The sequence below is a fragment of the Triticum urartu genome, chromosome 6A (assembly GCF_056163025.1).
Source record: "Triticum urartu cultivar PI428250 chromosome 6A, HENAU_Tu73, whole genome shotgun sequence".
Lineage (NCBI taxonomy): Eukaryota > Viridiplantae > Streptophyta > Magnoliopsida > Poales > Poaceae > Triticum > Triticum urartu.
In genome coordinates, this window is record NC_141878.1 from 512,953,989 (window position 1) to 513,026,077 (window position 72,089).

Genomic DNA, 72,089 nt, shown 5'->3' on the forward strand with positions numbered 1-72,089 from the left:
GGCGGTACTGACAGCGGATGGCGGAGGTGGCGGCCACCGGCAAGTAGTGCGACGACGAGGCGGGCGAGGCATTGTTCGGCGACACCAATGACCACGAAGAAGTCGGTACGTTCGCGGGAGCCGTCGGCAGCGAGGAAGAGTAGTGCACGGTAGGTCGCCACCGCTCGTGTCCCAGAAAGGCCACCGCTCCTCCCGTTTCGTCAACACCAAGCTTGGTGAGTTGAGCATCTTCAGCCCATTAGTCGCCTGACGGGGACGTCGAGGCGGACAACTTCAGTTCTCGGGGCTCAGGAGACGGAGGTCACGGAGGCGGAGTTAGAGAGCGCCGAGGCGGAACTGGAGATGGTGAAGATTCAGTTCTCGGGGATGATGGCCAGAGACGGGGACCGGACGCCGGCGATCATATAGAGTAGGTATTAATTATATACTCCAGAGCCCGTCTAGGACCGCTTTAATGTATTTGTAATGAAATTCGTCATGTTTATATGAAATTCAGTATGTTTATATAAAATTCAGGCATGTTTATATGAATTCCGAACTTGTTTGAATGCATTTCGTTCAGTTAGTTTGAGTTGCTGTGAAAATGTACGCGGCTACGGTCGAATTGTTTTGTCCCACATCCATATCCGCAGATGGATGAGGAAGAATTTTTATTAATTGCCATTGAAGATGCCCTAGCTAAGACAGCGAGGGGTTGAATTGTTGTGTCCGACATCCATGTACATGGAAGGCGAGGCGGGGAGGAGAAGTGCATGGGTGAGACCGTGAGAGCCTCGAGCGTACGTGTGGGCGTATACGGATGCGCGTACGCGCCAGCTTGAAAACGAGAGAAACCAGCTGGGCCTGCAACTAACGCGCTCTCCTCGCCTCGACACGCCATTCCTTTTATCACATCGTCCTTTGCCACTTTGCGTGGAGGCGGGCCATGGACCGCAGTCACTGTCCACTCGCCTAGATGGTGGATTGATGCTGACGCTGTCCTTTTTTTTTTCTGGCCGGAGATGTTGCGCGAACTCTAACACGGTTTATCAAAACGTACTGTACCTCACTAAATATCCGTTGTTTGTGGACAACGATATAGGTGGAGACCGTCCAACCAACAGAGGCACCAAAACCCCGCCCCATTTCAAACGGCTCTTAAAAAATAGATGAAATTCATGCATGCTAACCGGGCGGTATTTGTTAAATTTTGATACGCAGCAATCAAAATGGAATGAAATCTTTAAATTCATTATGCTTCGTGATTACAGAGCTCTCTCATACAATTGAAGTGTTCGATTTCGAATTTTGAATCATGATTTTGGCCGGTTAGCGGTTTCGTAAGGAGTTCTCTGTTTTGACTTGGTCAGTGATTTCTTAAGGAGTTCTCTATTCTGACCGCGTTTAAAAAGTTCTCTCATTTGATTGAGGTGTCCTACTTTGGATTTGGTTTATAAATTTGACAGGGTCAATGATTTCTGAAATTAATCAACAGCAACTAGTCTATAAATATGTATCAATCTCAAGCACCCTCCCATCACCTAGCAAAGAATAAGCGTCAACATGCGACACTGTAAAAAACGGTATAGTACAAGCCACCATCATCGCAAAAGACCCTTCCCACGCGTGTGGATTGATTAGCAGAAAATACAGGATCACACATACATCCATCGTCATCCGCGTCTTCACCGCCGTCCTTCAAAATGGCGGAAGGCCCACCAGGAATCAAATTTTTAGGCATGGCAAATTATGTTTTTCGAGCGTGGCAAGCATGGCAAATCCGTCTAAGTTTATTGTTTTGTTAGAAAATTGTCATGCTCGGCAACTAAATTTGTCATCGTTGCCTCAATATAAATTGCCATGACAAACATTTTATTTTTCATGTGTATTTCTCGAAATCGGGGCTGCGGGGACCCAAGTAAGGTTCGAACTCTGGGGTGCGCTCGTTGAACTTCGCTACGCCCTACCTAGCTGCTCTCGACCTCACGGCGGCGCTCTGGGCGTGCTCGAGCCAAGGAAGAAGGACAAAAAACACGGCAGTTTACCTAGGTTCGGGCCACCTTGCGGTGTAAAAATCTACTCATGCTTTGTGGTTGGATAGCCTTGCGAGGGAGGATGAGTAAGAGAGTACACGGTGTTTTCTTGCTCCCGGGGGTCCGATCCCTTTCTATGGTGGTGCTCTGCCTATCTTATACTGACCCGATCCTCTTCCCCCAAAACACAAGGCGGGAAGGGTGCCCACAACAGCCAATTTAGAAGGGGAACATGAGTACAGCTTATCTTGGCAAAAATGGTCTTCGTCTCCTAAAGCTCCCTGCCATGACGTGCCGGTGGGCTCGACGATGCCCTCTGTCTTGACGAGCCTGTTGTCTTGGTCTTCTAGCACCGAAATGGCAATCTTTGGGATTGTCCTAGAACCCGCGAGCTGGTCTTGCCTCCTTAGCACCAAAGAGGAAAGATTCACCATCCGCACCTGCTGGCATGGCTCCTGGCGACGCCTGTCCCGGCTCGCGTCACCCATGTGCAGCGCAAGGCGGGTTTGGTGAGCCTAGACATATCCTCCCCGCGAGGGACCTCGGGAGGCAGCTTCTGGAGGCTACCCTGCGTGAGGCCCTCGAGGAGCCCTTGGTGATGCCCGCCTGGCACGCGCCTCGCGAGGGTCTTACTTGTGAAGCATTGAAGGTGGGCCGCGTTGGGCCTACGGCGTGCGCCGCGTCCTGGGCCGCAGGCAGACGAGCCTGGGTACCCCTAGTCCCACGGGCCCAACAATATTAATCTTACGTCAGATTTTTAGCATTTCCAAAAAATATTTCTCATTTGTGTAGGAATACTAATTTGGTATTGTGATTGTTGATAGTTTACTATATAAAAATTGGTCAAACTTTAAATCATTCGATTTGGGGTAAAACTCATTTCCCTTTTCCAAGCACGGAGGCAACACCAAAGCAAAAACGGTTATGTGTTTTCCTCCAAGAAGCGTTATCCCTTATTTGTGTGGTAACCGTAGCTCCACATTGCTCACCCCATGCCCATGGAAAGCTTTCATTAACAGAATGGTGTAGTAGTAAAAGCCACGTGGTATGAACGCACAACTCCTCCCAGCCTCCAAGGTTGAAAATAGTGCACACAAAATTTTCCTATGTTGCAAGTAGACACCCATCTTGTCTTTCCTTTCACAAGTATATGCTACAGAAAATCCAAAATGACGCAAAAATTTCCTTGCGGGATTGCGATCTAGCACTGCAATATGACCGGAGAGCAAGTGGTATTACTCTATGAAAGGAAAAGACCAGCTCAAATTTCCTTCATACAGTACCACAGAAGGAGTAGCTAATTCCATGCAGCCAAACAAAACGACCGTTCAGGAAGGAAAGAAAAGGAAAACCTTGCGCGCCTGTGCTCGGATCCTACCCTCCCCTGTCCGTGAACGCCGCGCCATGCCCTACCTCGGAACGGCAACCCTGGGCGGAGGGCCCGTGCGCCGCGTCCACAGCCACAGCCGCGCCCAGCTACTCTGGTGCTGGTCCATAGCCCATGCTCCACCCCCACCCCCATGTTACGACCTACTCGTCCGCTCGCAACAGCCATACGGCAGCAGCAATAACTCCATCGGCCCCAGCCGCTCGCCGCCTATTAATACCCCGGATGCCCAGCTCCATGGCCGCAAACCAACAGCTGCTACTCCAGCATCCATCTCTCATCTTCTTCCTCTTGCAACGAAACGAGCGTCTAGGTTAACAGCTAGCTAAAGATTCGGACGATGGCCGTTCTTGTGGCGAGGCAGGGGCGCGAGCTGCAGCGGTACAGCGCGAGCACCGGCGGGCGCATCGTGGTGGGGTGCATCCCGTACCGGGTGCGCGCAGGCGGCGACGGCGACGGCGAGGGCGAGCTGGAGGTGCTGGTCATCAGCTCGCAGAAGGGGCACGGCATGATGTTCCCCAAGGGCGGGTGGGAGCTGGACGAGTCCATGGACGACGCGGCCCGGCGCGAGGCCCTGGAGGAGGCCGGCGTCCGCGGCGAGATGGGCAAGGTGCTCGGCTGCTGGCACTACCAGAGCCGCCGCTACCAGACCACCTACGAGGGCATCATGTACCCGCTCCGCGTCACCGACGAGCTCCAGCAGTGGCCCGAGATGGCCTCCCGCAAGCGCACCTGGGTGAGCACAGCTTCTTGCCCCCTTCATTTCTTGACGCAGAGTCAAATTAAGAACCAAGAACATGCCCTCTAAACGTGTGATTTCCGATTGATTTGAGCAGGCCACGGTGCAGCAGGTCATGGAGGGATGCCAGCACTGCTGGATGCGGGAGGCGCTCGAGGAGCTCGTCGCCCGGCACGCCAAGCCGCAGTCCGCCCTGTGAACAGCCAAGCGGGCTGGCGGGGTGACTGGAGCTCGAGCGCGCGCGACTCTCGCGAGAAGAGGCCGGGAGCGAGCACCAACGTCCGTCCGTCCGTCGTCCTCGTCGTCTCTCTCTCCTTTCCTCGGTGCAGCGGCAGGCCTGCCGGCGTGTCCGGTGTCGTACGACGACCGGACCGGAGCATATATTTGGCCGCCCTTGCCGGAGAGACGGGCTGGGATCCACGATGGCACGCGCGCGTCGACGCTTTCCTGAGGAGGCGCAGAGTCGTCGTCGGCGCGGCAAATAATGGGGACGAACTTAGAAATGTGTGAGGTAGAGATCGGAAGCGAACGGGGCAGGAAAAAATGACAAAACAGTGCCGAACGAACATGTTCACGATTCTTTCTTTAGGCTCTGGGAGTAAAAGATCAATCAAATTGTAAATTAAATTAAGTAGCCGCGTCTTTGTGGCACGCTCAATCAATCAAATGAGGACTAGTAATACTTACTGTACAATCTCCGTCTGGAATTACCTGTCGTCGAAATGAGCTAGTGGAGTACTATTCTGTCACCACACAAGTTCCTGCAAAAGTAAAAGAAAAAAATCTACCGCTATATCTGTTTGATCAGAAACAAAAGTTGCGCGCGCCATTAGACTTGCTCTTGGACAGCAACATCGATGTCGAGCGCACGCTAATTCCTCTCCGCGCGTTCTCGGCCGTTCTCGGCTGGCCGGAGCATCTGTCCTGTCCTGCTGCGATGTTCCTATTCCCTTGCATTATCACCGCAACCGAGAGAGAAAGCTAAGCAAAGCATTGATTCTGTTCCGCTGGCGCGGCAGCTACTACCGAGTGGAGTACGTGGTGGTGGAAGGAAGCTGCTACAGGCAGCGAGTGCTGGATATGCTCGCACGTCCAAGGGATCGAATCCCCACCCGTTTCAAGATACGGCTCCGCCAGCAGCATCCCCTTTACGGCTGGACCGCCCTCGCCGGAGAAGGCGACGGTACACGTCTGTAGTACTAGACTACTAGTACGTGGAGAGGCTCCGTCCGGCCGGGTGTGTGCGAAAACATGACACGCCGAAATGAAAAAGGTTTTGCAATCACTGCCTATGCCTGTCACGTAGATGTAGGGTGTCGTGCCGTGCCGTTTTCTCACGCAGATAAGAGCTGACGTGGAAATGCGGGAGGCCATGCCCCATGTGACGTGCCCTGCCCCTTTGGTTTGTAGAAATTTCATAGGAATTCTAAAGGATAGGATTTTTATAGGATTTTTTTCTTTAAAGATCTTTGGTTCATAAGAATGGATTCATATTCTTACATAGAATTGATTCCTATCCTTCACATTTCATAGGAAAATAAAAATGAGCCTAGACTCAATGAAAAAAATCATTTGATGGCAACCAAATGACATCTTGTTTCCTATTTCTACTCATAAGATTTAAGATACCTGTCATCTCATTTTCTACAAGATTCTTATTTCTATGACAATCCTATCTTATGAACCAAAAGAGCGCTAAAGTTTCATTGCTTCAATCAGTACGAAACGAAATTTGGGGGGAGCCGGGCGGTACAGACACTGCCGCTGGACGGCGACGTGCGGAAGGCGACGCGCGCCCAGTCACGGCGTGGCCCCGCGCCGCTCGCTCGACCGCATCCGCCGATTATATTGCGGAGACCCGCTTGACTTTGGACAGTAGGATTTGTCGCCCCCTCGCTTGCTCCCATGGCGGGCAGTAGTAGTAGTAAAAATTATCGTTGCGGCTGGTCGGCATCACGGCGCGTTAGTAGGAGCGCTATAGTACAACACTCACCCCCATTGATTGGCAGATGATGATGAGGGTGGGATTAATCTGAGCCCGTGCAGTCGTGGCGGTCCACGTACGCTTGGCTCGTTGGGTGCCGCGGGACAAAAACGGCTGACGAGTCATCCATTGGCGTAGAGTAATTCATAAACAACTTGACGACGACAGTGAAAGAGACGAAGGAGAAAGTGGACCCGGCCCGGCCCGGCCCGCGATGGGGACGGAGGGTGGCGCCCGCCCGCCCGCCCGTCGTTTCGTTTGTTTTATCGGCACTTGTGCGGCACGCCGGTGATTGTTAATCACGGCGGTGCAGTGCTTTTGCTTCCGCCCGCCGTTTCGCTCCTAGATTTTCTTTGCACCGGTGACGGCACCGGTGTCTTTTGTGGCCTCCGCCTTTCACCTTTGCGGTGGTAGATCGGTGTGGGGGACGGGACGAATCCGTTGCGTCGCCGACGCTGACGGCTCAACGCAGTGAAAGATTCTCGGTAGATCGTTGTACAGTGACTCTGATAAGTCTGATTGAGTTTGTGGAGGACATCGATCCAAGTTTACCGTTCGCCGGGACCTTTCAGATGCACGCTCGCTCGGGCAGCTTCCTCCTCCGCCATCGCCGAGGCCTGACCGAGCCTCAAGCTGCATGCCGGCGAGGGACCGAGCGCCGGTTCAAGGAGCAGAATCGTTCAAGTTGGGGCAGCTCGACCCGATCAATGTGTGGCTCGGAGCCATTCGGAGGGACTGACGCAGGACGGGCCTAGTCTAGTGGCAACTTGACAAATTCAACAGTACAATAAGCTTATGAGACGACGTGCTCACCGCGAGCGGGTCGGGTTATCGTCGTCGCCGGCGACCGCGCGCGGTTGGTGGGCGTCTGGGCGAGCAGGACTGCAGGAAGGAGCCCCCGGCTGGACCGAGCACGCCGGCAGTCCATTGTTGGACTGGTTTCTTCGTATTTTTAACGGATCTTGGACCAGTTTGTTGGGCGCCTCATCTTAAAAAAGTTTGTTCGGCATCTATGCTTGAGCCAGGAGGAAGTTGAAGTAGCACTATTTCAGATGTACCCCACTGAGGCGCCCGGTCCGGACGGCTTTCCGGCGCACTTTTTTCAGCATCATTGGGATACGTGTGGTGGTGATGTGATGTAGGGTGGAAACCCTAAGGACCAATCTTTCACGAAAGGAGCGGATTCTGCGAAGAACACAAAAAACACGAGGGGGAAAACGAGGGGAATCACGAGGGAAAACACGAGAAAAACACTAAAACCAACAAAATATGGTCACACATGTGCTAGATCCATGAACACAAAAGGAGATACATGATCCACGATCAACAAATGACGATACAAAGGATAGCCGGTTCTTCTCCGTAAGGAGGTCTTGAATCCACAAGGGGATCTTCCCGTAAAGGGATCTTGAATCCAAGATGGATCTTCTACGAAGAGGGGCCGCGGTATCTCTCAAGGAGTAGATCCGATATGGATGAGCGAAGCTCTATCTCACAAATGAGCTAACACAACGCTAACCCTAACCAGGAGAAGGTGGAGGAGTATGTATAGTCTAGGTCCACGAAGGGGTAAGTGGGAGAGGGATACATGGGCCTCGGGCCCGATCTCTGTACGCAGACAGGTACCGGACGTCCGCTGGGGACCGGTCGTCCGGTGGCTCGTGGGCTTCCGGATGTCCGGTAGTCGCCGGACTTCCGCTCACTTTGGCTCGGTTGAGGTGGCACCGGACGTCCGGTAGCTGGCGGTCGTCCGGTCGCCGGTCGTCTCGTGTCGTCGGTCTTCCGCTGAATTGGCTCGGGTGTAGATGTATCGGTCGTCCGGTGGGGACCGGATGTCCGCTCGCTGGGAGTGGCCGGTTGTCCGGTGTCGTCCGGACGTCCGCTCGCTGGAGCTTCGTCGGCAACTCTTCTTCTTGCGTCTTCGTTTTCACGCTTCCCTCGTGGATGGTGTAGTTGTACACTTGCGTTCACACTCCTCGTCGTCGTTCGTAGCATTCCGACAATACCTATGCATACACACGAGTGGAGTGTCAAGTAGTATACCATCCTTAAAGGGGTCAAGTGAACACGCGTAAAGGAGATGATTCACCTTTGTGTATGTGAAGTGGATGTCGAACGTGTCACTTGCCAAACGGACTCTTGACATGGTGATGCCCGTAGGATGCTCCGCATCATTTCCCCTCCCTTGGGAAAGATCTGACCTCGGATCAAAAACCAAATCACCATGGGAAAGAGATGGCTTCGCCGTGTAGAAGTGGACGTTCACCAAGTTCTTGTCATCTTGAAGCTCGAAATGGGCACTCTTCAATGTCGCACCGTCTTGTGATTCCTTCAAAAGGAGTAAGGACAACAAACACTTGGAAAAACAAATGTGGTTAACGTTAGTGCAAAACCAAGCATTCAAGAGGTTATTCACCAAACAAGTGTCGTCATCATGCAAAGCATATGGTGTGACAAAGGATGTGGAAGATCGCTTGTAGGACTTGATGAGGGCTTTGATCTCATCCATTTGAGCTTGCATCTTGGCGTCGGTGGAGTTGTTCGTGGCATCGAACTCGTCATTGTTGTTGTAGACCAAAGATGAAATGTCTTGCCTATCCATCACAAGACTCGAGCAAATATGAGTAGGAGACAGAGAAGAACTATACCAAATGTACCTTGACCGAAGTTGAAGATGGATCAATGATCACTCAACGATGTAACAAAGAAATAGCACAGTTGGTACCGATCTTGTCAATTTCTCACACCTACACAAATAAGGCTTATGGTGGAGCTCGGTGAGGATAGTGGCACAAAAATTTAATGCAAAATGTTAGCAAGAGTCAATAATATTGAAAGAGATTCACAAATTCGCAAGTGAAACAAGTAGACCAATAGCAATATGTGGTACACGGAAACACACACACGGATAGATAAATGGGGTCGTGCAACCAAGGAATGAGCACAAAATGTGGAATCCACGGAAAACGCTCGTGTTGCACAACTCAAGAGAGACGCTAGCACGATTGCTCAATAGGAGGATACGACACTTGTGCACAACCTATGATATGCAAAATGTATGAACTTGCTATCCCAAGTATGCTATATATGTATGGTGTTCCGGTGGTATGATCCAAGATGATCGGATATGACAATCTTATATGCAATGTGGTATGATGCTATGGCACTTGCTTACAAGCTTATTTGCTCTTTCTCTTTTGCTTAAAAGCTTTTTTTTGTGTATGATCACTTTTGCACAATGCACAAAGCAAGATAGCAATTGTATATATGCAAGAACAAACTTGTGGCACAAGGGATGATCTGATACCAATATGATATGGTATGTATGCAATGGAAGGTGTAGATCACTAATGTGCACAAGTAAGGTTGCCGGCAATACTCAAATGGCTAGTCTCGATAGGCAAGTGACGCAAAATAGCCTAGGGGTTAATGCTACCTCTTGAGCACTGCGTTGGTTTTCCCCGAAGAGGAAGGGATGATGCAGCAATGTAGCATAAGTATTTCCCACAGTTTTTGAGAACCAAGGTATCAATCCAGTAGGAGGCTACGCGCGAGTCCCTCGTACCCGCACAAAACAAATAAATCCTCGCAACCAACGCGATAAGGGGTTGTCAATCCCTACACGGCCACTTACGAGAGTGAGATCTGATAGATATGATAAGATAATATTTTTGATATTTTTATGATAAAGATGCAAAGTAAAATAAAAGCAAAGTAAAAAAGCAAAAGAAATAACTAAGTATTGGAAGATTAATATGATGAAGATAGACCCTGGGGCCCTAGGTTTCACTAGTGGCTTCTCTCAAGAGCATAAGTATTCTACGGTGGATGAACGAATTGCTGGAAATATGCCCTAGAGGCAATAATAAATTAGTTATTATTATTATTATATTTCATTGTTCATGATAATCGTTTATTATCCATGCTAGAATTGTATTGATAGGAAACTCAGATACATGTGTGGATACATAGACAACACCATGTCCCTAGTAAGCCTCTAGTTGACTAGCTCGTTGATTAATAGATGATTACGGTTTCCTGACCATGGACATTGAATGTCGTTGATAACGGGATCACATCATTAGGAGAATGATGTGATGGACAAGACCCAATCCTAAGCCTAGCACAAGATCGTGTAGTTCGTTTGCTAAAGCTTTTCTAATGTCAAGTATCATTTCCTTAGACCATGAGATTGTGCAACTCCCGGATACCGTAGGAGTGCTTTGGATGTGCCAAACGTCACAACGTAACTGGGTGGCTATAAAGGTACACTACAGGTATCTCCAAAAGTGTCTGTTGGGTTGGCATGAATCGAGACTGGGATTTGTCACTCCGTGTAAACGGAGAGGTATCTCTGGGCCCACTCGGTAGGACATCATCATAATGTGCACAATGTGATCAAGGAGTTGATCACAGGATGATGTGTTATGGAACGAGTAAAGAGACTTGCCGGTAACGAGATTGAACAAGGTATCGGGATACCAACGATCGAATCTCAGGCAAGTATCGTACCGCTAGACAAAGGGAATTGTATACGGGATTGATTAAATCCTTGACATCGTGGTTCATCCGATGAGATCATCGAGGAGCATGTGGGAGCCAACATGGGTATCCAGATCCCGCTGTTGGTTATTGACCGGAGAGTTGTCTCGGCCATGTCTGCATGACTCCCGAGCCCGTAGGGTCTACACACTTAAGGTTCGATGACGCTAGGGTTATAGGGAAAGTATGTACGCGGTTACCGAATGTTGTTCGAAGTCCCGGATGAGATCCTGGACGTCACGAGGAGTTCCGGAATGGTCCGGAGGTAAAGATTGATATATATGAAGTATGGTTTTGGCCACCGGAAGTGTTCCGGGCATCACCGGTAGTGTACCGGGACCACCGGAGGGGTCCGGGGGTCCACCAGGTGGGGACACCAGCCCCGGAGGCCTACATGGGCCAATAGTGGGAAGGGACCAACCCCTAGGTGGGCTGGGGCGCCTCCCACCAAGGCCCAAGGCGCCTCCAAGAGGGGAAGAGGGCAAACCCTAGGGCAGATGGGCCCTAAGGCCCACCCTAGGTGCGCCTTCCCCTCTCCCCCTTGTGGCCGCCACCCTAGATGGGATCTAGGGCTGCCGCACCCCTTGGGGTGGGAACCCTAGGTGGGGGCGCAGCCCTCCCTCTCCCCTATATATAGCGGAGGCAAAGGGGCAGCCCAACATACGATCCAATCTCCCTGTTGGCGCAGCCCTACCCCTCTTCCTCCTCGTCTCTCGTAGTGCTTGACGAAGCCCTGCTGGAGTCCCGCGCTCCTCCACCACCACCATGCTGTCGTGCTGCTGCTGGACGGAGTCTTCCCCAACCTCTCCTTCTCCCCTTGCTGGATCAAGGCGTGGGAGACGTCACCGGGCTGCACGTGTGTTGAACGCAGAGGTGCCGTCCGTTCGGCACTAGGATCGTCGGTGATTTGGATCACGACGAGTACGACTCCATCAACCCCGTTCACTTGAACGCTTCCGCTTAGCAATCTACAAGGGTATGTAGATGCACTCTCCTTCCCCTCGTTGCTTGATTACTCCATAGATTGATCTTGGTGATGCGTAGAAAATTTTGAATTTCTGCTACGTTCCCCAACAGTGGCATCATGAGCTAGGTCTATGCGTAGTTTCTATGCACGAGTAGAACACAAAGCAGTTGTGGGCGTCGATTTTGTCAATTTACTTGTCGTTACTAGTCTTATCTTGATTCGGCGGCATCGTGGATGAAGCGGCCCGGACCGACCTTACACGTACTCTTACGTGAGACTGGTTCCACCGACTGACATGCACTAGTTGCATAAGGTGGCTAGCGGGTGTCTGTTTCTCCCACTTTAGTCGGATCGGATTCGATGAAAAGGGTCCTTATGAAGGGTAAATAGAAATTGGCATATCACGTTGTGGTTTTCGCGTAGGTAAGAAACGTTCTTGCTAGAAACCTATAGCAGCCACGTAAAAACTTTCAACAATAATCAGAGGACGTCTAACTTGTTTTTGCAGCATATGCCTTGTGATGTGATATGGCCAAAAGGATGTGATGAATGATATATGTGATGTATGAGATTGATCATGTTCTTGTAATAGGAATCACGACTTGCATGTCGATGAGTATGACAACCGGCAGGAGTCATAGGAGTTGTCTTAATTTATTTATGACCTGCGTGTCAACATAAACGTCATGTAATTACTTTACTTTATTGCTAAAGCGTTAGCCATAGTAGTAGAAGTAATAGATGACGAGACAACTTCAAGAAGACATGATGATGGAGATCATGGTGTAATGCCGATGACAACGATGATCATGGAGCCCCAAAGATGGAGATCAAAAGGAGAAAAATGATATTGGCCATATCATGTCACTATTTGATTGCATGTGATGTTTATCATGTTTTACATCTTATTTTCTTAGAACGACGGTAGCTTAAATAAGATAATCCCTCACTAAAATTTCAAGAAAAGTGTTCCTCCTAACTGTGCACCGTTGCGAAGGTTCGTCGTTTCGAAGCACCACATGATGATCAGGTGTGATAGATTCTAACGTTCAAATACAATGGGTGTAAGCCTGATTTACACACGCAATACACTTAGGTTGACTTGACGAGCCTAGCATGTACAGACATGGCCTCGGAACACGGAAGACCGAAAGGTTGAGCATGAGTCGTATAGAAGATATGATCAACATGAAGATGTTCACCGATGTTGACTAGTCCGTCTCACGTGATGATCGGACACGACCTAGTTGACTCGGATCATGTTTCACTTAGATGACTAGAGGGATGTCTATCTGAGTGGGAGTTCATTAAATGAACTCAATTATCATGAACATAGTCTAAATTGTCTTTGCAAATATGTTGTAGATAAATAGCTCACGTTGTAGCTCCCTGTTTCAATACGTTCCTAGAGAAAGATTAAGTTGAAAGATATTGTAAGCAATGATGCGGACTAGGTCCGTAGTCCGAGGAGTGTCCTCACTGCTACATAGAAGGCTTATATCTTTGATGCACCGCTCGATGTGCAAACCCCTACAACGTCATCTGTGGATGTTGTGAACACCTGACAGACACATCCTGATGACTACTTGATAGTTTAGTGCACCATACTTTACGGCTTAGAATCGGGATTCGAATGACGTTTTGAACGCCATAGAACATATGAGATGTTCCAAGAGCTGAAATTGGTATTTCAGGCTCATGCCCGTGTTGAGAGGTGTGAGACCTCTGGCAAGTTCTTTAGCCAACAAGATGGAGGAGAATAGCTCAACTAGTGAGCATGTGCTCAGAATGTCTGGGTGCTACAATCACTTAAAGCAGTGGGAGTTAAACTTTCAGATAAGATAGTGATTGATAGAATTCTCTAGCCACTATCACTAAGCTACTAGATCTTCGTGATGAACTATGACATGCAAGGGATGGAGTTGATCCCGGAGCTGTTCGCGGTGCTTAAGACCGCAAAAGGTAGAAATCAAGAAGGAGCATCAAGTGTTGATGGTTTAACAAGACCACTGGTTTCAAGAAGGGCAAGGGCTAGAAGGGAAACTTCATGGATGGCAAACCAGTTGCCGCTCCAGTGAAGGAACCCAAGGTTGAACCCAAACCCAAGACTAAGTGCTTCTATTGTAAGGGGAACGGTCACTGGTAGCGGAATTACCCCAAATGCATGGTAGATAAGAAGGCTGGCAACTTCAACAAAGTATATACGTGTTATTAATGTGTACCTCACTAGTACTCCTGGTAGCACCTGGGTATTGGATACCAGTTCAGTTGCTATTAATGGTGACTTGAAGCAAAAGCTACGGACTAAACGGAGACTAGCTAAGGGCGAGGTGACGATGTGTGTTGGAAGTGTTTTCAAAGTTGATGAGATCACCATCGCACACTCCATCTGCCTTCGGGATTAGTATTGAACCTAGATAAATGTTATCAGGTGTCTACGTTGAGCATGAATATGATTAGATCATGTTCATTGCAATACGGTTATTCATTTAAGTTAGGGAATAATGGTTATTCTGATTACATGAATAATACCTTTCATGGTCATGCACCCTATGTGAATGGTTCATTGAATCTCGGTGGTAATACACATGTTCACGCCAAAAGATATAGAGTTAATAATGATAGTACCACTTTCTTATGGCACTGCCGCTTAGGTCATATTGGCGTAAGATGCATGAAGAAACTCCATGTCGATGGATGTTTGGAGTCACTTGATTTTGAATCACTTGACACATGCGAGCCATGCCTCATGGGCATGATGACTAAGACCCCGTTATCAGGTACAATGAAACGGGCAAGTGACTTGTTGGAAATCATACATGCCGATGCGTGTGATCCAATGAGAATTGAACGTGCGGTGGATATCGCTATTTTCTCATCTTCACTGACGATTTGAGTAGATATAGGTATATTTACTTAATGAAGCACAAGTCTGAAACGTTTGAAAAGTTCAAGCGATTTCAGAGTGAAGTTAAGAATCATCGTAACAAGAAGATCAAATTCCTGTGATCTGATCAATGAGAATTTCTGAGTTATGAGTTTGGCAAACACTTAAGACATTGTGGAATTGTTTCACAGTTGAAGCCACCTGGAACACCACAGGGTAATGGTGTGTCCGGACGTCGTAATCGAACCTTATGAGATATGGTGCGATCTATGATGTCTCTTACCGATCTACCATTTTCATTTTGAGGTTACGCGTTAAAGACAGCTGCATTCACTTTAGATAGGACACCATCTAAGTCCGTTGAGACGACATCGTGTGAACATTGGTTTGGCAAGAAACCAAAGTTGTCGTTTCGTAATGTTTGGGGCTGCGATGCTTAAGGCTTCAGCCGGAGAAGCTCGAACCCAAAGCGGACAAACACATCTTCATAGGATACCCAAAGGTGACAGTTGGGTATACCTTCTATCTCAGATCCGAGTGCAAATTGTTTGTCGCTAAGAACGGGTCCTTTCTCGAGAAGGAGTTTCTCTCGAAAGAATTGAGTGCGAGGAAGATAGAACTTGATGAGGTTGTCGAACATTTATTTCAACCAGAGAGTGATGCAACACAGAAAGATGTTTTCTGTGGAGCCTACATCTGTTGAATAGGAAGTTAATGATAGTGATCATGAAGCTTCGGATCAAGTTGCTATCGAACCCCGTAGGTCGACAAGGATATGTACTACTCCTGAATGGTATGGTAATCCTGTCTTAGATATCATGCTGTTAGACAACAACGAACCTACGAGCTATGGAGAAGCGATGGTGGGCCCGTATTCCAACAAATGGTTAGAAGCCATGAAATCCGAGATAGGATCCATGTATCAGAACAAAGTATGGACTTTGGTGGACTTGCCCGATGATCGGCAAGCCATTGAGATAAATGGATCTTTAAGAAGAAGACGGACGTGGGCGGTAATGTTACCGTCTATGAAGCTCGACTTGTGGGAAAGAATCTTTTCACAAGTTCAAGGAGTTGACTACGATGAGAATTTCTCACCCGTAGCGATGCTTAAGTCCGTCGGAATCATGTTAGCATTAGATGTATTTTTCGATTATGAAATCTGACAGATGGATGTCAAAACGAGTTTTCTTACCAGTTTTCGTAAGAAAGTGTTGTATGCGATACAATCAAAGTTTTGTCAATCCTAAGGATGCTAAAAGGTATGCTGGCTCCAGCGATCCTTCTATGGACTAGAGCAAGCATCTCGGAGTCAGAATATATGCTTTGATGGAGTGATCAAAGCTTTTAGGTTTATACAATATTTGCTAGAAACTTGTATTTACAAGAAAGTGAGTGGGAGCACTACAACATTTCTGATAAGTATATGTGGATGACATATTGTTGATCCGAAATAATGTAGAATTTCTGGAAAGCATAAACGGTTGTTTGAAGAGTGTTTTTCAAAGGAAGACCTGGATAAAGTTGCTTACATATTGGGCATCAAGATCTATAGAGATAGATCAAGACGCCTGATGATACTTTCAAAGAACGCACACCTTGACATGTTTTTGAAGGAGTTCAAAATAGATCACTCAAAGAAGGGGTTCTTACCTGAGTTGTAAGGTGTGAAGTTGAGTAAGACTCAAAGATTGACCACGGCAGAAGAAAGAGGAAGGACGAGGGTCATCCCCTATGCTCTTGTCATAGGCCCTATACGGTATGCCATGCTGAGTACCACACCAGATGTGTGCCTTGCCACATGTCTGGCAAGAGGGTACAAAGGTGATCTAGGAGTGGATCACCAGATAGCAGTCAAAATTATCCTTAGAGGAATAAGGAAATGTTTCTCGGTTATGGAGGTGATAAAGAGTTCGACATAAAGAGTTACGTCGATGCAAGATTAAACACCTATCCGGATAGCTCTGAGTAGAGATACCGAATACGTATAATGGAGCAATAATTTGGAATGGCTCCAAGTGGAACGTGGTAGCAGCATCTACGATATAAAGTTTTGCAAAATACATAGGGATCTGAATATGGCAAGACCCGTTGACTACAACCTCTTTCACAAGCATAACATGATCAAACCCAGAACTCTTTGAGTATTTATCACATAGTGATGTGAACTAGATCATTGAGTCTAGTAGACTCTTGGATGTTGGTCACATGACGATGTGACCTGTGAGTGTTAATCACATGGCGATGTGAACTAGATTATTGACTTTAGTGCAAGTGGGAGACTGTTGGAAATATGCCCTAGAGGCAATAATAAATTAGTTATTATTATTATATTTCATTGTTCATGATAATCGTTTATTATCCATGCTAGAATTGTATTGATAGGAAACTCAGATACATGTGTGGATACATAGACAACACCATGTCCCTAGTAAGCCTCTAGTTGACTAGCTCGTTGATCAATAGATGGTTACGGTTTCCTGACCATGGACATTGGATGTCGTTGATAACGGGATCACATCATTAGGAGAATGATGTGATGGACAAGACCCAATCCTAAGCCTAGCACAAGATCGTGTAGTTCATTTGCTAAAGCTTTTCTAATGTCAAGTATCATTTCCTTAGACCATGAGATTGTGCAACTCCCGGATACCGTAGGAGTGCTTTGGGTGTGCCAAACGTCATAACGTAACTGGGTGGCTATAAAGGTACACTACAGGTATCTCCGAAAGTGTCTGTTGGGTTGGCATGAATCGAGACTGGGATTTGTCACTCCGTGTAAACGGAGAGGTATCTCTGGGCCCACTCGGTAGGACATCATCATAATGTGCACAATGTGATCAAGGAGTTGATCACGGGATGATGTGTTACGGAACGAGTAAAGAGACTTGCCGGTAACGAGATTGAACAAGGTATCGGGATACCGACGATCGAATCTCGGGCAAGTATCGTACCGCTAGACAAAGGGAATTGTATACGGGATTGATTGAATCCTTGACATCGTGGTTCATCCGATGAGATCATCGTGGAGCATGTGGGAGCCAACATGGGTATCCAGATCCCGCTGTTGGTTATTGACCGAAGAGTTGTCTCGGCCATGTCTGCATGACTCCCGAGCCCGTAGGGTCTACACACTTAAGGTTCGATGACGCTAGGGTTATAGGGAAAGTATGTACGCGGTTACCGAATGTTGTTCGGAGTCTCGGATGAGATCCCGGACGTCACGAGGAGTTCCGGAATGGTCCGGAGGTAAAGATTGATATATATGAAGTATGGTTTTGGCCACCGGAAGTGTTCCGGGCATCACCGGTAGTGTACCGGGACCACCAGATGGGTTCGGGGGTCCACCAGGTGGGGCCACCAGCCCCGGAGGCCTACATGGGCCAATAGTGGGAAGGGACCAACCCCTAGGTGGGCTGGGGCGCCTCCCACCAAGGCCCAAGGCGCCTCCAAGAGGGGAAGAGGGCAAACCCTAGGGCAGATGGCCCCTAAGGCCCACCCTAGGTGCGCCTTCCCCTCCCCCCTTGTGGCCGCCACCCTAGATGGGATCTAGGGCTGCCGCACCCCTTGGGGTGGGAACCCTAGGTGGGGGCGCAGCCCTCCCTCTCCCCCTATATATAGTGGAGGCAAAGGGGCAGCCAAACATACGATTCAATCTCCCTGTTGGCGCAGCCCTACCCCTCTCCCTCCTCGTCTCTCGTAGTGCTTGGCGAAGCCTTGCTGGAGTCCCGCGCTCCTCCACCACCATCACGCCGTCGTGCTGCTGCTGGACGGAGTCTTCCCCAACCTCTCCTTCTCCCCTTGCTGGATCAAGGCGTGGGAGACGTCACCGGGCTGCACGTGTTATGAACGCGGAGGTGCCGTCCGTTCGGCACTAGGATCATCGGTGATTTGGATCACGACGAGTACGACTCCATCAACCCCGTTCACTTGAACGCTTCCGCTTAGCGATCTACAAGGGTATGTAGATGCACTCTCCTTCCCCTCGTTGCTTGATTACTCCATAGATTGATCTTGGTGATGCGTAGAAAATTTTGAATTTCTGCTACGTTCCCCAACACGAATTACTATTGAGCAATTGACAGAATTGAGCATAGTTATGAGAATATCTAGGTATGATCATGTATATAGGCATCACGTCCGAGACAAGTAGACCGACTCCTGCCTGCATCTAGTAGTATTACTCCACTCATCGACCGCTATCCAGCATGCATCTAGAGTATTAAGTTCATGAAAACAGAGTAAAGCCTTAAGCAAGATGACATGATGTAGAGGGATAAACTCATGCAATATGATGAAAACCCCCATCTTGTTATCCTCCATGGCAACAATACAATACGTGCCTTGCTGCCCCTACTGTCACTGGGAAAGGACACCGCAAGATTGAACCCAAAGCTAAGCACTTCTCCCATTGCAAGAAAGATCAATCTAGTATGCCAAACCAAACTGATAATTCGAAGAGACTTGCAAAGATAACCAATCATACATAAAAGAATTCAGAGAAGATTCAAATATTGTTCATAGATAGACTTGATCATAAACCCACAATTCATCGGTCTCAACAAACACACCGCAAAAAGAAGATTACATCAAATAGTTCACCACAAGAGAGGGGGAGAGCATTGTATGGAGATCCAAAAAGAGAGAAGAAGCCATCTAGCTAATAACTATGGACCCGTAGGTCTGAGGTAAACTACTCACACTTCATCGGAGGGGCTATGGTGATGATGTAGAAGCCCTCCGTGATCGATGCCCCCTCCGGCGGAGCTCCGGAACAGGCCCCAAAATGGGATCTCATGGATACAGAAAGTTGCGGCGGTGGAATTAGGGTTTTGGCTCCGTATCTGATCGTTTGAGGGTACGTAGGTATATATAGGAGGAAGGAGTACGTCGGTGGAGCAACAGCGGGCCCACGAGGGTGGATGGCGCGCCTGGGGGGAAGGCGCGCCCCCTACCTCGTGGCCTCCTCTTTTGTTTCTTGACGTAGGGTCCAAGTCCTCTGGATCATGTTCGGTGAGAAAATCACGTTCCCGAAGGTTTCATTCCGTTTGGACTCCGTTTGATATTCCTTTTCTTCAAAACCCTAAAATAGGCAAAAAAACATCAATTCTGGGCTGGGCCTCCGGTTAATAGGTTAGTCCCAAAAATAATATAAAATTGGATAATAAAGCCCAATAATGTCCAAAACAGTAGATAATATAGCATGGAGCAATTAAAAATTATAGATACGTTGGAGACGTATCAAGCATCCCCAAGCTTAATTCCTGCTCGTCCTCGAGTAGGTAAATGATAAAAATAGAATTTTTGATGCGGAGTGCTACTTGGCATAATTTTAATGTAATTATTTTTAATTGTGGTATGAATATTCAGATCCGAAAGATTCAAGATAAAATTTCGTATTGACATAAAAATAATAATACTTCAAGCATACTAATAAAGCAATCATGTCTTCTCAAAATAACATGGCCAAAGAAAGTTATCCCTATAAAATCATATAGTCTGGCTATGCTCTATCTTCACCACACAAAGTATTTAAATCATGCACAACCCCGATGACAAGCCAAGCAATTGTTTCATACTTTTGACATTCTCAAAACTTTTTCAATCTTCACGCAATACATGAGCGTGAGCCATGGATATAGCACTATAGGTGGAATAGAATGGTGGTTGTGGAGAAGACAGAAAGGGAGAAGATAGTCTCACATCAACTAGGTGTATCAACGGGCTATGGAGATGCCATCAATAGATATCAATGTGAGTGAGTAGGGATTGCCATGCAACGGATGCACTAGAGCTATAAATGTATGAAAGCTCAAAAAGAAACTAAGTGGGTGTGCATCCAACTTGCTCGCTCACGAAGACCTAGGGCATTTTGAGGAAGCCCATCATTAGAATATACAAGCCAAGTTCTATAATGGAAGATTCCCACTAGTATATGAAAGTGACAACATAGGAGACTCTCTATCATGAAGATTATGGTGCTACTTTGAAGCACAAGTGTGGTAAAAGGATAGTAGCATTGTCCCTTCTCTCTTTTTCTCTCATTTTTTTTTATTTTTTTATTTTTGTTTTTTATTTGGGCCTTCTCTTTTTTCATGACCTCTTTTTTTGGGGGGCTTCTTTGCCCTCTTTTTTTTCGTCCGGAGTCTCATCCCGACTTGTGGGGGAATCATAGTCTCCATCATCCTTTCCTCACTCGGACAATGCTCTAATAATGATGATCATCACACTTTTATTTTCTTAGAACTCAAGAATTACAACTCGATTCTTAAAAAAAAATATGACTCTATATGAATGCCTCCGGCGGTGTACCGGGATGTGCAATGACTCATGAGTGACATGTATGAAAGAATTATGAACAGTGCCTTTGCCACAAATACGATGTCTACTACATGATCATGCAAAGCAATATGACAATGATGAAGCGTGTCATAATAACGGAACGGTGTAAAGTTGCATGGCAATATATCTCGGAATGGCTATGAAAATGCCATAATAGTTAGGTATGGTGGCTGTTTTGAGGAGGGTATATGGTGGGTGTATGATACCGGCGAAAGGTGCACGGTATTAGAGAGGCTAGCAATGGTGGAAGGGTGAGAGTGCGTATAATCCATGGACTCAACATTAGTCATAAAGAACTCATATACTTATTGCAAAAATCTACAAGTTATCAAAGCAAAGTATTACGCGCATGCTCCTAGGGGGATAGATTGGTAGGAAAAGACCATCGCTCGTCCCCGACCGCCACTCATAAGGAAGACAATCAATAAATAAATCATGCTCCGACTTCATCACATAACGGTTCACCGTACGTGCATTCTACGGGAATCACAAACTTTAACAAAAGTATTTCTCAAATTCACAACTTTAATATCACCATCTTCATATCTCAAAACAATTATCAAGCATCAAACTTCTCATAGTATTCAACACACTTATAAGAAAGTTTTTATCATTCTTGAATACCAAGCATATTAGGATTATTTAAGCAAATTACCATGCTATTTAAGAATCTCAAAATAATCTAAGTGAAGCATGAGAGATCAATAGTTTCTATAAAACAAATCCACCACCGTGCTTTAAAATATATAACTGAAGTACTAGAGCAAAACTATATAACTCAAATGATATAAGCGAAGCACATAGAGTATTCTAAGAAATTCCAAATTATGTATGGCTCTCTCAAAAGGTGTGTACAGAAAGGATGGTTTTGGTAAACTAAAAAGCAAAGACTCAAATCATACAAGACGATCCAAGCAAAACACATATCATGTGGTGAATAAAAATATACCTTCAAGTAAAGTTACCGATAGAAGTAGACGAAAAGAGGGGATGCCTTCCGGGGCATCCCCAAGCTTTGGATTTTAGGTGTCCTTAGATTATCTTGGGGGTGCCACGGGCATCCCCAAGCTTAGTCTCTTGTCACTCCTTGTTCCATAATCCATCAAATCTTTACCCAAAACTTGAAAACTTCACAACACAAAACTTAAAGTAGAAAATCTCGTGAGCTCCGTTAGCGAAAGAAAACAAAAGAGCACTTCAAGGTACTGTAATGAACTTATTATTTGTTTATATTGGTGTTAAACCTACTGTATTCCAAATTATCTATAGTTTATAAACTCTTTTACTAGCCATAGATTCATCAAAATAAGTAAACAACACATGAAAAACAGAATCTGTCAAAAACAGAACAGTCTGTAGTAATATGTAACTAATGCAAACTTATGGAACCTCAAAAATTCTAAAATAAATTTCTGGACATGAGGAATTTATCTATTAATCATCTTCAAAAAGAATTAACTAAATAGCACTTTCCAAATAAAAATGGCAGCAGTTCTCGTGAGCGCTAAAGTTTCTGTTTTTTACAGCATGATCGCAAAGACTTTCCCCAAGTCTTCCCAAAGGTTCTACTTGGCACAAACACTAATTAAAAGAATAAAACCACATCTAAACAGAGTATAGATGAATTATTTATTACTAAACAGGAGCAAAAAGCAAATAACAAAAATAAAGTTGGGTTTCCTCCCAACAAGCGCTATCGTTTAACGCCCCTAGCTCGGCATGATGATTTCAATGACGCTCACATAAAAGACAAGAATTGAAGCACAAAGATAGCATCATAAAACACGTGACAAACACATCTAAGTCTAGCATACTTCCTATGCATAGGCATCTTATAGGCAAACAAATTAGCAAGGCAAGCAAAAACTAGCATATACAAGGAAGCGGAAAGAAACAATTGCAATCTCAACATAACGAGAGGTAATTTAGTAACATGAAAATTTCTACCACCATATTTTCCTATCTCATAATAATTACATGTAGGATCATAATCAAATTCAACAAAATAGCTATCACATAAGATATTTTCAACACGATCCATATGCATGCAAAGTTGACACTCTTCCAAAATAGTGGGATTAACATTAACTGAAGTCATGACCTCTCCAAACCCACTTTCAATGTTATAGAAAACACTATTATCAATATCATATTCATCATGGGGCTTAAATTAATTTTCTAGATCATAAGAAGAATCACCCCAATCATGATCATTGCAACAAGTAGTAGACATAGCAAAACTATCATCCCCAAGCTTAGGGTTTTGCATATTATTAGCACAATTGACATCAATAGAATTTATGATAACATCATTGCAATCATGCTTTTCATCGAAGGAACTACCAAGTATGGGTGCAATAGCAACGATCTCATGTTTAACATAAGGAACTATAGCAAATTCATCTTCACAAATATTGGCATCATGGACAAAAATAGCAAGCATCATGTTCATCAAGGGACATTTCAATCAAATCATCGGAATCATCATTATCTATATATTCATGCATATCATTATTTTCTTCCAAAGCAACGGTCATTCTCTCAATAAATTCTTTGACATAGACATTATGAGCATAGTTTTCAAGCAATATTTAAGTATGTCAAAATTTTCAGATTCGTAGAGAGTAGTAGCATACTTTTCAATCAAAGAAGCAACTTCATAAGCACCCTTAAAAGCAACAAATTCTTCAATTTGTTTGATATCATAGTAACTATAAACACCCTTGGCATAAGAAGATAAGATTTCATTATCATTAAACTCACATAGGTAGGGGAGGTGTTTTTAGGGTTCTTAGAGCAACAATTAAAATCACGAATTTCACAAAGATTCCAAGAATAACACAACATTTTGTTTATTTGATTCCATAAGAGTTTCCCTTTTTCAGACAAATGGTGACGCACAAAATGAGCATGCTCATCTAAAGATTTCCCATCAACTAGGCCAGTTGAGGTTTTAGCACAAGCGCATAAGGATCGAAGATGATCTAAGTAGAACACTTTAAGTGGATCCATATCAATAGATTTTTAGCAAGCAAAGATGCAAGCAAATAGAAGGCACATGGAAACACAAACAAGGATACATACGAGAAGAAGGCAAATAGAGAAAGAGAGGGAGGACAGAGAGAGAGAGAGGGCGAATAATACGGCAAGGGTGAAGTGGGGGAGAGGAAAACGAGAGGCAAATGGCAAATAATGTAATGCGAGAGATAGGGATTGTGATGGGTACTTGGTATATTGACTTTTGCGTAGACTCCCCGGCAACGGCGCCAGAAATCCTTCTTGCTACCTTTTGAGCACTGCGCTGGTTTTCCCCGAAGAGGAAGGGATGATGCAACAAAGTAGCGTAAGTATTTCCCTCAGCTTTTAAGAACCAAGGAATCAATCCAGTAGGAGGCTACGCGCGAGTCCGCCGTACCTGCACAAAACAAATAAATCCTCGCAACCAACGCGATAAGGGGTTGTCAATCCCTACACGGCCACTTACGAGGGTGAGATATGATAGATATGATAAGATAATATTTTTGGTATTTTTATGATAAAGATGCAAAGTAAAAAAAGCAAAGTAAAAAGCAAAGGAAATAACTAAGTATTGGAAGATTAATATGATGAAGATAGACTCGGGGGCCATAGGTTTCACTAGTGGCTTCTCTCAAGAGCATAAGTATTCTACGGTGGGTGAACGAATTACTGTTGAGCAATTGATAGAATTGAGCATAGTTATGAGAATATCTAGGTATGATCATGTATATAGGCATCACGTCCAAGACAAGTAGACCGACTCCTGTCTGCATCTACTACTATTACTCTACTCATCGACCGCTATCCAGCATGCATCTAGAGTATTAAGTTCATGAAAATAGAGTAACGCCTTAAGCAAGATGATGAAAACCCCGTCTTGTTATCCTCGATGGCAACAATACAATACGTGCCTTGCTGCCCCTACTGTCACTGGGAAAGGACACCGCAAGATTGAAGCCAAAGATAAGCACTTCTCCTATTGCAAGAAAGATCAATCTAGTAGGCCAAACCAAACTGATAATTCGAAGAGACTTGCAAAGATAACCAATCATACATAAAAGAATTCAGAGAAGATTCAAATATTGTTCGTAGATAGACTTGAGCATAAACCCACAATTCATCGGTCTCAACAAACACACCGCAAAAAGAAGATTACATTGAATAGTTCTCCACAAGAGAGGGGGAGAACATTGTATTGAGATCTAAAAAGAGAGAAGAAGCCATCTAGCTAATAACTATGGACCCGTAGGTCTGAGGTAAAGTACTCACACTTCATCGGAGGGGCTACGGTGATGATGTAGAAGCCTTCCGTGATCGATGCCCCCTCCGGCGGAGCTCCGGAACTGGCCCCAAAATGGGATCTCGTGGATACAGAAAGTTGCGGCGGTGGAATTAGGGTTTGGCTCCGTATCTGATCGTTTGAGGGTACATAGGTATATATAGGAGGAAGGAGTACGTCGGTGGAGCAACAGGGGCCCACGAGGGTGGATGGCGCGCCTGGGGGTAGGCTCGCCCCTACCTCGTAGCCTCCTCTTTTGTTTCTTGATGTAGGGTCCAAGTCCTCTGGATCATGTTCGGTGAGAAAATCACGTTCCCGAAGGTTTTATTCCGTTTGGACTCCGTTTGATATTCCTTTTCTTCGAAACCCTAAAATAGGCAAAAAAACAACAATTCTGGACTGGGCCTCCGGTTAATAGGTTAGTCCCAAAAACAATATAAAAGTGGATAATTAAGCCCAATAATGTCCAAAACAGTAGATAATATAGCATGGCGCAATCAAAAATTATAGATACGTTGGAGACGTATCAGTTAACAATGCAATGGCAAGGTAATATACAATGGAGGGATACCACGATACCAATATGATATGGAGGTTACCGTCCGTGTCGATGATGAGTGGCGGTGATCTTGATGGAGATACCAAGATGATGGAGACTCGTCCCTATGTATCCGAAACACCTTAGGAAACGGAAAAACCGCGAACTCAAAATCTGAAACGTCAAATGTCAAATGGTGGTAGCGGGAATGCGTTGGTTGTTGCGGAAGCTCAAAGGGATTGCGGAAATGGAGAGTAGAGTGGTGGACTATACTCGGTGTCAGAGTTGGAAGCACGGTCCCTAAGTAGCCAAAACACCTTAGGAGACACAACTCACAACACAAACAAAATTGGGTTAAGTCGGGGTGGTGGAAGTGTATGGTGTGTAAGCCTATGCGGAAGTGGTGGTGGTGGTTGATGAAAAAGCAACCGTCCCTAAGTAGTCGAAACACCTTAGAAGACTCAAATCACAACTCAAACAACCAGTAATGCGAAGGGGAACAAAATTAGTTAGATTGCGGAAGTCGGTGGTGGTGTAGCGGATGATGTGATGGAAGCCCTAGGTAAAGATGCCAAAGTTTCAAATATTTGATGGAGTCAAATGATGTTGGTGGTATTTTTGTCGGAAGGAGGATGTCAAGAGATTCAAAACGAGCTAAAAAACGTCAAAATCGGAGTTCGGATAAGTTAGTTATGGCCGAAACAAAATTTCAGCGAAGTCAGTTTTTTCAGGTTACGGACGTCCGTAAAAGGACGGATGTCCGGGGACCGGACGTTCGATCAAGTCAGAAATCCGTAAATTTGGCTCGGGTTAGGGGTTCCGGATGTCCGGAAAAGGTCGGACGTCCGGTGAAATTTGTATCCGTGAAAACTTGTTCACGGAAAACTGTAAACATTTAAAAAAACTTAAACTGTAAACGGGGGAAGGGGCTTTTATTTTTTCTGTTTCAAATTTATTTTCTTTTTAGAAAAAGTTTGGAGTCGAAATTTTCAAACATTCCTTTTCTCAAAATTTGTTCTCAAATTGAGACAAGAAATTGGTATTTCAAAAAGTGATCAAATTTTAAAAATGATCATGTTTTCAAATATTGTTCAGAAGTTTAAAAGGTGTTCCTGATTTTCCAAATTCGTTCACAAATGGTAAAAAGTTCGATAATTGAAAAAATGACATTTTCTTAAAATTATTTATTTTATTTTTCTGCTTCTTTATTTCATTTTTAGTTCTTGTTTAATTCCTTTTTATTCTTTTTTTGTTTTTAGAATTAATTAAAAAACTAAAATTGTTCAGACGTTCAAAAAATGTTCCTGTTATTATTATTTTTCCACAAATTAAAACAATGTTATTCATTTTCAAAAAATGTTTGCATCTTTGAAAAAATGTTCCCCTTTTCCAAAAATGTACATAAGTTCAAAAAATGTTCCTGTTATTATTATTTTTTCGCAAATTCAAAAAATGTTCTTCATTTTCAAAAAATGTTCGTATCTTTGAAATTTTTTTCCCCTTTTTGGAAAATGCACAGAAGTTTAAAAAATGTTCTTATTCTGAAATTTTGTTCATAAACAAAAAAATATTCTCATATTACAATTAATGTTCGGTCAATCCTAATTTTTGTTTACAGTTTGAAATATTGTTCACGGAAAACTTGTTTATATTTCTCCGATTTGCGTTTGAGCTTAACATGTTGAAACTTTTTCACATAAGTATCGCAGCCCCAAACTTTAAGAAACAACAGCTTAGGTTTCTTGCCAAACCACAGTTCATATGATGTCGTCTCAACGGATTTAGATGGTGCCCTATTTAATATAAATGCAACCGTCTCTAAAGCATAACCCCAAAACGATAACGGTAAATTAGTAAGAGACATTATAGATAGCACCATATCAAATAAATTACGGTTACGATGTTCGGACACACTATTACGCTGTGGTGATCCATATGGCGTGAGTTACGAAACTATTTCACATTGTTTCAAATGAAGACCAAAATCATAACTCTAATATTCACCTCCACGATCAGATTGTAGAAATTTTATTTTTTTCTACGATGATTTTCCACTTCACTCTGAAATTCTTTGAACTTTTCAAATGTTTCAGACTTATGTTTTATTAAGTAGATATACCTATATCTACTCAAATCCTCTGTGAAGGTCAGAAAATAACGATACCCGCCGCGAGCCTCAACACTCATCGGACCGCGTACATCAGTATGTATTATTTTCAGTAAGTCAGTTGGTCGCTCCATTGTTCCGGAGAACGGAGTCTTACTCATCTTGCCCATGATGCATGGTTCACAAGCATCAAGTGATTCATAATCAAGTGATTCCAAAAGCCCATCAGCATGGAGTTTTTCATGCGCTTTACACCAATATGACTTAAACGGTAGTGCCACAAATAAGTGGCACTCTCATTATTAACTTGCATATTTTGGCTTCAATATTATGAATATGTGTATCACTACAACCGAGATACAACAAAAATAGACCACTCATCAAGGGTGCATGACCATAAAAGATATTACTCATATAAATAGAACAACCATTATTCTCTGATTTAAATGAATAACCGTCTCGCATCAAACAAGATCCAGATACAATGTTCATGCTCAACGTGGCACCAAATAACAATTATTTAGGTCTAAAACTAATCCCGACGATAGATGTAGTGGTGGCGTGCCGACGGTGATCCCATCGACTTTGGAACCATTTTCCACGCGCATCGCCACCTCGTCCTCAGCCAATCTTCGTTTAATCTATAGCCCCTGTTTCGAGTTGCAAATATGAGCAACAGAACCAGTATCAAATACCCAGGGATACAACGAGCACTAGTAAGGTACACATCAATAATATGTATATCAAATATACCTTTCACTTTGCCATCCTTCTTATCCGCCAAATACTTGGGGCAGTTCCGCTTCCAGTGACCAGTCCCTTTGCAGTAGAAGCACTCAGTCTCAGGCTTAGGTCCAGACTTGGGCTTCTTCACTTGAGCAGCAAATTGCTTGCCGTTCTTCTTGAAGTTCCCCTTCTTCCCTTTGCCCTTTTTCTTGAAACTAGTGGTCTTGTTAACCATCAACACTTGATGCTCCTTCTTGATTTCTACCTCCACAGCCTTTAGCATCGCGAAGAGCTCGGGAATTGTCGTTTTCATCCCTTGCATATTATACTTCATCACGAAGCCTTTATAGCTTGGTGGTAGTGATTGAAGAACTCTGTCAATGACACTATCATCAGGAAGATTAACTCCAAGCTGAGTCAAGTGGTTGTGGTACCCAGACATTCTGAGTATGTGTTCGCTGACAGAACTATTTGCCTCCATTTTACAGCTATAGAACTTGTTGGGGACTTCATATCTCTCAACTCGGGCATTTGCTTGAAATATTAACTTTAACTCCTGGAACATCTTATATGCTCCATGACGTTCAAAACGTCTTTGAAGTCCCGATTCTAAGCCGTAAAGCATGGCACACTGAACTATCGAGTAGTCATCAACTTTGCTCTGCCAGACATTCATAACGTCTGGAGTTGCTCCTGCATCGGGTCTTGCACCTAGCGGTGCTTCCAGGACGTAATTCTTTTGTGCAGCAATGAGGATACTCCTCAAGTTACGGACTCAGTCCGTGTAGTTGCTACCATCATATTTCAACTTAGCTTCCTCTAGGAACGCATTAAAATTCAAGGGAACGGTAGCACATGCCATTACTACAACAACATAGACATGCAAATACTATCAGGTACTAAGTTCATGATAAATTAAAGTTCAATTAATCATATTACTTAAGAACTCCCACTTAGATAGACATCCCTCTAGTCATCTAAATGATCATGTAATCCACATCAACTAAACCATGTCCGATCATCACGTGAGATGGAGTAGTTTTCAATGGTGAACATCACTATGTTGATCATATCTACTATATGATTCACGTTCGACCTTTCGGTCTCCGTGTTCCGAGGACATATCTGCGTATGCTAGGCTCGTCAAGTTTAACCCGAGTATTTTGCATGTGCAAAACTGGCTTGCACCCGTTGTATGTGAACGTAGAGCTTATCACACCCGATCATCACGTGGTGTCTCGGCTCGACGAACTATAGCAACGGTGCATACTCAGGGAGAACACTTGTACCTTGAAATTTAATGAGGGATCATCTTATAATAAACGATAAACATCACATGCAATCAAAATATGTGACATGATATGGCCATCATCATCTTGTGCCTTTGATCTCCATCTCCAAAGCACCATCATGATCTCCATCGTCACCGGCGTGACACCTTGATCTCCATCGTAGCCTTGCTTCTACAACTATCGCTACCGCTTAGTGATAAAGTAAAGAAATTACATGGCGATTGCATTTCATACAATAAAGCAACGACCATTAGGCTCCTGCCAGTTGCCGATAACTTTTACAAAACATGTTCATGTCATACAAAAATTTATTTCTCATCACGTCTTGACCATATTACATCACAACATGCCCTGCAAAAACAAGTTAGATGTCCTCTACTTTGTTGTTGCAAGTTTTACGTGGCTGCTACGGGCTTCTAGCAAGAACCGGTCTTACCTACGCATCAAAACCACAATGATTTTTCATCAAGTGTGCTTTTTTAATCTTCAACAAGGACTAGCCGTAGTCAAACTCGATTCAACTAAAGTTGGAGAAACAGACACCCGCTAGCCACCTATGTGCGAAGTGTTGGGTTTCGTAGTAATTTCAAAAAATTTCCTACGCTCACGCAAGATCATGTGATGCACAGCAACGAGGGGGAGAGTGTTGTCTACGTACCCAACGCAGACCGACTGCGGAAGCGATGACACGACGTAGAGGAAGTAGTCGTACGTCTTCACGATCCAACCGATCAAGCACCGAAACTACGACACCTCCGAGTTCGAGCACACGTTCAGCTCGATGACGATCCCCGGACTCCGATCCAGCAAAGTGTCGGGGAAGAGTTCCGTCAGCACGACGGCGTGGTGACGATCTTGATGTACTACAGCAGCAGGGCTTCGCCTAAACTCCGCTACAGTATTATCGAGGTATATGGTGGCAGGGGGCACCGCACACGGCTAAGGAATAGATCTCAAGGATCAACTTGTGTGTCTAGAGGTGTCCCCTGCCTCCGTATATAAAGGAGTAGAGGGGGGGAGGCTGGCCGGCCAAGGAGGGAGGCGCAGGAGGAGTCCTACTCCATCCGGGAGTAGGACTCCCCTCCAATCCTATTCCAACTAGGATTCCCCAAAGGGGGAAAGAGGGAGAAGGGTGGCCGGCCACCTCTCCTAGTCCTAATAGGACTAGGGGAAGGGGGGAGGCGCGCAGCCCTTGTGGGCAGCCCTTTCACCTTTCCACTAAGGCCCATGAAGGCCCATATGGCTCCCGGGGGGTTCCGGTAACCTCCCGGTAACCCGGTAAAATCCCGATTTCACCCGGAACACTTCCGATGTCCAAACATAGGCTTCCAATATATCAATCTTTACGTCTAGACCATTTCGAGACTCCTCGTCATGTCCGTGATCACATCCGGGACTCCGAACAATCTTCGGTACATCAAAATGTATAAACTCATAATGAAACTGTCATCGTAACCTTAAGCGTGCGGACCCTACGGGTTCGAGAACAATGTAGACATGACCGAGACATGTCTCCGGTCAATAACCAATAGCGGGACCTGGATGCCCATATTGGCTCCTACATATTCTACGAAGATCTTTATCGGTCAGACCGCATAACAACATACGTTGTTCCCTTTGTCATCGGTATGTTACTTGCCCGAGATTCGATCGTCGGTATCCAATACCTAGTTCAATCTCGTTACCGGCAAGTCTCTTTACTCGTTCCGTAATACATCATCTCACAACTAACATATTAGTTGTAATGCTTGCAAGGCTTATGTGATGTGTATTACCGAGAGGGCCCAGAGATACCTCTCCGACAATCGGAGTGACAAATCCTAATCTCGAAATACGCCAACCCAACATGTACCTTTGGATACACCTGTAGTACTCCTTTATAATCACCCAGTTACGTTGTGACGTTTGGTAGCACCCAAAGTGTTCCTCCGGCAAACGGGAGTTGCATAATCTCATAGTCATAGGAACATGTATAAGTCATGAAGAAAAGCAATAGCAACATACTAAACGATCGGGTGCTAAGCTAATGGAATGGGTCATGTCAATCAGATCATTCAACTAATGATGTGACCTCGTTAATCAAATAACAACTCATTGTTCATGGTTAGGAAACATAACCATCTTTGATTAACGAGCTAGTCAAGTAGAGGCATACTAGTGACACTTTGTTTGTCTATGTATTCACACATGTATTATGTTTCCGGTTAATACAATTATAGCATGAATAATAAACATTTATCATGATTATAAGGAAATAAATAATAACTTTATTATTGCCTCTAGGGCATATTTCCTTCAGTCTCCCACTTGCACTAGAGTCAATAATCTAGATTACACTGTAATGATTCTAACACCCATGGAGCCTTGGTGCTGATCATGTTTTGCTCATGGAAGAGGCTTAGTCAACGGGTCTGCAACATTCAGATCCGTATGTATCTTGCAAATCTCTATGTCTCCCACCTGGACTAGATCCCGGATGGAATTGAAGCGTCTCTTGATGTGTTTGGTCCTTTTGTGAAATCTGGATTCCTTTGCCAAGGCAATTGCACCAGTATTGTCACAAAAGATTTTCATTGGACCCGATGCACTAGGTATGACACCTAGATCGGATATGAACTCCTTCATCCAGACTCCTTCGTTCGCTGCTTCCGAAGCAGCTATGTACTCCGCTTCACATGTAGATCCCGCTACGACGCTTTGTTTAGAACTGCACCAACTGACAGCTGCACCGTTTAATGTAAACACGTATCCGGTTTGCGATTTAGAATCGTCCGGATCAGTGTCAAAGCTTGCATCAACGTAACCTTTTACGGTGAGCTCTTTGTCACCTCCATATACGAGAAACATATCCTTAGTCCTTTTCAGGTATTTCAGGATGTTCTTGACCGCTGTCCAGTGATCCACTCCTGGATTACTTTGGTACCTCCCTGCTAAACTTATAGCAAGGCACACATCAGGTCTGGTACACAGCATTGCATACATGATAGATCATATGGCTGATGCATAGGGAACATCTTTCATATTCTCTCTATCTTCTGCAGTGGTCGGGCATTGAGTCTTACTCAACTTCACACCTTGTAACACAGGCAAGAATCCTTTCTTTGCTTGATCCATTTTGAATTTCTTCAAAATCTTGTCAAGGTATGTGCTTTGTGAAAGTCCAATTAAGCGTCTTGATCTATCTCTATAGATCTTAATGCCTAATATGTAAGCAGCTTCACCGAGGTCTTTCATTGAAAAACTTTTATTCAAGTATCCTTTTATGCTATCCAGAAATTCTATATCATTTCCAATCAGCAATATGTCATCCACATATAATATTAGAAATGCTACAGAGCTCCCACTCACTTTCTTGTAAATACAGGCTTCTCCAAAATTCTGTATAAAACCAAATGCTTTGATCACACTATCAAAGCGTTTATTCCAACTCCGAGAGGCTTGCAGCAGTCCATAAATAGATCGCTGGAGCTTGCACACTTTGTTAGGTCCCTTTGGATCGACAAAACCTTCTGGTTGCATCATATACAACTCTTCTTCCAGAAATCCATTCAGGAATGCAGTTTTGACATCCATCTGCCAAATTTCATAATCATAAAATGCGGCAATCGCTAACATGATTCAGACAGACTTAAGCATCGCTACGGGTGAGAAGGTCTCATCGTAGTCAATTCCTTGAACTTGTCGAAAAGCTTTTGCGACAAGTCGAGCTTTGTAGACAGTAACATTACCATCAGCGTCAGTCTTCTTCTTAAAGATCCATTTATTCTCAATTGCTTGCCGATCATCGGGCAAGTCAACCAAAGTCCATACTTTGTTCTCATACATGGATCCCATCTCAGATTTCATGGCTTCAAGCCACTTTGCGGAATCTGGGCTCACCATCGCTTCTTCATAGTTCGTAGGTTCATCATGATCTAGTAGCATGACTTCCAGAACTGGATTTCCGTACCACTCTGGTGCGGATCTTACTCTGGTTGATCTACGAGGTTCAGTAGTATCTTGTTCTGAAGTTTCATGATCATTATCATTAGCTTCCTCACTTATTGGTGTAGGTGTCGCAGAAACAGTTTTCTATGATGCACTACTTTCCAACAAGGGAGCAGGTACAGTTACCTCGTCAAGTTCTACTTTTCTCCCACTCACTTCTTTCGAGAGAAACTCCTTCTCAAGAAAGTTTCCGAATTTAGCAACAAAAGTCTTGCCTTCGGATCTGTGATAGAAGGTGTATCCAATAGTTTCTTTTGGATATCCTATGAAGACACATTTCTCCGATTTGGGTTCGAGCTTATCAGGTTGAAGCTTTTTCACATAAGCATCGCAGCCCCAAACTTTCAGAAACGACAACTTTGGTTTCTTGACAAACCATAGTTCATAAGGTGTCGTCTCAACGGATTTTGATGGTGCCCTGTTTAACGTGAATGCGGCCGTCTCTAGAGCGTATCCCCAAAATGATAGCGGTAAATCAGTAAGAGACATCATAGATCGCACCATATCTAGTAAAGTACGATTACGACGTTCGGACACACCATTACGCTGTGGTGTTCCGGGTGGCGTGAGTTGCGAAACTATTCCACAGTTTTTCAAATGTACACCAAACTCATAACTCAAATATTCTCCTCCACGATCAGATCGTAGAAACTTTATTTTCTTGTTACGATGATTTTCAACTTCACTCTGAAATTCTTTGAACTTTTCAAATGTTTCAGACTTATGTTTCATTAAGTAGATATATCCATATCTGCTTAAATCATCTGTGAAGGTGAGAAAATAACGATATCCGCCACGAGCCTCAATATTCATCGGACCACATACATCGGTATGTATGATTTCCAACAAATCTGTTGCTCTCTCCATAGTACCGGAGAACGGTGTTTTAGTCATCTTGCCCATGAGGCACGGTTCGCAAGTACCAAGTGATTCATAATCAAGTAGTTCCGAAAGTCCATCAGTATGGAGTTTCTTCATGCGCTTTATACCGATATGACCTAAACGATAGTGCCACAAATAAGTTGCACTTTCATTATTAACTCTGCATCTTTTGGCTTCAACATTATGAATATGTGTATTACTACTATCGAGATTCAATAAAAATAGACCACTCTTCAAGGGTGCATGACCATAAAAGATATTACTCATATAAATAGAACAACCATTATTCTCTGATTTAAATGAATAACCATCTCGCATTAAACAAGATCCAGATATAATGTTCATGCTCAACGCTGGCACCAAATAACAATTATTTAGGTCTAATATTAAACCCGAAGGTAGATGTAGAGGTAGCGTGCCGACCGCGATCACATCGACTTTGGAACCGTTTCCCACGCGCATCGTCACCTCGTCCTTAGCCAATCTTCGCTTAATCCGTAGCCCCTGTTTCGAGTTGCAAATATTAGCAACAGAACCAGTATCAAATACCCAGGTGCTACTGCGAGCATTAGTAAGGTACACATCAATAACATGTATATCACATATACCTTTGTTCACCTTGCCATCCTTCTTATCCGCCAAATACTTGGGGCAGTTCCGCTTCCAGTGACCAGTCTGCTTGCAGTAAAAGCACTCAGTTTCAGGCTTAGGTCCAGACTTGGGTTTCTTCTCTTGAGAAGCAACTGGCTTGCCGTTCTTCTTGAAGTTCCCCTTCTTCTTTCCTTTGCCCTTTTTCTTGAAACTAGTGGTCTTGTTGACCATCAACACTTGATGCTCTTTCTTGATTTCTACCTCCGCAGCTTTCAGCATCGCGAAGAGCTCGGGAATAGTCTTGTTCATCCCTTGCATATTATAGTTCATCACGAAGCTCTTGTAGCTTGGTGGCAGTGATTGGAGAATTCTGTCAATGACGCAATCATCTGGAAGATTAACTCCTAATTGAATCAAGTGATTATTATACCCAGACATTTTGAGTATATGCTCACTGACAGAACTGTTCTCCTCCATCTTGCAGCTATAGAACTTATTGGAGACTTCATATCTCTCAATCCGGGCATTTGCTTGAAATATTAACTTCAAGTCCTGAAACATCTCATATGCTCCATGACGTTCAAAACGTCGTTGAAGTCCCGATTCTAAGCCGTAAAGCATGGCACACTGAACTATCGAGTAGTCATCAGCTTTGCTCTGCCAGACGTTCATAACATCTGGTGTTGCTCCAGCAGCAGGCCTGGCACCCAGCGGTGCTTCCAGGACGTAATTCTTCTGTGCAGCAATGAGGATAATCCTCAAGTTACGGACCCAGTCCGTGTAATTGCTACCATCATCTTTCAACTTTGCTTTCTCAAGGAACGCATTAAAATTCAACGGAACAACAGCACGAGCCATCTATCTACAATCAACATAAACAAGCAAGATACTATCAGGTACTAAGTTCATGATAAATTTAAGTTCAATTAATCATATTACTTAAGAACTCCCACTTAGATAGACATCCCTCTAATCCTCTAAGTGATCACGTGATCCAAATCAACTAAACCATGTCCGATCATCACGTGAGATGGAGTAGTTTCATCGGTGAACATCATTATGTTGATCATATGTACTATATGATTCACGCTCGACCTTTCGGTCTCCGTGTTCCGAGGCCATATCTGTATATGCTTGGCTCGTCAAGTATAACCTGAGTATTCCGCGTGTGCAACTGTTTTGCACCCGTTGTATTTGAACGTAGAGCCTATCACACCCGATCATCACGTGGTGTCTCAGCACGAAGAACTTTCGCAACGGTGCATACTCAGGGAGAACACTTCTTGATAATTTAGTGAGAGATCATCTTATAATGCTACCGTCAATCAAAGCAAGATAAGATGCATAAAAAGATAAACATCACATGCAATCAATATAAGTGATATGATATGGCCATCATCATCTTGTGCCTGTGATCTCCATCTCCGAAGCACCGTCATGATCACCATCGTCACCGGCGCGACACCTTGATCTCCATCGTAGCATCGTTGTCGTCCCGCCAATCTTATGCTTCCACGACTATCACTACCGTTTAGTAATAAAGTAAAGCATTACATCGCGATTGCATTGCATACAATAAAGCGACAACCATATGGCTCCTGCCAGTTGCCGATAACTTGGTTACAAAACATGATCATCTCATACAACAAAATTCAGCATCATGCTTTGACCATATCACATCACAATATGCCCTGCAAAAACAAGTTAGACGTCCTCTACTTTGTTGTTGCAAGTTTTACGTGGCTGCTACGGTCTTAAGCAAGAACCAATCTCACCTACGCATCAAAACCACAACGATAGTTTGTCAAATAGACTCCGTTTTAACCTTCGCAAGGACCGGGCGTAGCCATACTTGGTTCAACTAAAGTTGGAGAGACAGTCACCCGCAAGCCATCTATGTGCAAAGCACGTCGAGGGAACCGGTCTCGCGTAAGCGTACGCGTAAGGTTGGTCTGGGTCGTCTCGTCCAACAATACCGCCGAACCAAAGTATGACATGCTGGTAGGCAGTATGACTTGTATCGTCCACAACTCCCTTGTGTTCTACTCGTGCATATAACATCAACATAAATAACCTAGGCTCGGATGCCACTGTTGGGTTTCGTAGTAATTTCAAAAAATTTCCTACGCTCACGCAAGATCATGTGATGCACAGCAACGAGGGGGAGAGTGTTGTCTACGTACCCAACGCAGACCGACTGCGGAAGCGATGACACGACGTAGAGGAAGTAGTCGTACGTCTTCACGATCCAACCGATCAAGCACCGAAACTACGACACCTCCGAGTTCGAGCACACGTTCAGCTCGATGACGATCCCCGGACTCCGATCCAGCAAAGTGTCGGGGAAGAGTTCCGTCAGCACGACGGCGTGGTGACGATCTTGATGTACTACAGCAGCAGGGCTTCGCCTAAACTCCGCTACAGTATTATCGAGGTATATGGTGGCAGGGGGCACCGCACACGGCTAAGGAATAGATCTCAAGGATCAACTTGTGTGTCTAGAGGTGTCCCCTGCCTCCGTATATAAAGGAGTAGAGGGGGGGAGGCTGGCCGGCCAAGGAGGGAGGCGCAGGAGGAGTCCTACTCCATCCGGGAGTAGGACTCCCCTCCAATCCTATTCCAACTAGGATTCCCCAAAGGGGGAAAGAGGGAGAAGGGTGGCCGGCCACCTCTCCTAGTCCTAATAGGACTAGGGGAAGGGGGGAGGCGCGCAGCCCTTGTGGGCAGCCCTTTCACCTTTCCACTAAGGCCCATATGGCTCCCGGGGGGTTCCGGTAACCTCCCGGTAACCCGGTAAAATCCCGATTTCACCCGGAACACTTCCGATGTCCAAACATAGGCTTCCAATATATCAATCTTTACGTCTAGACCATTTCGAGACTCCTCGTCATGTCCGTGATCACATCCGAGACTCCGAACAATCTTCGGTACATCAAAATGTATAAACTCATAATGAAACTGTCATCGTAACCTTAAGCGTGCGGACCCTACGGGTTCGAGAACAATGTAGACATGACCGAGACATGTCTCCGGTCAATAACCAATAGCGGGACCTGGATGCCCATATTGGCTCCTACATATTCTACGAAGATCTTTATCGGTCAGACCGCATAACAACATACGTTGTTCCCTTTGTCATCGGTATGTTACTTGCCCGAGATTCGATCGTCGGTATCCAATACCTAGTTCAATCTCGTTACCGGCAAGTCTCTTTACTCGTTCCGTAATACATCATCTCACAACTAACATATTAGTTGTAATGCTTGCAAGGCTTATGTGATGTGTATTACCGAGAGGGCCCAGAGATACCTCTCCGACAATCGGAGTGACAAATCCTAATCTCGAAATACGCCAACCCAACATCTACCTTTGGAGACACCTGTAATGCTCCTTTATAATCACCCAGTTACGTTGTGACGTTTGGTAGCACCCAAAGTGTTCCTCCGGCAAACGGGAGTTGCATAATCTCATAGTCATAGGAACATGTATAAGTCATGAAGAAAAGCAATAGCAACATACTAAACGATCGGGTGCTAAGCTAATGGAATGGGTCATGTCAATCAGATCATTCAACTAATGATGTGACCTCGTTAATCAAATAACAACTCATTGTTCATGGTTAGGAAACATAACCATCCTTGATTAACGAGCTAGTCAAGTAGAGGCATACTAGTGACACTTTGTTTGTCTATGTATTCACACATGTATTATGTTTCCGGTTAATACAATTATAGCATGAATAATAAACATTTATCATGATTATAAGGAAATAAATAATAACTTTATTATTGCCTCTAGGGCATATTTCCTTCACGAAGGACGTCGATAGAACCAGTCTCATGAACGCGGTCATGTAATGTTGGTTCGGGCCGCTTCATCCAACAATACCGCCGAATTAAAATAAGACGTTGGTGGTAAGCAGTATGACTATCATCATCCACAACTCTTTGTGTTCTACTCATGCATATAACATCTACGCATAGACCTGGCTTGGATGCCACTGTTGGGGAACATAGTAATTCTAAAATTTCTACGATCACGCAAGATCTAACTAGGAGATGCATAACAATGAGAGGGGAGAGTGTTTCCTCGTACCCTCGTAGACCGAAAGCAGAAGCGTTTAGTAACGCAATTGATGTAGTCGAATGTCTTCACAATCCAACCGATCCAAGCACCAAACGTACGACACATCCGTGTTCAGCACACGTTCGACACGATGACGTCCCTCGAGCTCTTGATCAAGTTGAGAACGAGGGAGAGTTCTGTCAGCACGACAACGTGGCGACGATGATGATGAAGTTATCGGCGTAGGGCTTCACCTAAGCACTACGACGATATGACCGAGGTGTTGAACTGTGGAGGGGGGCACCGCACACGGCTAAGAGATTGTCTGTTGTGCTTTGGGGTGCCCCCGCCCACGTATATAAAGGAGGGGGGAGGAGGAGGTCGACCAAGACACTATGTTTAACTTCATATCGTGATCTTTTGTATGTTTAACTGTAGAGGCTTACTAGGGACACTGTGTTTTGTCTATGTATCCACACATGTATGAAGTTTCCGGTTAATACAATTCTAGCATGAATAATAAACATTTATCATGATATAAAGAAATATAAATAGCAACTTTATTATTGCCTTTAGGGCATATTTCCTTCACTCGCAGGCTCTCTTGTGTCTTTGTTGTGGACTTGTGGTCAAAGCATCATGGCGTGCCAACGCAAGGAGCTCACGGAGAGCGTGTCCATGACACCGCGGTTGGCTTGGTGAGGCCAGTGGCTCGGCGTGGGTCGCTGGCTTTGAACAGGATGTCAAAGCGCTTGTCGGAGGGACCGTCGCCAGCACTCCCACGGGAGGGAGAGGGCACATCGAAGAATGGGTTGGTGGAACGGGAGAAGTGCATCCCCCCGCGCTCGAGGCCGCCGCCATGTCCACGCTTCTTCCACTCTCAAGGCCGCCGCCGTTGGGGCCAGCTCCTCGTACTTCGGCAGCCGCTACCAGCGACCTTGCGTGCTCCTCCCACCGAGGCCGCTGCGGGATTCCTCGTCTCGCGGCAACTGGGGATGTGCGTGGCGGATGCGGTGGTTGTCGGGTGGAATCCCACGGCTGCCGCAGGATCTGCCGCTCTCCTTGGCCGGTGCCCGGGCTGCGGAGCTCCTCGTAGCCGCTGATGCTCATGGCGGATCGAATCTACAATTGAATGGGAATCCTTAACATATACAAAGTATAATTTGAACTCAAGTAAGGCCACGTAATACTAAATCCTCGGAGATAGTTGTAAACATCGGATCAATCTGGAGCTCCTTTCCCTCCTTCAGTGCATATACACCCCATTGCCATACCGAGCGTGACGTGACTGTAAGCCGACGTGGCCATGGCGCGACGAGGGATGGGGGAGACACTGTGGTGATGTATCTGGCACGAACGTGGATGGGAAAGCAGATGTGAGCTAGGGGAAGGCGGCGCAGCAACGAACGGAACGACATGTAGATTGGGGAGGGATGGGATTCGTGGTGGGAAATGATCTCGGCGTCCGTGAATCATGGATGTTTTGATGAAGGAGTTTCCTTTTTTACATGTTCATGTGGGAGGAGGTATGCTATGAGTCGGAGCGGATGAACGAAATGACAATACCTACCATCACGACCGCAGACTCCTCCTTTAGAAGTAGAGAAAAAAGTAACACTTCCATATTAAGATTTGTTTGTCATGGTTTACTTGTTAATCTTTTTAAATCCTTTATTTGTTTCCCGAAAATATATTATTTTTTTCCTAAAGCAAATTGCATTAATGAGAGAGATCGGTTGATTTGGATAAGTTAGGAAAGTTAGATCCGTGATCTTTTGTATGTTTGGAAAGTGCTGATTTTTTAAAGAAAATAGTGAAGTAAAAAATAAATCAATGGATAAGAAAATCCATGGGAGGGGGTGGTGGGAGGTGGAAGGAAATAAAACCGGACGAAAATAAAACCGGAGTACCAGGCTACCAACTGCTCCATTAGGAGTAGAGATGAGAACGTCTTGTCGTAGTGGATCTGTTAAACTGGTTATAAGTGGAGTTCGTATGTGACACACTCTGCGTCAAAATGATGCGCATTCGCACAAGCAAGTCTTTCACGAGCGCCGATTGGGCCGGCCCATTGAAGTGCGCGGCAAAAACCAGGTGAAAATCGCAAAAAGGGTAGCTGGGATTGGAACACAAGACTACCAACTTGTGTTTACATGCTACTAGCCACTACGACAGAAGAGCTCGCCGGACCAACGTACAATGAAACTCTAAAAGAACAAACGAAACTATAAGACTTAACACTGCTTGAAAATATCCTTTACAAATTTTAAAATTTTAATTAAAATTTTGAATGTATGATTATTTTTTGACAAAAGCAATTAATTTTATGATATCACGAACAAATTTTAAATTTCCAAACATTTTTCGTAAATATGAACATTTTTAGAATTTGTGAACAATTTTCTAAAGCACGAATATTTTTTAAAATTTAAGAACAAATTTTGAAACAGAGAACATTTTCGAAAATGCCAAACAAATTTGGAAGCACAAACATCTATTGAATACATGAACGAAAAATTGAAATCCAGAGCATTTTTTGAAATCTTTGAACAAATTTTTGTTAAACACGAACATTTTTTTTATAAAAATGCAATCTTTTATTTTATAAAATCATGGGTTTGAAAGGCAAACAAATTTCGTATATTTTGAACATTTTTTATTTTGCATTTTTTGAACTCCCTGCAAAAATGCGAACAATTTTAAAATTTTGAGAATGCCTTTTCAACTTGCGAACAAAGTTTTGAAATGCAAACAAATTTTGAGCATTTTTATGAAAAAAAGCAGGAAAAAAAAAGAGAAATAGAAAAAAGGAAAAAACAAATAAAAAGCATTCCAAACAAAATTGGAACAATTTTTAAAATCACAAACATATTATTTATTTTTAGACCAAAGTTAGAAACGGAGAACAATTTTCAAAATTCGAAACAAATTTTAAACGTGAACATTTTTTGCATACGTGAACAAAATTTTGAAAACATGATTTTTTTAAATCCCGGTCATTATTTGAAAATGAAAAAAAACATTCCAAACATTTTTTGGAAAATGAAAACAATTTTTGAAATGCCCGAACAAATTTTTGAAAATGCGGACATTATTTGAATTTATGAACAATTTTGAAAGCACGCCAATTTTTACAAAATTTAAAATATTTTAAAAGTACGAATATTTTTTTGCAGTTTCTGAACAAAATTTGAAACCTGATTTGTTTTTAAAAATGGTCTTGAAATGTAAAGGAAACGAAAAAAAGAAATCGAAAAGGAAAAGAAAAGAAGCAGAAAGGTCGACAAAAGAAAAAAACGGTTCTAGGAACCTTCTAGAAGTTTCCCAAAATCAGAAAAACCCGGCTGGGAAACTTTAGAAGGTTGCCGAAACCGGACAGTGCCCCAATTGATTAACGGGCCGGCCCACGTGAGCGCTTCGATCGCCAGCTCTGTGCGTTGCGTCGACAGTTCGACGCAAGGAGCGGCAAATAGGGGATTCCGGTTATAAGTATCTGATTCTCAATTGCCTCAAAAAGAAAGAAAATAATCTGATTCTAGAAAAAAAAAGGTTAGAAGTGTCTGTTCGGTCCATGCATGGCATGGAAAATATCTAACGTTCAATGTGCATTTCCCGTCTTGCATGTTTCAGTGCTCGACAAATCGTATACAAAATATTCTCCATTAATCAGCATTCACAGCCTTCCATCAAAAACAAAGGAAAATCAGCACTCACAGCCTGTGCGCAATCCGCATTCTTGGTGGATATTAATTTTGTCCTCCAAATTTACACCCGCGCATTTACTTGCAGCGTATCTCGCGATTTCGCACCGATCGGTCGTGCATGCTGGATTCCCAGAGCTTCTCTGTCGTTCTGTTAATGGCAGGCGGTCCACGTTTCTGCGCTGTAAATGAATTCGCGTGAGGTCTCCCCAGGCCGCCTGTGATGGGATGGCGAGGCCGCCACACGCCTACCCGGGGCGCTGGCCGTCCTATAAATAGGGCCGCACGTCGAGGCTCAGAGGCAACGCAGACGCAGCCTCGACCAGGGGATAGATAAGGATAGATCGGGAGTCAGCTTGGGAGAGAGAGAGAGAGAGGGGGTCGAGAGAGAGGAGGAATCGCCAGACACGATGGGCGCCACCGGCCAACGTCGGCTGTCATCTCTGCCCGCGGCGGCGGCCGCGCCCCTCCTGCTTCTGCTCGTCGTGTCCTCCTGTAAGTCGATGGTTTCCGGCCGGGGCACGATCTTTTTGTATATATCGCCCATTTCTGTTTGAATTGTTAACTGATTCGCTTCGATTCTGACAGGGAGCCAGGCGGCGGCGGCGGCTCCGGTCTGGACGACGGCGCTGGAGAAGCACGTGGCGTTCTTCGACACCGACAACGACGGCATCGTCTCCTTCTCCGAGACCGAGCAAGGTGAGGAAACGACCGTCGATCACGCGTCTTCTCCGCCCCCCTTGTTTATCGGCTTCGGTCCTTTTTTGCATCGACGGCTGGCCGTCGTCGCAGACTTCTAATTTTGCCCCTTTGTGTGCATGCATGCAGGGCTTCGTGCCATCGGTCTCGGAGCTATCGAGGCGGCGGCCAGCGCGACCCTGATCAACGGAGCCATCGGACCCAAGACCAGACCTGTACGGCCATGCTCTTTCTCTCACTTGTCCAACACGCGTAAACAATCTCATGCCGTTTCCATGTTCCCTTGGGCGCTTAATCCATGTCAAATATCATCGGGGTTGTTACTTGTTCAGTAGTTCGTAGGCGACAGTTATGAGTTTACAAGGTCATCTTTCTTCGGCGTGCTCCTCCAGTCTCCTCATAGTCAGTTAGTTTGGTGCATATATGGCAAGGTTGGCGGCCTAAATAAACGCTTTACGCGCAAGCACACTTGTCGTCCAACACGTCCTTTTGTGTACACCTGCAACTGTGTGCCCTACTCTTGACACGAGTACAGAACCCGTGGACACAGTACCTGATACAAACATAACATGCAGGAAAATGCTACGACGTCGCGGTTTGCATCTACATAGCCAACATCCATAAAGGGATCCACGGGAGCGACAGCGGCTCGTACGATGCTCAAGGAAGGTTCGTTCCGGCCAAGTTCAACGACATATTCGCCAAGTACGCCAAGGTCAAGCCGAACGCCCTGAACGAGGACGAGCTGGGGGAGATGCGCACTGCCAACAGGAAGGAGGGTGACTTCAAAGGATGGTAATAATTTATCTCTCTTATTCATGCCGACGGTCGAGGTGTCGCCGTGCTAACTCCGCCGGCGGTTGCAGGGCGGCGTCGAAGGCGGAGTGGGGCATGCTCTACAGCCTCGCCAAGGACAAGGACGGCTTCCTTCAGAAGGACACCGCGCGCAGCGTCTACGACGGCAGCCTCTTCGCTAAGCTGGCCAAGAAGGTTGCTTCGTCTGGAAATTAACCGACCCCGACCGTGATTTGTACCCCGTGTTTTTTCTTCGAGATGGAATTTGTACTCCGTATTATTCGTGTCTTGTTCGTTGAACATGTGCTGTCGCTGTACAATTAAAAATGAAACCTGTTAATGCAAATATAATTTAGTCCTCCATTTGGCATGGCCGTTGCTGCTTCTGCAGATCCGGCGTTTTCTCCTAAGATCCTTGTGTGATGAACGTTTTTTCCTAAGAACGACTGGTCTTTTTTCAGCGTACTATAAGCTCGATTGGTCTAGAGCTCGATGGATCAGCTGACTTGTTATTACAGGTGACTACTAGTGCCCAAACATGAAGGAGGATTTGGGTGTGAATAATCGAGACTGTTCAATATTAGCCTGCTGAGCAAATGGTGGTGGAAGCTTGAGAGCAGTGATGGCCCCTGGCAGCAAATTGTTAGGCCAGAATATAAGTTTCAGGATGGCATCTCCATAGGGGAAATGCATTGTAGCTCCCAGGTGCCACACACCCCTATATAAATATAGCATTAAAATACTAGGAAATTTAAAAAAATCTGAAGTTTTGGGATATCAAACATGGGTGCCCATCGTACACCCCGTGTTTAGTTTTGTGGGGAATGGGTACCCATGGTATCTGTGGCGAAGGAAATACGGTCCGACATACGATCTATCCAAATATATTTTTATACATAGTAGGATTCTTTTGACTTTTTTATCGAGATTACCACGGGCACCCATTCCCCAGAAACTGAATACGTGTGTCCAATGGGCACCCAAGTTTTTTTTTTGAAGAGAGGCAAAAGATTTGCCTCATTCATTAAATAAGTGGAATAGAGTTTATGTTCGTGTTACAACACTGACAGCGCCGCAACACCCGAAATAAAGGTGACCAACTACTCTCGCGTCGTCAAGTATCCCAACTTTCTTGCACCCGCTGATACCCAAAGCGTGGCCTCCTTCTTAATGTTGGCGAGTAGAACTGTCGGCGGAGCACTCTTCTGACGGAACACTCGCGCATTCCTCTCGGTCCAAATGGTCCAGGCGACTAGCATGGTGAGCGAGGCCATCGCCTTCCTGTTGGGGATAGATGTGTCGGAGAGGCCCACCCACTACTCTTCGATGTTGCCTGAGAGGTGCCATGAGGAAGTATCAATGCTCACCAGTTGCAGCCAGTCCTTGACTAATCCCCATAGGCGGATAGAGAAGCGGCATTTGTAGAAAAGGTGGTCAACAGACTCTTGCTCCTGCTTGCAAAGTGTACAAAGGCCACAGTTTGGCCATCCGCGCTTCTCCAATCTGTCTGCCGTCCAAATTATGTTTTGAATAGCCAGCCAAGCGAAGAATTTGACTTTGGGGGGAGCCCAAGCCCTCCACACAGTGTGCTCCATAGGGGATTTGATTGTGCCAAGGAATTGCGCTTTGTATGCCGACTCGGCCGTGTATTGCCCGCTAGCGGTGTGCTTCCATACAATATCATCTTCGGCATCCTCCTCGAGATGGAAGCCACGAAGCGTTGTCCAGAGGGTGACAAACTGACGTAAGTGATTCAGTGAAAACGAGTCCGGGATGCATATTATCGAGACCCACACATCGTTGCTGAGAGCTTCGTGCACCTTCCAATTTTTCCTCGTGGACGCTGATGTCTACTACACAACCTTCTTTTTGTAGACATTGTTGGGCCTCCAAGTGCAGAGGTTTGTAGGACAGTAGCAAATTTCCCTCAAGTGGATGACCTAAGGTTTATCAATCCGTAGGAGGCGTAGGATGAAGATGTTCTCTCTCAAGCATCCCTGCAACCAAATAACAAAGAGTCTCTTGTGTCCCCAACATACCCAATACAATGGTAAATTGTATAGGTGCACTAGTTCGGCGAAGAGATGGTGATACAAGTGCAATATGGATGGTAGATAAAGGTATTTGTAATCTGAAATTATAAAAACAGCAAGGTAACTAATGATAAAAGTGAGCGTAAACGGTATTGCAATGCGTTGAAACAAGGCCTAGGGTTCATACTTTCACTAGTGCAAGTCCTCTCAACAATAATAACATAATTGGATCATATAACCATCCCTCAACATGCTACAAAGAGTCACTCCAAAGTCACTAATAGCGGAGAACAAACGAAGAGATTATGGTAGGGTAGGAAACCACCTCAAAGTTATTCTTTCCAATCAATCCGTTGGGCTATTCCTATAAGTGTCACAAGCAGCCCTAGAGTTCATACTAGAATAACATCTTAAGACACAAATCAACCAAAACCCTAATGTCACCTAGATACTCCAACGTCACCTCAAGTATCCGTGGGTATGATTATACGATATGTATCACACAAACTTAGATTCATCTATTCAACCAACACATAGAACCTCAAAGAGTGCCCCAAAGTTTCTACCGGAGAATCACGACGAAAACGTGTGCCAACCCCTATGCATAGGTTCATGGGCGGAACCCGCAAGTTGATCACCAAAACATACATCAAGTGAATCACATGATATCCCATTGTCACCATAGATATGCATGGCAAGACATACATCAAGTGTTCTCAAATCTTTAAAGACTCAATCCGATAAGATAACTTCAAAGGGGAAACTCAATTCATTACAAGAGAGTAGAGGGGGGGGGAGAAACATCATAGGATCCAACTATAATAGCAAAGCTCGCGATACATCAAGATCGTATCACCTTAAGAACACGAGAGAGAGAGAGAGAGAGAGAGAGAGATCAAACACATAGCTACTGGTACATACCCTCAGCCCCGAGGGAGAACTACTCCCTCCTCGTCATGGAGAGCACCGAGATGATGAAGATGGCTACCGGAGAGGGATTGCCCCCTCCGGCAGGGTGTCGGAACGGGTCTAGATTGGCTTTCGGTGGCTACGGAGGCTTCTGGCGGCAGAACTCCCGATCTATTGTGCTCTCGGATGTTTTTAGGGTATATGGAGATATATAGGCGAAAGAAGTACGTCAGGGGAGCCACGAGGGGCCCACGAGGGTGGAGGGCGCGCCCTAGGGGGGTGGGCGCGCCCCCCTACCTCGTGGCCTCCTTGAAGCTTCCTTGACGTAGACTCCAAGTCTCCCTGGTTGCTTCTGATCCAAAAATAAGTTCCGTGAAGTTTCAGGTCAATTGGACTCCGTTTGGTTTTTCTTTTCTGCGATATTCTAAAACAAGGTAAAAACAGAAAGTGGCACTGGGCTCTGGGTTAATAGGTTAGTCCCACAAATGACATAAAAGTGTATAATAAAGCCCATAAACATCCAAAATAGTAGATAATATAGCATGGAGCTATCAAAAATTATAGATACGTTGGAGACGTATCAGACGCCTCGTAAATTAGAGGTGCAATGTCCCTAGGCTTGCGGTCATTCACCCATGGCGCATCCCAAAATGGCGTCCTTGCTCCATTTCCAACAAATATTGATGAGGAGGCATAGAACAAGGAGTAGTCCATCATGTTGCACGGGTCTCGCATACCCACCCAAAGCTTGGTGGGCTCTTTCCATTCAAACCATAACCAACGCAAGTGAAGAGCCCGAGCAAATTTCTCCGTGTTAAGTATGCCAAGGCCACCAAGATCCTTTGGCCGGCACACCGCATCCCAATTCACCTTGCATTTTGCACCAGTGGTCTTGTCCGTGCCCTCCCAGAGAAAGGATCTTTCGAGCTTGTTTATGTTGTGTAGAGTGGACGTTGGCACAATGAGCGGTGTGATGGAGAAGACGAGTTGCGAAGACAGCACCGACTTAACAAGGGCACATCGACCAATGGCAGTGATATTTTGACCATCCCAAGTGGTCAACTTAGCAGCCGCTTTGTCCTCTAGGTACTGGTAGTCGACCTTTCTAAGCTTCCACACCGTGAGAGGAAGCCCCAAGTATTTCATTGGAAACAAAGCCCGTGACGCAGGAAGGGCATGAAGGATGCATGTCAAGTTGAGTTGTCCACGACGAATGGGAACCACTGAGCTCTTCTGGAAGTTTGTGACAAGGCTGGTGACATTGGCGAATAGATGCAGAATGGTGGCTAGGTTGTCAATGTCTTTCTTGATTGGGGCCATAAAGACTGTTGCGTCATCTGCGTATAGGGAAGTCCTAACAGCCATGCCACGCGCCACAGATCTTGTGAAAGAGCCCTTTTCTCGATTCTAGCTCAAGAATCTTGTGCAGCGGGTCCATGGCAATGACAAATAGCAAGGAGGGGACCGGGTCCCCTTGTCTAAAGCCGCGGCCGTGAGGGATGGGCTTGCTTGGCACACCATTCAAAAGGACGCGCGAGGACGAGGAGCACAATAGGGCGACGATCCAGTTCGAAGCATGGGCGGGACTCCAAGCCTCTGAAGAAGGTCCAAGATATACTCCCATTTGACAGAGTCAAAAGCCTTCCGAATATCGAGCTTGAACAGGAGGGACGGAGTTTTCCGCAAGTGGAGGCGTCGCGCAAGATTGCGAACATACATGAAATTGTCATGGATACTTCTTGTCTTTATGAAGGCACTCTGGGCATTTGAGATGAGCTTATGCATATGGGGGGCTAGGCGGATTGCCAATATTTTCGCAATAATCTTTGCAATGGCGTGAATAAGACTAACAGGGCGATAGTCAGAAATATCCTCGGCCCCCTCTTTTTTTGGGAGGAGCACAACATTTGCAGTGTTGAGCCAATGAAGGCCAGTTGTGCGCAGATTGGCAAAGGAGGAGACCACCCTCATGACGTCCACCTTGATGGTACTCCAACATTTTTTTAAAGAAGGGACCGGTAAAACCATCCGGCCCGGGAGCCTTGTCCCCTGGCATTTGATTAATGGCGTCCCGCACCTCATCCTCGGTTATGGGGTCCCCAAGGCAAGCCAAATTGTGGGTCTCCAAATCGAGCTCCTCCCAATTAAAGTCTATGGATCTCGCCTCCCCCTTTTCCATGACGCTAGAAAAGTGCGCATGGACGAGTTGCTCCTTTTGCTCATGATCTGTGACCCAGCCGTGATTGTGTTTGAGCCGGTGAATGTGATTCTTTCTCCTCCTAGCATTGACCCGCCGATGAAAAAATTTGGTATTTGCGTCCCAAGTTTGATATCCCAAAAAAATTCAGATTTTTTTTGAAATTTCCTGGTACCCTTTTTAATGCTAAATTCATATAAGGATGTGTGACACCAAGAGCACAAATCCTCACTCATCTCCAAGGTCTCTAATAAACAAAGTGACTCAGCTATGTGATGTGGTTTACTCAGGGTTGAGAAATTCTATGTGCAAGGCAGAAAGATGCTAGTGGGTGATGGGAAATAAACTGACTTTTGGTGTGGGAACTTGCCCCTTTGTAACAAGTTTATGGAACTTTGTTATGCGGTGTGTTTGGATCAACAGTGTAATGTGTCTAATATGCGGTGTGTTATGCGGTTTTTTGTTGTAGTTTGTTAGGTTGAACTTGAACCAGATGGTTCCTTTAATAGAAATCTGAGGGGGGGAGCTTCTTAGGTTAGGGATGGGTTGGACCTTCAGATTCAGGAGATGGTAGGAATAGGATCATGACCTGCAACACCAATGAAATGCTTTGAGAAGTATGATGATGCGGGTGGCTCTCAACAAGAGCCCTGATCTCTATCTTTGAAAATTTACAAAGTCTAGTAAATTTACTTTTAAAACTCTCCATAATGGTTTGTCCGATTTTGGCCCTAATCGCCCATTGCCTCCTAAAGGAGAAGGCAATCAGAGACAAGAGCAAGAGAGTGTGCACTAGCCATTGCCCTGACACCCTGCAAGAGAAATCATTTGGGAGCAAAAGCAAGGGCGCCATAGGCAAGGCGTCTGTGACTATTTGATGGATTGTTCTCTTCTTTCCGGTAGTCGTGTCTGATGTATTTGTTGATGTGTTTTTGATGGTGGTTCTTTTGCAATGTTTTGATCCATGGACTTGAGGTTTGTGGTTGTAGCTGGTTGGAGGCGTTTGCTCGTCTGGTAGGGTGGTCTTTGAGATTTATGCTTTGGGAGTAGTCCACATGTGGCCATGCTGTAACGATTTTCGCCCACTTTTTCGTCAATTAACCAGACAATTGTCTTCTACTTAATTATTTGATGAGGCAAATCTTTTACCTCCGCTTTGAAAAAAATAAGTGGGTGCGGGATTTTACTTGTAGATTCTGTGAAGAGGATAAGGATATTCATCATTTTTTCTTGTTATGTTGTATCGTATATGTGGAGATCGATATGTATATCCATTGGTGCCTATGATAGCATCATGTTTCACTCAATACTTTAGCGGGATTCATGAACTCCCATTTGGACCTAATATTTATGTTACTGGTATTGATGCCTTCTGTTGGGCCCTTTGTAAAACTCATACTATAGCTTGCTTTGAGCATAAACTTCCATTAACCCCATTGAGCTGATATGTTATGAGTGTGCTTTCATTTGGAATTGGGCATGTTGACAGAAGGGCGGTGTCAAGGACATCGTACTACAGGGTTCATCAGCTTTACAACAATCTGCAATCAGGGCGCACAACATCGTGAGGTCGATGCCTGCTGGTAGGCTCTTGCACATTACTGAGGTGGACATGACTCATGATCATGGCGACATAAGAGCAAGTGATGGCCGCACCAATCTGGTGATGCTTAATTTCCTTTGATAAACTTATTGTAGTTGAGGCATGGTTGGTTATGTTGGGGAACGTAGTAATTTCAAAAAATTTAAGATCATGGTGATGCATAGCAACGAGAGGGGAGAGTGTTGTCTACGTACCCTCATAGACCGGAAGCGGAAGCGTTAGCACAACGCGGTTGATGTAGTCATACGTCTTCACGGCCCGACCGGTCAAGCACCGAAACTACGGCACCTCCGAGTTTTAGCACACGTTCAGCTCGATGACGATCCCCGGACTCCGATCCAGCAAACTGTCGGGGATGAGTTCCGTCAGCACGACGGCGTGGTGACGATCTTGATGTTTTACCGTTGTAGGGCTTCGCCTAAGCACCGCTACAATATTATCGAGGACTATGGTGGAGGGGGCACCGCACACGGCTAAGAGATCAATGATCAATTGTTGTGTCTATGGGGTGCCCCTGCCCCCGTATACAAAGGAGTGGAAGAGGGGGCCGGCCAAGGAGGGTGGCGCGCTCTAAGGGGGAGTCCAACTCCCACAGGGAGTAGGACTCCCCTTTTTCCTATTAGGAGTAGGAGAGGGAAGGAAGAGGAAGGAGGGAGGAAGGAAAGGGGGGCCGGCCCCCCTCCCAATTCGGATTGGGCTTGGGGGGGGCCCTCCCTTGCTCCTTTCCCCTCCTTTCCACTAAGGCCCAATAATGCCCATATACCTCCCGGGGGGTTCCGATAACCTCCCGGTGATCCGGTATTGTCCCAATCTCACCCGGAACCTTTCGGTGTCCAAATATAGTTGTCCAATATATCGATCTTTATTTCTCGACCATTTCGAGACTCCTCGTCAAGTCCGTGATCACATCCGGGACTCCGAACAACCTTCAGTACATCAAAATATGTAAACTCATAATGAAACTGTCATCGTAACGTTAAGCGTGCGGACCCTACGAGTTCGAGAACAATGTAGACATGACCGAGGCACGTCTCCGGTCAATAACCAATAGCGGAACCTGGATGCTCATATTGGCTCCTACATATTCTATGAAGATCTTTATCGGTCAGACCGCATAACAACATACGTTTGTTCCCTTTGTCATCGGTATGTTACTTGCCCGAGATTCGATCGTCGGTATCTCAATACCTAGCTCAATATCGTAACCGTCAAGTATCTTTACTCGTTCTGTAATACATCATCTTTCAACTAACTTATTGGTTGCATTGCTTGCAAGGCTTAAGTGATGTGCATTACCGAGAGGGCCCAGAGATACCTCTCCGACAATCGGAGTGACAAATCCTAATCTCGAAATACGCCAACCCAACATGTACCTTTGGAGACACCTATAGAGCACCTTTATAACCACCCAGTTACTTGTGACGTTTGGTAGCACACAAAGTGTTCCTCCGGTAAACGGGATTTGCATAATCTCATAGTCATAGGAACATGTATAAGTCATGAAGAAAGCAATAGCAACATACTAAACGATCGGATGCTAAGCTAATGGAATGGGTCATGTCAATCACATCATTCTCCTAATGATGTGATCCCGTTAATCAAATGACAACTTCATGTCTATGGTTAGGAAACATAACCATCTTCGATTAACGAGCTAGTCAAGTAGAGGCATACTAGTGACACTCTGTTTGTCTATGTATTCACACATGTATTATGTTTCCGGTTAATACAATTCTAGCATGAATAATAAACATTTATCATGATATAAGGAAATAAATAATAACTTTATTATTGCCTCTAGGGCATATTTGCTTCAGTCTCCCACTTGCACTAGAGTCAATAATCTAGATTACACAGTAATGATTCTAACACCCATGGAGCCTTGGTGCTGATCATGTTTTGCTCGTGGAAGAGGCTTAGTCAATGGGTCTGCTACATTCAGATCCGTATGTACCTTGCAAATCTCTATGTCTCCCACCTGGACTAGATCCCGGATGGAATTGAAGCGTCTCTTGATGTGCTTGGTTCTCTTGTGAAATCTGGATTCCTTTGCCAAGGCAATTGCACCAGTATTGTCACAAAAGATTTTCATTGGACCCGATGCACTAGGTATGACACCTAGATCGGATATGAACTCCTTCATCCAGACACCTTTGTTTGCTGCTTTCGAAGCAGCTATGTACTCTGCTTCACATGTAGATCCCGCCACGATGCTTTGTTTAGAACTGCACCAATTGACAGCTCCACTGTTTAATATAAATACGTATCCGGTTTGCGATTTAGAATCGTCCGGATCAGTGTCAAAGCTTGCATCAACGTAACCATTTACGATGAGCTCTTTGTCACCTCCATATACGAGAAACATATCCTTAGTCCTTTTCAGGTATTTCAGGATGTTCTTAACCGCTATCCAGTGATCCACTCCTGGATTACTTTGGTACCTCCCCGCTAGACTTATAGCAAGGCACACATCAGGTTTGGTACACATCATTGCATACATGATAGAGCCTATGGCTGAAGCATAGGGAACATCTTTCATTTTCTCTCTATCTTCTGCAGTGGTCGGGCATTGAGTCTTACTCAACTTCACACCTTGTAACACAGGCAAGAATCCTTTCTTTGCTTGATCCATTTTGAACTTCTTCATAACTTTGTCAAGGTATGTGCTTTGTGAAAGTCCAATTAAGCGTCTTGATCTATCTCTATAGATCTTAATGCCCAATATGTAAGCAGCTTCACCGAGGTATTTCATTGAAAAACTCTTATTCAAGTATCCCTTTATGCTATCCAGAAATTCTATATCATTTCCGATTAGCAATATGTCATCCACATATAATATCAGAAATGCTACAGAGCTCCCACTCACTTTCTTGTAAATACAGGCTTCTCCAAAAGTCTGTATAAAACCAAATGCTTTGGTCACACTATCAAAGTGTTTATTCCAACTGCGAGATGCTTGCACCAGTCCATAAATGGATCATTGGAGCTTGCACACTTTGTTAGCTCCCTTTGGATCGACAAAACCTTCCGGTTGCATCATATACAACTCTTCTTCCAGAAATCCATTCAGGAATGCAGTTTTGACATCCATCTGCCAAATTTCATAATCATAAAATGCTGCAATTGCTAACATGATTCGGACAGACTTAAGCATCGCTACGGGTGAGAAGGTCTCATCGTAGTCAATCCCTTGAACTTGTTGAAAACCTTTTGCAACAAGTCGTGCTTTGTAGACAGTAACATTACCGTCAGCGTCAGTCTTCTTCTTGAAGATCCATTTATTATCAATTGCTTGCCGATCATTGGGCAAGTCAACCAAAGTCCACACTTTGTTCTCATACATGGATCCCATCTCAGATTTCATGGCTTCAAGCCATTTTGTGGAATCTGGGCTCACCATCGCTTCTTCATAGTTCGTAGGTTCATCATGATCTAGTATCATGACTTCCAGAACAGGATTACCATACCACTCTGGTGCGGATCATACTCTGGTTGATCTACGAGGTTTAGTAGTAACTTGTTCTGAAGTTTCATGATCATCATCATTAGCTTCCTCACTAATTGGTGTAGGTCTCACACAAACCGGTTTCTGTGATGTACTACTTTCTAACAAGGGAGCAGGTACAGTTACCTCATCAAGTTCTATTTTCCTCCCACTCACTTCTTTCGAGAGAAACTCCTTCTCTAGAAAGGATCCATTCTTAGCAACAAATGTCTTGCCTTCGGATCTGTGATAGAAGGTGTACCCAAGAGTCTCCTTTGGGTATCCTATGAAGACACATTTCTCCGATTTGGGTTCGAGCTTATCAGGTTGAAGCTTTTTCACATAAGCATCGCAGCCCCAAACTTTCAGAAATGACAACTTTGGTTTCTTGCCAAACCATAGTTCATAAGGCGTCGTCTCAACGGATTTTGATGGTGCCCTATTTAACGTGAATGCGGCCGTCTCTAAAGCATAACCCCAAAACGATATGGTAAATCTGTAATAGACATCATAGATCGCACCATATCAAGTAAAGTATGATTACGACGTTCGGACACACCATTACGCTGTGGTGTTCCGCGTGGCGTGAGTTGCGAAACTATTCCGCATTGTTTCAAATGTAAACCAAACTCGTAACTCAAATATTCTCCTCCACGATCAGATCGTAGAAACTTTATTTTCTTGTTACGATTATTTTCAACTTCACTCCGAAATTCTTTGAACTTTTCAAATGTTTCAGACTTATGTTTCATTAAGTAGATATACACATATCTGCTTAAATCATCTGTGAAGGTGAGAAAATAACGATATCCGCCACGAGCTTCAACATTCATTGGACCACATACATCTGTATGTATGATTTCCAACAAATCTGTTGCTCTCTCCATAGTGCCGGAGAATGGCGTTTTAGTCATCTTGCCCATAAGGCACGGTTCGCAAGTACCAAGTGATTCATAATCAAGTGGTTCCAAAAGTCCATCAGTATGGAGTTTCTTCATGCGCTTTACACCGATATGACCTAAACGGCAGTGCCACAAATAAGTTGCACTAACATTATTAACTCTGCATCTTTTGGCTTCAACATTATGAATATGTGTATCACTACTATCGAGATTCATCAAGAATAGACCACTCTTCAAGGGTGCATGACCATAAAAGATATTACTCATATAAATAGAACAACCATTATTCTCTGATTTAAACGAATAACCGTCTCGCATCAAACAAGATCCAGATATAATGTTCATGCTCAACGCTGGCACCAAATAACAATTATTTAGGTCTAATACTAATCCCGATGGTAGATGTAGAGGTAGCGTGCCGACCGCGATCACATCGACTTTGGAACCATTTCCCACGTGCATCGTCACCTCGTCCTTCGCCAGTGTTCGCTTAATCCATAGTCCCTGTTTCGAGTTGCAAATATTAGCAACAGAACCAGTATCAAATACCCAGGTGCTACTGCGAGCTCTAGTAAGGTACACATCAATAACATGTATATCACATATACCTTTGTTAAGCTTGCCATCCTTCTTATCCGCCAAATACTTGGGGCAGTTCCACTTCCAGTGACCAGTCTGCTTGCAGTAGAAGCACTCAGTTTCAGGCTTAGGTCCAGACTTGGGTTTCTTCTCCTGAGCAGCAACTTGCTTGCTGTTCTTCTTGAAGTTCCCCTTCTTCTCCCCCTTGCCCTTTTTCTTGAAACTAGTGGTCTTGTTGACCATCAACACTTGATGCTCCTTCTTGATTTCTACCTCCGCAACTTTTAGCATTGCGAAGAGCTCGGGAATTGTCTTATTCATCCCTTGCATATTATAGTTCATCACGAAGCTCTTGTAGCTAGGTGGAAGTGATTGGAGAATTCTGTCAATGACGCAATCATCCGGAAGATTAACTCCCAGTTGATTAACTCCCAGTTGAATTAAGTGATTATTATACCCAGACATTTTGAGTATATGCTCACTGACAGAACTGTTCTCCTCCATCTTGCAGCTATAGAACTTATTGGAGACTTCATATCTCTCAATCCGGGCATTTACTTTAAATATTAACTTCAACTCCTGGAACATCTCATATGCTCCATGACGTTCAAAACGTCGTTGAAGTCCCGATTCTAAGCCGTAAAGCATGGCACACTGAACTATCGAGTAGTCATCAGCTTTGCTCTGCCATACGTTCATAACATCTGGTGTTGCTCTAGCAGCAGGCCTGGCACCCAGCGGTGCTTCCAGGACGTAATTCTTCTGTGCAGCAATGAGGATAATCCTCAAGTTACGGACCCAGTCCGTATAATTGCTACCATCATCTTTCAACTTTGCTTTCTCAAGGAACGCATTAAAATTCAACGGAACAATAGCACGAGCCATCTATCTACAATCAAACATAGACAAGCAAGATACTATCAGGTACTAAGTTCATGATAAATTTAAGTTCAATTAATCATATTACTTAAGAACTCCCACTTAGAAAGACATCCCTCTAATCTTCTAAGTGATCATGTGATCCAAATCAACTAAACCATAACCGATCATCACGTGAAATGGAGTAGTTTTCAATGGTGAATATCACTATGTTGATCATATCTACTATATGATTCACGCTCGACCATTTGGTCTCAGTGTTCCGAGGCCATATCTGCATATGCTAGGCTCGTCAAGTTTAACCTGAGTATTCTGCGTGTGCAAAACTGGCTTGCACCCATTGTAGATGGACGTAGAGCTTATCACACCCGATCATCACGTGGTGTCTGGGCACGACGAACTTTGGCAACGATGCATACTCAGGGAGAACACTTTTTATCTTGAAATTTAGTGAGAGATCATCTTATAATGCTACTGTAGGGTTTCGTAGTAATTTCAAAAAATTTCCTACGCACACGCAAGATCATGTGATGCATAGCAACGAGGGGGAGAGTGTTGTCTACGTACCCAACGCAGACCGACTGTGGAAGCGATGACACGACGTAGAGGAAGTAGTCGTACGTCTTCACGATCCAACCGATCAAGCACCGAAACTACGACACCTCCGAGTTCGAGCACACGTTCAGCTCGATGACGATCCCCGGACTCCGATCCAGCAAAGTGTCGGGGAAGAGTTCCGTCAGCACGACGGCGTGGTGACGATCTTGATGTACTACAGCAGCAGGGCTTCGCCTAAACTCCGCTACAGTATTATTGAGGTATATGGTGGCAGGGGGCACCGCACACGGCTAAGGAATAGATCACGTGGATCAACTTGTGTGTCTACAGGTGCCCCGTGCCTCCGTATATAAAGGAGTAGAGGGGGGAGGCTGGCCGGCCAAGCTTGGTGCGCCAGGAGAGTCCTACTCCCTCTGGGAGTAGGATCCCCCCCCCCAATCCTAGTTGGAATAGGATTCGCGGAGGGAGAAAAGAGGAGGAGGGGCCGGCCACCTCTCCTAGTCCTAATAGGACTAGGGGAAGGGGGGAGGCGCGCAGCCCATCTAGGGCAGCCCCTTCTCTTTTCCACTAAGGCCCACTATGGCCCATATAGCTCCTAGGGGGTTCCGGTAACCCTCCCGGTACTCCGGTAAAATCCCGATTTCACCCGGAACACATCCGATATCCAAACATAGGCTTCCAATATATCAATCTTTACGTCTCGACCATTTAGAGACTCCTCGTCATGTCCATGATCACATCCGGGACTCCGAACAACCTTCGGTACATCAAAATGCATAAACTCATAATGTAACTGTCATCGTAACCTTAAGCGTGCGGACCCTACGGGTTCGAGAACAATGTAGACATGACCGAGACGCGTCTCCGGTCAATAACCAATAGCGGGACCTGGATGCCCATATTGGCTCCTACATATTCTACGAAGATCTTTATCGGTCAGACCGCATAACAACATACGTTGTTCCCTTTGTCATCGGTATGTTACTTGCCCGAGACTCGATCGTCGGTATCCAATACCTAGTTCAATCTCGTTATCAGTAAGTCTCTTTACTCGTTCCGTAATACATCATCTCACAACTAACATATTGGTTGTAATGCTTGCAAGGCTTATGTGATGTGTATTACCGAGAGGGCCCAGAGATACCTCTCCAACAATCGGAGTGACAAATCCTAATCTCGAAATACGCCAACCCAACATCTACCTTTGGAGGCACCTGTAATGCTCCTTTATAATCACCCAATTACGTTGTGACGTTTGGTAGCACCCAAAGTGTTCCTCCGGTAAACGGGAGTTGCATAATCTCATAGTCATAGGAACATGTATAAGTCATGAAGAAAGCAATAGCAACATACTAAACGATCGTGTGCTAAGCTAATGGAATGGGTCATGTCAATCAGATCATTCAACTAATGATGTGACCTCGTTAATCAAATAACAACTCATTGTTCATGGTTAAGAAACATAACCATCTTTGATTAACGAGCTAGTCAAGTAGAGGCATACTAGTGACACTTTGTTTGTCTATGTATTCACACATGTATTATGTTTCCGGTTAATACAATTCTAGCATGAATAATAAAAATTTATCATGATTATAAGGAAATAAATAATAACTTTATTATTGCCTCTAGGGCATATTTCCTTCAGTCTCCCACTTGCACTAGAGTCAATAATCTAGATTACACTGTAATGATTCTAACACCCATGGAGCTTTGGTGCTGATCATGTTTTGCTCGTGGAAGAGGCTTAGTCAACGGGTCTGCAACATTCAGATCCGTATGTATCTTGCAAATCTCTATGTCTCCCACCTGGACTAGATCCCGGATGGAGTTGAAGCGTCTCTTGATGTGTTTGGTCCTTTTGTGAAATCTGGATTCCTTTGCCAAGGCAATTGCACCAGTATTGTCACAAAAGATTTTCATTAGACCCGATGCGTTAGGTATGACACCTAGATCGGATATGAACTCCTTCATCCAGACTCCTTCGTTCGCTGCTTCCGAAGCAGCTATGTACTCCGCTTCACATGTAGATCCCGCTACGACGCTTTGTTTAGAATTGCACCAACTGACAGCTCCACCGTTTAATGTAAACACGTATCCGGTTTGCGATTTAGAATCGTCCGGATTAGTGTCAAAGCTTGCATCAACGTAACCTTTTACGGTGAGTTCTTTGTCACCTCCATATACGAGAAACATATCCTTAGTCCTTTTCAGGTATTTCAGGATGTTCTTGACCGCTGTCCAGTGATCCATTCCTGGATTACTTTGGTACCTCCCTGCTAAACTTATAGCAAGGCACACATCAGGTCTGGTACACAGCATTGCATACATGATAGATCCTATGGCTGATGCATAGGGAACATCTTTCATATTCTCTCTACCTTCTGCAGTGGTCGGGCATTGAGTCTTACTCAATTTCACACCTTGTAACACAGGCAAGAACCCTTTCTTTGCTTGATCCATTTTGAACTTCTTCAAAATTTTGTCAAGGTATGTGCTTTGTGAAAGTCCAATTAAGCGTCTTGATCTATCTCTATAGATCTTAATGCCTAATATGTAAGCAGCTTCACCGAGGTCTTTCATTGAAAAACTTTTATTCAAGTATCCCTTTATGATATCCAGAAATTCTATATCATTTCCAATTAGCAATATGTCATCCACATATAATATCAGAAATGCTACAGAGCTCCCACTCACTTTCTTGTAAATACAGGCTTCTCCGAAAGTCTATATAAAACCAAATACTTTGATCACACTATCAAAACGTTTATTCCAACTCCGAGAGGCTTGCACCAGTCCATAAATGGATCGCTGGAGCTTGCACACTTTGTTAGCTCCCTTTGGATCCACAAAACCTTCCGGTTGCATCATATACAACTCTTCTTCCAGAAATCCATTCAGGAATGCAGTTTTGACATCCATCTGCCAAATTTCATAATCATAAAATGCGGCAATCTCTAACATGATTCGGACGGACTTAAGCATCGCTACGGGTGAGAAGGTCTCATCGTAGTCAATCCCTTGAGCTTGTCGAAAACCTTTCGCGACAAGTCGAGCTTTGTAGACAGTAACATTACCATCAGCGTCAGTCTTCTTCTTGAAGATCCATTTATTCTCAATTGCTTGCCGATCATCGGGCAAGTCAACCAAAGTCCATACTTTGTTCTCATACATGGATCCCATCTCAGATTTCATGGCTTCAATCCACTTTCGGAATCTGGGCTCACCATCGCTTCTTCATAGTTCGTAGGTTCATCATGATCTAGTAGCATGACTTCCAAAACTGGATTACCGTACCATTCTGGTGCGGATCTTACTCTGGTTGATCTACGAGGTTCAGTAGTATCTTGTTCTGAAGTTTCATGATCATTATCATTAACTCCTCACTTATTGGTGTAGGTGTCGCAGAAACAATTTTCTGTGATGTACTACTTTCCAACAAGGGAGTAGGTACAGTTACCTCGTCAAGTTCTACTTTCCTCCCACTCACTTCTTTCGAGAGAAACTCCTTCTCAAGAAAGTTTCCGAATTTAGCAACAAAAGTCTTGCCTTCGGATCTGTGATAGAAGGTGTATCCAATAGTTTCCTTTGGATATCCTATGAAGACACATTTCTCCGATTTGGGTTCGAGCTTATCAGGTTGAAGCTTTTCACATAAGCATCGCAGCCCCAAACTTTAAGAAACGACAACTTTGGTTTCTTGCCAAACCACAGTTCATAAGGAGTCGTCTCAACGGATTTTGATGGTGCCCTATTTAACGTGAATGCGGCCGTCTCTAGAGCATAACCCCAAAATGATAGCGGTAAATCAGTAAGAGACATCATAGATCGCACCATATCTAGTAAAGTACGATTACGACGTTCGGACACACCATTACGTTGTGGTGTTCCGGGTGGCGTGAGTTGCGAAACTATTCCACAGTTTTTCAAATGTACACCAAACTCGTAACTCAAATATTCTCCTCCACGATCAGATCGTAGAAACTTTATTTTCTTGTTACGATGATTTTCAACTTAACTCTGAAATTCTTTGAACTTTTCAAATGTTTCAGACTTATGTTTCATTAAGTAGATATACCCATATCTGCTTAAATCATCTGTGAAGGTGAGAAAATAACGATATCCTCCACGAGCCTCAATATTCATCGGACCACATACATCGGTATGTATGATTTCCAACAAATCTGTTGCTCTCTCCATAGTACCGGAGAACGGTGTTTTAGTCATCTTGCCCATGAGGCACGGTTCGCAAGTACCAAGTGATTCATAATCAAGTGGTTCCAAAAGTCCATCAGTATGGAGTTTCTTCATGCGCTTTATACCGATATGACCTAAACGACAGTGCCACAAATAAGTTGCACTTTCATTATCAACTCTGCATCTTTTGGCTTCAACATTATGAATATGTGTATTACTACTATTGAGATTCAATAAGAATAGACCACTCTTCAAGGGTGCATGACCATAAAAGATATTACTCACATAAATAGAACAACCATTATTCTCTGATTTAAATGAATAACCGTCTCGCATTAAACAAGATCCAGATATAATGTTCATGCTCAACACTGGCACCAAATAACAATTATTTAGGTCTAATATTAATCCCGAAGGTAGATGTAGAGGTAGCGTGCCGACCGCGATCACATCGACTTTGGAACCGTTTCCCACGCGCATCGTCACCTCGTCCTTAACCAATCTTCGCTTAATCCGTAGCCCCTGTTTCGAGTTGCAAATATTAGCAACAGAACCAGTATCAAATACCCAGGTGCTACTGCGAGCATTAGTAAGGTACACATCAATAACATGTATATCACATATACCTTTGTTCACTTTGCCATCCTTCTTATCCGCCAAATACTTGGGGCAGTTCCGCTTCCAGTGACCAGTCTGCTTGCAGTAGAAGCACTCAGTTTCAGGCTTAGGTCCAGACTTGGGTTTTTTCTCTTGAGCAGCAACTGGCTTGCCGTTCTTCTTGAAGTTCCCCTTCTTCTTTCCTTTGCCCTTTTTCTTGAAACTAGTGGTCTTGTTAACCATCAACACTTGATGCTCCTTTTTGATTTCTACCTCCGCAGCTTTCAGCATTGCGAAGAGCTCGGGAATTGTCTTGTTCATCCCTTGCATATTATAGTTCATCACGAAGCTCTTGTAGCTTGGTGGCAGTGATTGGAGAATTCTGTCAATGACGCAATCATCCGGAAGATTAACTCCCAATTGAATCAAGTGATTATTATACCCAGACATTTTGAGTATATGCTCACTGACAGAACTGTTCTCCTCCATCTTGCAGCTATAGAATTTATTGGAGACTTCATATCTCTCAATCCGGGCATTTGCTTGAAATATTAACTTCAACTCCTGGAACATCTCATATGCTCCATGACGTTCAAAACGTCGTTGAAGTCCCGATTCTAAGCCGTAAAGCATGGCACACTGAACTATCGAGTAGTCATCAGCTTTGCTCTGCCAGACGTTCATAACATCTGGCGTTGCTCCAGCAGCAGGCCTGGCACCCAGCGGTGCTTCCAGGACGTAATTCTTCTGTGCAGCAATGAGGATAATCCTCAAGTTACGGACCCAGTCCGTGTAATTGCTACCATCATCTTTCAACTTTGCTTTCTCAAGGAACGCATTAAAATTCAACGGAACAACAGCACAAGCCATCTATCTACAATCAACATAAACAAGCAAGATACTATCAGGTACTAAGTTCATGATAAATTTAAGTTCAATTAATCATATTACTTAAGAACTCCCATTTAGATAGACATCCCTCTAATCCTCTAAGTGATCACGTGATCCAAATCAACTAAACCATGTCCGATCATCACGTGAGATGGAGTAGTTTCATCGGTGAACATCATTATGTTGATCATATCTACTATATGATTCACGCTTGCCCTTTCGGTCTCCGTGTTCCGAGGCATATCTGTATATGCTTGGCTCGTCAAGTATAACCTGATTATTCTGCGTGCGCAACTGTTTTGCACCCGTTGTATTTGAACGTAGAGCCTATCACACCCGATCATCACGTGGTGTCTCAGCACGAAGAACTTTCGCAACGGTGCATACTCAGGGAGAACACTTCTTGATAATTTAGTGAGAGATCATCTTATAATGCTACCGTCAATCAAAGCAAGATAAGATGCATAAAAAGATAAACATCACATGCAATCAATATAAGTGATATGATATGGCCATCATCATCTTGTGCCTGTGATCTCCATCTCCGAAGCACCGTCATGATCACCATCGTCACCGGCGCGACACCTTGATCTCCATCGTAGCATCGTTGTCGTCTCGCCAATCTTATGCTTCCATGACTATCACTACCGTTTAGTAATAAGGTAAAGCATTACATCGCGATTGCATTGCATACAATAAAGCGACAACCATATGGCTCCTGCCAGTTGTCGATAACTCGGTTACAAAACATGATCATCTCATACAATAAAATTCAGCATCATGCCTTGACCATATCACATCACAACATGCCCTGCAAAAACAAGTTAGACGTCCTCTACTTTGTTGTTGCATGTTTTACGTGGCTGCTACGGGCTTAAGTAAGAACCAATCTCACCTACGCATCAAAACCACAACGATAGTTTGTCAAATAGACTCCGTTTTAACCTTCGCAAGGACCGGGCGTAGCCACACTCGGTTCAACTAAAGTTGGAGAGACAGTCGCCCGCAAGCCATCTATGTGCAAAGCACGTCGAGGGAACCGGTCTCGCGTAAGCGTACGCGTAAGGTTGGTCCGGGTCGTCTCGTCCAACAATACCGCCGAACCAAAGTATGACATGCTGGTAGGCAGTATGACTTGTATCGTCCACAACTCACTTGTGTTCTACTCGTGCATATAACATCAACATAAATAACCTAGGCTCGGATGCCACTGTTGGGTTTCGTAGTAATTTCAAAAAAATTCCTACGCACACGCAAGATCATGTGATGCATAGCAACGAGGGGGAGAGTGTTGTCTACGTACCCAACGCAGACCGACTGCGGAAGTGATGACACGACGTAGAGGAAGTAGTCGTACGTCTTCACGATCCAACCGATCAAGCACCGAAACTACGGCACCTCCGAGTTCGAGCACACGTTCAGCTCGATGACGATCCCCGGACTCCGATCCAGCAAAGTGTCGGGGAAGAGTTCCGTCAGCACGACGGCGTGGTGACGATCTTGATGTACTACAGCAGCAGGGCTTCGCCTAAACTCCGCTACAGTATTATTGAGGTATATGGTAGCAGGGGGCACCGCACATGGCTAAGGAATAGATCACGTGGATCAACTTGTGTGTCTAGAGGTGCCCCCTGCCTCCGTATATAAAGGAGTAGAGGGGGGGAGGCTGGCCGGCCAAGCTTGGTGCGCCAGGAGAGTCCTACTCCCTCTGGGAGTAGGATTCCCCCCCCCCCAATCCTAGTTGGAATAGGATTCGCGGAGGGGGAAAAGAGGAGGAGGGGCCGGCCACCTCTCCTAGTCCTAATAGGAATAGGGGAAGGGGGGAGGCGCACAGCCCATCTAGGGCAGCCCCTTCTCTTTTCCACTAAGGCCCACTATGGCCCATATAGCTCCCGGGGGGTTCCGGTAACCCTCCCGGTACTCCGGTAAAATCCCGATTTCATCCGGAACACATCCGATATCCAAACATAGGCTTCCAATATATCAATCTTTACATCTCGACCATTTCGAGACTCCTCGTCATGTCCATGATCACATCCGGGACTCCGAACAACCTTCGGTACATCAAAATGCATAAACTCATAATGTAACTGTCATCGTAACCTTAAGCGTGCGGACCCTACGGGTTCGAGAACAATGTAGACATGACCGAGACGCGTCTCCGGTCAATAACCAATAGCGGGACCTGGATGCCCATATTGGCTCCTACATATTCTACGAAGATCTTTATCGGTCAGACCGCATAACAACATACGTTTGTTCCCTTTGTCATCGGTATGTTACTTGCCCGAGATTCGATCGTCGGTATCTCAATACCTAGTTCAATCTCGTTACCGGCAAGTCTCTTTACTCGTTCTGTAATACATCATCTTGCAACTAACTTATTAGTTGCATTGCTTGCAAGGCTTAAGTGATGTGCATTACCGAGAGGGCCCAGAGATACCTCTCCAACAATCGGAGTGACAAATCCTAATTCGAAATACGCCAACCCAACATGTACCTTTGGAGACACCTGTAGAGCACCTTTATAATCATCCAGTTACGTTGTGACGTTTGGTAGCACCCAAAGTGTTCCTCCGATAAACGGGAGTTGCATAATCTCATAGTCATAGGAACATGTATAAGTCATGAAGAAAGCAATAGCAACATACTAAACGATCGTGTGCTAAGCTAATGGAATGGGTCATGTCAATCAGATCATTCAACTAAGGATGTGACCTCGTTAATCAAATAACAACTCATTGTTCATGGTTAAGAAACATAACCATCTTTGATTAACGAGCTAGTCAAGTAGAGGCATACTAGTGACACTTTGTTTGTCTATGTATTCACACATGTATTATGTTTCCGGTTAATACAATTCTAGCATGAATAATAAACATTTATCATGATTATAAGGAAATAAATAATAACTTTATTATTGCCTCTAGGGCATATTTCCTTCAGCTACCATCAATCAAAGCAAAATAAGATGCATAAAAGATAAACATCACATGCAATCAATATAAGTGATATGAAATGGCCATCATCATCTTGTGCTTGTGATCTCCACCTCCGAAGCATCGTCATGATGACCATCGTCACCGGTGCGACATCTTGATCTCCATTGTAGCATCATTGTCGTCTCGCCAATCTTATGCTTCCACGACTATCGCTACCGCTTAGTGATAAAGTAAAGCATTACAGCGCGATTGCATTGCATACAATAAAGTGACAACCATATGGCTCCTGCTAGTTGCCGATAACTCGGTTACAAAACATGATCATCTCATACAATAAAATTTAGCATCATGTCTTGACCATATCACATCACAACATGCCCTGCAAAAACAAGTTAGACGTCCTCTACTTTGTTGTTGCAAGTTTTACGTGGCTGCTACAGGCTTAGCAAGAACCGTTCTTACCTACGCATCAAAACCACAACGATAGTTTGTCAAGTTGGTGCTGTTTTAACCTTCGCAAGGACCGGGCGTAGCCACACTCGGTTCAACTAAAGTTGGAGAAACTGACACCCGCCAGCCACCTGTGTGCAAAGCACGTCGGTAGAACCAGTCTCGCGTAAGCGTACGCGTAATGTCGGTCTGGGCCGCTTCATCCAACAATACCGCTGAACCAAAGTATGACATGCTGGTAAGCAGTATGACTTATATCGCCCACAACTCACTTGTGTTCTACTCGTGCATAACATCAACGCATAAAACCTAGGCTCGGATGCCACTGTTGGGGAACGTAGTAATTTCAAAAAAAAATCCTACGCACACGCAAGATCATGGTGATGCATAGCAATGAGAGGGGAGAGTGTTGTCTACGTACCCTCGTAGATTGGAAGCGGAAGCGTTAGCAGAACGCGGTTGATGTAGTCGTACGTCTTCACAGCCCGACCGATCAAGCACCGAAACTACGGCACCTCCGAGTTTTAGCACATGTTCAGCTCGATGACGATCCCCGAACTCCGATCCAGCAAAGTGTCGGGGATGAGTTCCGTCAGCACGACGGCGTGGTGACGATCTTGATGTTTTACCGTCGCAGGGCTTCGCCTAACCACCGCTACAATATTATCGAGGACTATGGTGGAGGGGGCACCGCACACGGCTAAGAGATCAATGATCAACTATTGTGTCTATGGGGTGCCCCCCTACCCCCGTATATAAAGGAGTGGAGGAGGGGGCCGGCCAAGGAGGTTGGCGCGCCCTAAGGGGGAGTCCAACTCCCACAGGGAGTAGGACTCCCCTTTTTCCTATTAGGAGTAGGAGATGGAAGGAAGAGGAAGGAGCGAGGAAGGAAAGGGGGGGCCGGCCCCCCTCCCAATTCGGATTGAGCTTGGCGGGGGGCGCCCCCTCCCTTGCTCCTTTCCCCTCCTTTCCACTAAGGCCCAGATACCTCCCGGGGGGTTCCGATAACCTCCCGGTGATCCGGTATTGTCCCAATCTCACCCGGAACCTTTCCGGTGTCCAAATATAGTCGTACAATATATCGATCTTTATGTCTCGACCATTTTGAGACTCCTCGTCAAGCCCGTGATCACATCCGGGACTCCGACCAACCTTCGGTACATCAAAATATATAAAGTCATAATGAAACTGTCATCGTAACGTTAAGAAAGCGGACCCTACGGGTTCGAGAACAATGTAGACATGACCGAGACACATCTCCGGTCAATAACCAATAGCGGGACCTGGATGCCCATATTGGCTCCTACATATTCTACGAAGATCTTTATCGGTCAGACCGCATAACAACATACGTTTGTTCCCTTTGTCATCGGTATGTTACTTGCCCGAGATTCGATCGTCGGTATCTCAATACCTAGTTCAATCTCGTTACCGGCAAGTCTCTTTACTCGTTCTGTAATACATCATCTTGCAACTAACTTATTAGTTGCATTGCTTGCAAGGCTTAAGTGATGTGCATTACCGAGAGGGCCCAGAGATACCTCTCCAACAATCGGAGTGACAAATCCTAATTCGAAATACGCCAACCCAACATGTACCTTTGGAGACACCTGTAGAGCACCTTTATAATCATCCAGTTACGTTGTGACGTTTGGTAGCACATAAAGTGTTCCTCCGGTAAACGGGAGTTGCATAATCTCATAGTCATAGGAACATGTATAAGTCATGAAGAAAGCAATAGCAACATACTAAATGATCGGATGCTAAGCTAATGGAATGGGTCATGTCAATCACATCATTCTCCTAATGATGTGGTCCCGTTAATCAAATGACAACTCATGTCTATGGTTAGGAAACATAACCATCTTCGATTAACGAGCTAGTCAAGTAGAGGCATACTAGTGACACTCTGTTTGTCTATGTATTCACACATGTATTATGTTTCCGGTTAATACAATTCTAGCATGAATAATAAACATTTATCATGATATAAGGAAATAAATAATAACTTTATTATTGCCTCTAGGGCATATTTCCTTCAGGTTATGCTTGTTGCTTGCGTTGTGAATATGTCCTCGATTGGAGTCGGTCTCATGGTACGGGTTTCCTGGTGTTTTGGCCTGACTTTTATTTTTGATGGCGTGCAACAAGGCAGTTATTGTGGTGTGAGTTAAGTTGGTTAGGTTGCTGGTTTATGTAGCCGGGAAAAACCTTGGTTGTTTTTCCTTTCTTTTGTTTCAAACATTTGTTCCATTTATAATGGAACCCGGCTCACAATTTTGGGAGGGTGTCAAAAAAAAGGTAACGTGTACTCGTATTTCATGTTTACACAGAGGAAGTTTTAACCTTTTATCAATCACTACTCATGTATCATTTCAATTTTATACTTTCTAAATATAGGATCTCATGCCCCACACCCTATTTCATTTTTATGATACTGACAAACATTGGTACAAAGATTATCCCCAAAGCGTAGAGGAAGTTTTGATGAGGCGACTTTCATCCACGAAGGATGTGCATCCAATGGGGAAGTCCACCTCCTTGCTAGATCTTCGTTGTTGGGCATTTTTAATGTTTTTATTGTACCATGGACTATCAATATATGATAAAGACCGACCGTTTCACTCAAAAAAATTGTGAGCATGGCCATGTGGTGGCATATGACCTGAAAGGTTCTGTAGAGTTTAATTTGATCCATCAAAAAGATAAAAAAAAAAAGAACCGCGGTTGTGTGCTAGGCTGCAATGCGACTGAGGGATGCTCCTATTCATTGAATTGCTTTATGCGATGGATAGGAGCTATAAAGCAGATTTGGGCCAGACCTAGGGGTTTTTTTTTACCAGGGGGTTGTTCTCCTATTCCGCTTGTGTCCCATGTCCATGTCCGGTTTTACCAGGGGGTTTTTCTCCTAGTTTTTTATTTCAGTTTTTATGTTTAATAAAATATGTGTACTTGCAATTTTTGAATATATATATATATATATATATTCTGAAAGAATGTTCAGGAATTTTAATATTTTCATAGATTTACAATATATTTATAAATTTCAAAAAATATTTACGAGATTTTGGAAAAAATATATTTTAAAATGATATAAAAATATTAAAGTGTTCTCGTTTTTTTCCTAAAAATATCCATAGTTTTTTTCGAATGATGTGTGTAACAAACTCATGATTTTTAGAGAAGTGTTAGTGTATTTTAAATATTATTTAGTTGATCCACTCGTAGCCATTACACTGACGGAATGGGTTGAGAGATTTTTGTTCCAGCCCAAAACGTTTTGGGACTTACACACGTTCAGGGATGCGTACGTGGGCCAGCCCTGGGGAACCAGAAGCCAAGAAGCGCCAACGGCCCAGTGCCACTCGCTGTATGGGATGGCTTCATCACTTTTCTTTTTTAATATTTCCTTCGTCCCATAATATAAGATGTTATTACATTCAATATGTGAGTATATTGGATGTAATAACGTCTTATATTACAAGACTGGGGAGTAGGTTTTTAATGGACATGCTCTTTTGAAGAATTCTTTTTTACGAAAATGATCAGATCTATTATAATAATTCATCAAAAGTACAAAATATCTCAAATATAATAAAAATTACATCGAGAACACAAAATGACCACTACTCCCATGTTCATAGGAGAGGGGTGAATATATGTACATGTTTGTGAGCGTTTGTGCGTGTACACTTTTTTTTTCTATTTTTTAACTCTAATTAACTTTTAATATGCAAGCATAACACCTCATCATGTAGCATGCATGGGAAAAGACACCTTAACATGAAACCATGAATAGAAAAATCTACCTCAATATAAAAAATGCATGATAATTTTCATTCTATTATGACATTTTATTTAATAATTATTTTATGAGTATACAATAATAAAATACAATAAATCATCATATATATTTTATTTTGGGTATCATATATTACTCCAAATATTCATGTTTTCATATATTTAACCTTATTGAAATATACGGAGCACTACAAAATGTTCCTGCAAAAGTGTGCGGAGTATCATTTGGTATACAAAATAGGTGATCCCGACTAATATATTTCTCTCAATATGCAATCATAGATGAAAAAAGCCAACCACATCATGCAACCAAACATTGGAAATTGCCTCTATACATATACTAGTTGTATTCGGCAAATATTTTACAAATAAACATTATTCAAATACCAAAGAAGTTTTTACTTTCAGTTCTTATTTTTTTTTAATAATCAAATATTCACATACCATACAACCAATTTTTTTAAAACATACTGCAATCAATTTCCATGGTAATTAGGACAACATCTAATAGCAAATGTACCACAACTAGCAAATGCCTAACATGCTCTCGGAATACTTCTCCCATGTGTTCCACGATGACAATGCCATGTTAAAAGTTCAAATATGCATGATTGCAGTCTATATCTGCGTTGTCAACACAAGCCTACACAAAGAGACGAGCGGTAGACGAGGAGAGAGTACCAGAGAATTGATGCATGCCACGCCCACTCGAGTCCAGGGGCGCCACCGGGATGAACGTCATGAACATCAAGGTTAAGAGGCTGTTTGGATTGCAGCCGTGAGCTGGCTTACCAATACATTGGCGTTGACCAGCTGCCTAGGCCTCCGTTTGGATTGTAACCAATTTTTTGGCTTTGCCCCGATTCTACGCCAACTTCCCATCTACTAGTGTCCTATTTTTACCCACACGCTGGTGAGCCAGCGGCAGCAAATTTGTCCGCCAATAATTTGGCATGACCAACTTTGGCATGGCTAGTATAGGCGCCATCCAAACACATCCTAAGTGCGCGCTTTCGGGCTGACTCTAAAATTAACCATGCACATATCTAGAAGAAGAAAAGAACATAAGCGCAAATAACTTATTAAGGGGTTGTTTGATTTCTACCCATGTCAGCCCTGCCAAATCGTTGGCACTGTTGGCAAGCCCAAAAATTGGCAAAACGATTCCGTGCCCATGATTCTACCAACGAATTGGCGCAAAAGGAGGGAAAGCTGAGACGGGGCTGGCATGCCAATTATTTGGATCCGATCCAAACGCTGCCACTAGGCTAGTCAACGACCAATTTTTTGGTCGGGCAAGCCACGGCAAGACGTTCTATGTAGTACTCTCTCGGACCCTTAATTTCAACGCCGAGTCATCTTAGTCCATTCCATCTACAAAGAAAACAACAACGAGCTGTCTTCATTTAAATATGTCTTTTCTTCTTCTTCTTAGAGCTAATGTCACTCGGGCACGTAGACTGTAATTGAGTTATTAACATCTGAAAGGGCGACTGCTCTATGTACTTTCGCAGGTGTTAGTTAGTG

The 72,089-nt window shown here is 44.4% G+C and overlaps 2 protein-coding genes across 2 annotated transcripts; both read left to right on the top strand.

Annotated features, from left to right (window-relative positions):
• Positions 1 to 3,624: 3,624 nt before the first annotated feature.
• LOC125514528 (nudix hydrolase 17, mitochondrial) lies at positions 3,625 to 4,832 on the top strand. Its single transcript, XM_048679866.2, has 2 exons — positions 3,625 to 4,135; positions 4,236 to 4,832. The coding sequence occupies exons 1-2, from the start codon at positions 3,740 to 3,742 to the stop codon at positions 4,335 to 4,337; spliced, it is 498 nt and encodes a 165-aa protein (XP_048535823.1). The 5' UTR covers positions 3,625 to 3,739; the 3' UTR covers positions 4,338 to 4,832.
• A 38,503-nt stretch (positions 4,833 to 43,335) lies between these two features.
• On the top strand, positions 43,336 to 44,903 carry LOC125512506 (putative peroxygenase 5). The gene is given in 6 exon segments (XM_048677603.2): positions 43,336 to 43,541; positions 43,635 to 43,745; positions 43,875 to 43,960; positions 44,321 to 44,342; positions 44,345 to 44,540; positions 44,612 to 44,903. Coding segments are annotated over 6 exon segments (645 nt in total). The 5' UTR covers positions 43,336 to 43,456; the 3' UTR covers positions 44,757 to 44,903.
• Positions 44,904 to 72,089: the final 27,186 nt, after the last annotated feature.

What these genes read in the sequence shown, in the direction of transcription:
- LOC125514528 (XM_048679866.2), top strand. Translation starts at nt 3,740, where the DNA reads ATGGCCGTTCTTGTGGCGAGGCAGGGGCGCGAGCTGCAGCGGTACAGC. An exon ending in CCTCCCGCAAGCGCACCTGG is followed by an intron (nt 4,136 to 4,235) that starts GTGAGCACAGCT and finishes TGATTTGAGCAG; the next exon opens with GCCACGGTGCAGCAGGTCAT.